This window comes from Schistocerca americana, chromosome 8 (assembly GCF_021461395.2).
Source record: "Schistocerca americana isolate TAMUIC-IGC-003095 chromosome 8, iqSchAmer2.1, whole genome shotgun sequence".
NCBI lineage: Eukaryota > Metazoa > Arthropoda > Insecta > Orthoptera > Acrididae > Schistocerca > Schistocerca americana.
Window position 1 is genome coordinate 80,899,094 of NC_060126.1, and position 72,089 is coordinate 80,971,182.

The following is a 72,089-nucleotide window of genomic DNA, read 5'->3' on the forward strand; positions in this document are numbered from 1 at the left end:
GAATGGACGTCAACCTGGAGAATGCGTCCTAACCCAACAAAATCGCAATTACTAATAATAAGACATAGACACCTCACACAAGACAAAAAGCAAGACCCGAAAAACGCACAAATAACATTATGGGGGCAGAGACTCGAACCGACAACGACAGCGAAGTACCTTGACCTAGAAATAGACAACCTACTCAACTGGGAGAGAAACACCACACAAAAAATTGGAATAGCGAATGCAAAACTAACAAGGATTCGACTACTCCAACATTGAAATGGAGGAGCCTCAACACCTGTGGCACTACACATATATATAATGTATGTACGACCGACCCATCCCAGAATATGGCGCGATAGCATGGTGCGGAACCACAACCCAATGCAACAAAATCAAATCTGCAGACAGGAGAATGCTGAGCACGATAGGAAAAATCCCATACGAACGGACAGCCGCACTACACACCACGCTCAGGACTGACTCTATGGAAAAAAGACTCATAAAACAACTCCTACAGAGAATTCCGTATCACCTGAATATATCACAGCAGTAGCGACAGAAAAAATCTATTCAGGGAAGCATACAGACATAGGAATTATTACAGAAGGCAAGGAATTACCGCAGCACCTACAAAAACCATAAAGTACAAAAAAGAAGACACAAAAGCAAGGAATACAAGCCAACTCTAGCTGAGGTTATAGGGGGTTTCCCTTCGCCGTAAGGTATATACCGAGTTGTGTATATCCCCCAGCACAAAAACCTCCATGAGTCCGCCCCACCCTTCCGGTGGAAGAATGAAAGTTAAAAAAAATAATAAAAAAAACTTCGAGTTAGCGATGCCGAGAGAGACGGACGCACACGCCGAGCGCTGCGGTCCCGAGGCCGCTAATGCGCTTCCGACTGCTCCAGCGGACAGGGCCGCGTCCCTGCACGCTAATGGGGTAGAGTCGAGTACGTCAGAGGCGCTACCGGGCGTCTCTGATAGTACTCCTCCCCCAACGACCGCCGACGGTAGCAATACGAACCGTGCTCACGCTTATCGCGTCACCCGCGAAAGTGAAACTGCGCTTACGATCTCGCGCGGTTGTTGTGCATCGTTGCAGCAGCCACTGGAGACTCAAGTGGACGTCCCCGCCGCGCAGCGGGACAGCGACGTAGCACTCCAGCTTCTCGTGAGACTCGTGCCGCACGCAGCCGCTGCACCCCTCGGAGACGACACCGCAAACGAGGAAGAGGAGATGCAGACGGAGCAGACACAGGCGGGCTCCGAAACGACAACGTCACGTGCCTCGAGGAAGATGCACAAATCTGACGACGACGCCTCTGCCCGGACGTGCGGAAAAAAAAAACCCACGAAAACCGGGACAAAAACTCGCCTCCACGCGCGGGCTTCTGAAGTGGACAACGACTGCTACGAAGACCGCGAAAGCCACAAGTCAGCCGATAGCAGCACCAGTAGGCACTGGCAACATCTTCCAAGCACTCAGCGACTCGGAAGACGAGGGGCTGACACTGCCACCGCCGCAGCAGCGTCACGCACCGCTGCCGTTCGTAATTAAGTTCGAAGGCCACTTTCGTGAGCTACAAAACGCACTGAACATGCTGATTGGCGAGGATAACTACAGCGTCAATGTGTCAGGCGATGATCTTCACAAAGTTACGGTGAAAACTGCCGAACGCTTTATGAAAGTCAGCGAGGAATGCACCAGACGGGGTTGGAACTTCTACACCTTCAGCTCCAATAGGAAGACGACCCTGAAGGTTGTATTTCGCAACATCCCACGCACCATGAAACCGAAAGAGGTGAAAGAAGACCTGGAGCAAATGGGTTACTGCGTTGAAGTAATTAGGATGAAACCACAGCGCACTAAAGGACGCAATCCGCTATTTCTGGTGATCGCAAATAACACAGAGGAAAACAGGAAGCATTTCCAATAGAAGCGCATTGGCAATTTGGAAGTGTGTGCAGAAGTGCTTCGTAACAAAGCTGCATACACCCAGTGCTTCCGCTGCCTGGAACTCGACAAAGTACTGTGTGAGGTACTCCTGTTTTAACACACACTTCGGTGGCGTGTTGCTCACCGCACTTGAAGCAATACTCAGGCATTCCAAAGACTTTACTCCAAAGTGCAAACTCTGCGGTGAAGAGCATGGCGCAAAATACAGAGGATGTACCAAACCTCGCCCTCGCAAAACGAAACGCAGCAGCGAAGAGTTTCGGCGGTAACGTCGCACCCACGTGGAGCCCCAACGCCCAACGCCCAGCCACGGCCAGAAAAGGAGGAGACATGGCCGCCGAGGCTTCGCATCCAGCCGAACACATTCCGGGGCGGACATCGACCTCTCCCAGCAGCGCGGGAACTCCGTTGCCCGGAACATAGAGCGGCAGCAGCGCCGCAGGCAGCAGCAGAACGCCGCAACGGGAGCGAAACGTAATGGAGGACCCGCCCCACCGGCAGTGGAGCGCGATGGCGGACAAGCTCCGTCCACCGCCTCACAACAGGTACAAACACGCCATCACGCAGCCCCCGCACAGGACAGGCTCGAGGAAGAAAGAAACAAACAACAGCTGAATCCCACCAACTTCCCAGCACTTCGTAACACGAGAGGATGGGCACAAACTTCAACGGCGCCGACAACAGAAGCCAACGCCAACACCTCAGAATCATCCCCACAACCAACAACAGGGATAGGAGCGGACATAGGAGAACTCCTAGGATTCGTCACACAATTCGATATTCCGAAACTCATGAATACAATTAGAACAACCGCATAGCAGCTAAGACAAGCACCAGACACCTTTACAAAGATCACAATATTATTTCAAGCTGCTGTTACCTTTCTCGGCGGCCAATAGAGCAGTAAACATTATGAATTGGAATGCCAATGGCATATTAACTCAGAAGAACACCTTAGCAGAATTCCTGGATGAACACAAGATAGACATTGCGCTCATCACAGAAACACACCTTCTACCCAAACAAAACTTGAAAATCAGAAATTACAAAGTACATAGAAACGATAGACCTAACAGACCAGGTGGAGGAACAGCCATCCTGGTCAAAAACAAAATAGTACACAGGCGAATCACCTCACCTCATCTCACTCAGATGGAGACAACAGTAACAGAAACAAGTATCCTCAACAAAACCGTCACCATAGCTGCTGCCTACAATCCACCAGCTGGAAGGAGCATGGCAGAAAAAGATCTGGAACTTCTAACCGATATACACCAATATGTTCTGATCAGTGGCGACCTAAATGCGAAACACAGATCCTGGAGCCGCAATGCCACCAACACCAATGGCAGGACGCTGCGCAGATTCCTGGACAACAACCCTAACATCTCGATCATAGCTCCAGACAGGCCAACTCATTACCATCACGATTCAAGATGCTGCCCAGATATACTGGATGAGTGATTGTTTCAGTATTTTTTTAAACTGCTGGAAATACTCTTTAGGCAGGGGAACCTGTTGTCTGGATTTTCCCAAAAAAGGCCTACTTTTCCTTCCTATGACAGCTGGTATTTGACCATGTGTTCGTATCCAAAAATCTAACGTGGAATACAACAACCGAAGTGGTCAATGACTTGGACTCGGACAATCCGGTAGTACTCTAAATAAACGGGGGGCCGGCAAACTTTCACGACAATCGTACTATTAACGACCATGCCACAAACTGAATTAAGTACAACTGGCTACTCGAATCAAACACCCCAGAACTACCCCCCCCCCCTTTCAATCAAAAGCCCAAATCAGTAGAGCAATAGATGAAATCACCAAAATAATAGAAAACTGCAAGAAAAAATCCACCATAACGATAAATCACACAACAGGAAGAGACACTACCACCGCACATCCTCAACCTAATAGCAGAAAAAAGAAACAGCAGGAAGAGGTGGCAAAACTACAGAGACCCAGCCGATCGCCGTAAAACCGAGAAATTAGCCAAAAGGGTTAACAGGGAACTCCAAAAATACTGCAATGAGGCATGGGAGGCAATCCTAAGTGAAGCTGGAAGAAACGAGGAAAAATTTTGGAAAATTCTCAAAACGCGAAAACTGAATGAAACATCAATACAGCCCCTTCATGGGGAACGCGGGATAGTCTATGACTCCACAGAACGAGCGGAAACACTGGCGGACTCCCTGGAAAGGCAATTCCAGGCACCAGAAGCTGTGGACGACGAAACGATGACCACCAGGAAATGATACTCAGGAGGGTGAACCGCATCCTGGGCGCCCCGATCAGAACATCCTTCAACCCAGTACAACCTGAAATCATATGCCACCACATCAAGCACATACACCAAAAGAAAGCAGCAGGCCCAGACTCCATACAACCGCAACTGTTACATCACCTACCCCCAGCAACAATCGACTATTTGACTTCCATATACAATGCCTGCTTGAGACTTCACTACTTTCCGAAACCATGGAAGCAGGCTCGCATAATCACACTTCCCAAACAAAATAAGGACCTACTGTTTCCGAAAAATTACAGGCCAATCTCACCGTTAAACTTCTTAGGAAAAATATTAGAAAAACTAATCCAAGCAGAACTAAAGAAATTCCTCAAGGACAACAGTATAATCATCGCAGAAGAATTCGGATTCCGTGAAAAACATAGCACAATCCATCAGGTGACCAGACTAGTCGAACATATATGTCAAGCCAGAAACATAAGACACAGCACTGGAACGGTCCTGCTCGACATAGAAAAGGCATTCGACATAGTATGCCACCATGGCCTCATCTTCAAACTACATCAATACAACTGCCCAGCTCACCTCATCCACACAATAGCATCATTCCTCCGCAACAGGACGTTCTATGTTCATGTCTCAGGAGCGTCTAGCAACACCATACCATTAGAGGCTGGGGTGCCACAAGGATCGGTCTTGGGGCCAATTCTCTATTCAATATATACAAACGATATCCCAAAACAACTAGGAGGACAACTATCCCTATTTGCAGATGATACTGCAGTATACCGCAGCAGTTCAAATCTCCAGTACATAGTCAGAAAAATAGAGCAGCACCTCCAAACCATCCAGCAATGGGCAAACAGATGGAAAATCACAATCAATGCTGAGAAGACTCAGGCCATACTTTTTACTTACAAAATAATTCCACCCAATCTCCACATCAAATTGAAAGACAAAAACCTTCCATGGGCAGACTCACTAAAATATCTCGGCATCAAACTGGACAAAAGAATGACATTTCGTGACCACGTTACAGACATATGCAACAATGCCATAGGAACGATCTTTAGACTTGACCCAATCATAAAAGGCAACAGATTTGACATGAAAGCCAAAAAGAAAATTTTCTGATCCATCATCGAACCGGCAATTACCTACGGCTCCGAAATCTGGTCAATGGCAGCAGACACCAACATTGCAAAAGTACAGAGTGTCCAGAACAAATACTTCAGAACTGCTGCAGTTGCTAGCCGGTACCAATCAAACAGCGACATATACACAACGCACACAATACAAAAAATCCCTGAAATCATCCAAAAGTAGTCTATTAAATTTTTCCATCAAACCTCAGACTCCAACCACTTGTTCATCAGAAATCTGGGACAAAATCCACCTGACCCCAGAACTAAATTCCCCATCATGACAACTACCAGGAACTACAACGTACGCACTTAAACACATCATATAAGCCAAAGAGATCATAACACACACAAAGTCAGAAGCAAAACACATACACACAATCACGACATTTAAACCCATCACTTCGATACCACCAATATCAGACAAAAGGCAGGGATCACATCAGATCCGATCCTTTGAACACAGGGGTACACTACCCATCAGACCACCTCCCCCGCCGCAGCCAACCAAGCCGCAGCCCCGCCGCAGTCCGCTGCTCCCCGCTAAGCAGCCAGACGAAGAGCTGAACAAAGGAAAAGGTGAAAATGCCTTACACGAAAGTGTAACGCCCACGATTTCCTACCTTTGATCACAAAAAAGTAGACAACAAATTGTCGTGTCTTTTAAACAGTTAGGCGAGATGTTTTGGAAAGCCAAAACGTAGGGCTCTGTTAGTTAGGGATTGTCGGAAGTCAGGGCCCTGTGTGCGTACAGACCAGCCCGCGCTGGGCAGATCTATACTCACACTAGGACACAAAACCAAAATACGTGAACGACATGTCGACTCACGCCAACACTTGCCACGAAACGGATTCGCACATCGTAATTACGACCGATGCAACCCCGGGAGTAATGACGCACATGCCCCCAGTACCAACCGTGACGACGCTTCCGGCACTGTTACCTAAACCGGCCAACGAACTGATGCCTCCGCCAATGCCAGCAACCACCGACGGCAACGTTCCTGACAAAATACAAGCCGACACTACGGATGACGCAGGTAATCAGGACCGGAAACGCGACCGCACACGCAAAACAACAACCACGACCAGACCTAGAACAAAAAAGAGCGAATCAAAAGCAAAAGCCCCAAAACCAACACAGATAGCAAAGACGAAACCGGAACAAACCGAGGACACTCAAACGGACAACACCGCACATACACAGGACGACCAGCCCACACAAACGAAACATGTTGTCGACATAGACGACAAAAACAAAGAAGAGGAGTGCAACGGCGAATGGCAGACTGTGACAAATAGAAAACAAAGACGCAGTTCAGTTGCCAACACACAGGAAAACACGCAAACCACAACACAAAACGACAAAGAACTGAAAATACGGTTAGAAAACCTAAACGAGGAGGAAACTCAAAAAACCCTATACAACGAATTAAAGAGACTAAACATTTTGCGATACGTAAATAACTTAGAAGTTTACCGAAACCAGACAGCCATAATTACGAGTAACTATCCAGACATCTTAACCGTAATCCAGGACACCATATGCACACACTACAGACCTGACGCAAGGGTAACGCAAATGAACAAACCTAACAAGCAAAATGCACAAAAAACAAACAACGAACCTTCACTGAGCGTAGTTATAACAAAAGTAGGGCACGAAATAACAGTAGAAGACATTGAAACAGAACTCAAAAACATGCAACTCGAATTCACAAAGGTGAAACGAATAATATCCCGAGAATGTGGGAAACCTATCCAAAAGGTTCGCGTCATATCTCGCAACAAAGACACGACTGACTACCTACTAAGCAATCATTTCAAATTGTTCTGCAAATTTCACCCAGTAGAACAGTCACATGTGCCACCACCACAGCCAGCACAATGCGCCAAATGCCATACCTTCGAACATAGCACAGAAAATTGTAAAAACAAACCACTGTGCAACATATGCGGAGGGACACATCTGAGCGCATCTTGCGAACAACAACCCGACAAGCCAACCTGCACAAACTGTTCCGGAGAACATCTATCCACAGACATGAAGCGTCCAAAAAGACCCAAAGCCACTTTATCAATCGAAGCCACCGCGAAAATCACATGCACCGACGAACCGACAGGAGCAAACCTCACAGAAAATGACAAACCACAACCGGTAGTCTGCGAAGATTTCTTGAGAGCAACAACACTAGCCCTAATAAACATCTTACCAGACCGCAAAAACCTCGTCCTAAGCGCAATGCGAGAGATATCCAAAATTTTCTTCAAGCGCGAGATTTGTGTGTCAGAAGCATTGAATAAGATACACTTTAGTATATCACCACTAAAAAGCACAAACGGTGGAAACACCGATACAAACACACAAAATCAATCACGTTCGCGGGTCTAAACAAAATGAGGACGAAAATTGCGTTCGTTAACGCGAACGGAATTAACACAAAGAAACCACTCATAGCACGGCAGATATTGAAAGAAGGTAGCCAGATTTACGGTATCTCAGAAACAAGAGCAGGGCACGCCCCCATCAACATACTGGACTATGTGTGCTATCGTAAAGAGGCGGTAAACGAGGGTAGAAACAGGGGGTGGGCACACGGAGGAGTAGCCTTACTACATCACAGGAAACTGGCAGCAATACAAATACCACTGCCAGATGAACACGAAAACCAGCAGGCAATCATCATACAAATGGCATGCAAAAAACAAGAAAAAACTATTCTTGGCAGTGCCATATGTCCCTCCCACAGAAGAGATACCGAAAAACCTGATACAGTACATCAGCAGCCTAGGACCATGTATAATTCTAGGAGACCTAAATGCCAGATCCACAAATTTCGGCGACCATAGGACAAATAGAAACGGGACACTGCTAGAGGAATTACTAGAAGAAAACCGACAAATGCCGAGACTACCTAATGAAGAACCAACCTTCATAAATCACGCCGGCTACTCCACACCAGACCATGTAATCATATCCGCCAACATATCAAATTGTATAAGTGACATAGAGATAGGGGAAGGGATCGGAAGTGACCACATACCAATCCACATAAATACAACACTAATACCACCAGAAAAGACGAAACCAGAAATAAAAACGTACAAAGACAGAATAAATATAGACAGGAAAAAATACCTAGACCACATCAACCAGAACCTAAACACAACTAACGAAGAGAGAGATAACTACGAAAAACCAGAAAACCTAAACGCGCACATAACTAAGGTGATAGAAGACGCAATGGAGACAAGTGCACCAATAAGAAAAATAATCGAAGGACAAGAAGCAATACCAACACACATCCTAGCACTAATCAAACAAAAACGACAGGTATACGCGCAATTCAGACGCACTAAAGACCCTACTATCAAAAACCAATGGAATAGGCTAAATGACCAAGTAAAACACCAACTCAAAGAGTTTAGGGCAAGAAAACTGGACACAAAAATACAGAACCTAGACCCGAAAAACCCAGCCGACTTCTGGAAGAAATTCAGACGACTGACGAACCAGAAAGAAGCACACGAAGCACCACTGATAATAAACGACGAAATCACGACGTGCAAAAAGAAGAAAGCAGACGCCTTCCTAGGAGCGCTAAAAGACGTATATGCACATCCGCAAGACGACAAATTCGACAAAGAACATGAAATAGAAACAAAAACAGAGCTGGAAAAAACGACCTACGACGACCAGACAGCACTACTCGCACACATTACCACATAGGAAGTAAAACGGGCCATATCAGGTGGCAAAGTCACTGCCCCCGGCGCTGACGGCATCACCAGACAACACCTCAGAATGATACCACCGCAAACAATAATACCGACCCTACAGAAACTCTTTAATGCCATAATAAGGCTCAAAAAGACACCGCAACAGTGGAAAAAAGGGCAAGTACGAATGCTACCGAAACCACAAAATCCGAAACACGATCCAAAATCATATAGGCCGATAACGTTACTGCCGGTGATTGGAAAAACATTCGAGGCAATCCTAACACAGAGAATCCAGAAATTCGTGGACGAAAAAGGGCTTTCGTAAAAATAGAAGTACAATTGACCCAATACTAAGATTAGTTAGTAACAGTGTCGAAGCAATAACCACGGGTATGGTTTCAACAGTACTGATGCTCGACATAGAACGGGCTTTTGATAAAGTGTGGCATGCAGGGCTATTAAAGAAACTGTTACAACACAACATACCGAAAGAAATAGTGCAACTAATAAACAACATGATTACGGAACGACAGATCGTAGTAAAAGTCGGAAGCATTTACTCTGACACACTAAAACCCAAAGCAGGTGGATCACAAGGGGCTATTATCTCACCCCTACTTTACAATCATTATACAGCCGACATTCCAAAACCGACCGGAATCAACGAACAAATAGCCCTGTATGCCGACGACACAGCGTTATGGTGTCAAGCAGCAACCACTGAGATAATAACAATAAAAACAAACAGATATGTCGAATTATTAGAAAAATGGCTAGCAACATGGAGGATACGCCCAAATCTTACAAAATCGCAAGTACTGGTAATAAGACACAGACACCTGACCAGACACAGACCCCAAAACCCATACGATGTGAAAATATCGTTATGGGGACAAACGATGAAGCCAAGTCCAACCGCCAAATACCTAGGACTGGACTTTGACAGCCTACTAAATTGGGAGAAAAATATAACCCAGAAAATAAGCATAGCCAACTCCAAAGGCAAATAGAATACAGCTACTCAAATACAGGAACGGGGGAGCGAGCACAAGAACAGTTTTGCACTTATACAAAATGTACGTAATGCCAATAATGGAGTACGGAGCGGTAGTGTGGGGCGGCACAACCACACAGTGCAACAGGATAAAGGCCACAGACAGAAGAATATTAAGGAAACTAGCGCAAATACAATACGAACCAACAGCAACACTCCACAATACACTCGATAAAAGACAGAATCAAAAAACAAATGGCAACATACGGAAATGACAGATTAACAACTAATCAAGAAATCAAGACATTAATCACGACAATACCTTACCATACCATTTAAACGCACTGGTATATAAATACTCTTATACGCCTCACATTATAGCAATAGAAACTGAACAAGAATACCCAGACAAACATGAAGACATAAAAGCAATAATGGAAATCAAAGATCTGCCTCAACATCTAACAACAGAATAAAATAACAAAACGACATAGAAGAAAATTCTAAGGATTTTCACCCGACTCCAGCTGAGGTTTTCAGAGGTTTCCCTCAGCCGTAAGGCAAATGCCGGAGTTGTGTATTCTCCCCAAAACAAACAAACAAAGAAAACAAATAAGAACATAAAAACCAAGAAAGGTAAATAACAAAATATAAACAATAATTTAGATCCCTTCCCCAAATTACAACAAATAAATTGTGTCACCACAAAAAAATGTAAGATGAGCTAAGGCTCGAAACGGGCAGTAAGCCCTATATGAGCACACCCCATCCTTTACCTAACTAACATCCTCAACGCCTGCCTGAAGCACAACCACTTCCCATATGTATGGAAGATTGCCTAGTATGCATAGGAGGGATATGGGTCTGTAGTTCTGGGGAAATAGGGGATTTTTGTCAGGTTTGGGAAGTGTGATAACTTTGGCTAAGTTCTCGAACGACTAATCCTAAAGCCACTCCAAGACTTCCTCACTGAAAGGAACATCACAATCCCAGAGAAGTTTGGTTTTCGTGGCGGACACAGCACCATCTCACAGGCAACCCGTGTGGTGGAGCAGATCTGCAAGGCTAGGGCAAACAGGCACAGTACGGAGGCAGTCTTCTTAGACATTGAGAAAGCCTTCGACCGTGTCTGGCACGACGGCCTACTATACAAGCTCCACCAATATGACTGTTCCCAGCATCTGCTGAAGATCCTCCACTCGTTTTTAAGAAACAGGAAATTTTGTGTGTTCATGGATAGATGTAAGAGTAGCATTAAGTCAATCGAGGCAGGAGTGCCCCAAGGTTCTGTCCTGGGGCCCGTCCTGTATAGATTGTACACTAACGACATACCAAAGCGGGACAGCACCCATCTAGCCCTGTTTGCCGATGACACGGCTATTTATGCCAGGCACCCGAGCCCAAATTACATCGTTCTAAACATACAGAGGCACCTCGACCAGATTACACAATGGTGTAACTTCTGGAAAATTAAACTCAATCGAACCAAGTGCAACGCAATAATGTTCAGAACCAGGCGAAGGCCACCCAAAATCTCCATTGATGGAAGGAACCTCTCCTGGTGTGACACAGTAAGGTACCTCGGACTAAAGATCGATAACAAACTTTTATGGAACACACACATAGCCGACGCATGTAATCGGGGTTCGGCTAGGCTGTATCAGTTATACCCATTGCTAAAGGGCAACAGACTGACCACCGAAGTAAAACTAAAAATCTGGAAGATGGTGGTCCTTCCTGCAATATTTTATGGCTGCGAGGTCTGGGGCATGGCCGCAGACACTCACCCAAGAAAAGGGCAAATAGTGCAAAACGAAGCCCTCAGGATAGTAACAGACGCTCCCTGGTTCGTACCAAACGCACTCATACACAGAGACACAAACATGCCCACAATCACTACAGTCATCCAGCAAAGAACTGGGTCTGGTATCTGACCCACTACATGTCAACTATAAGCACCCTAAGAATACGTTAACCAGACACTTTAGGTACTAGTTCACACTAACACATAAAATACACACAAAAATATATATATACAGGGTGTTACAAAAAGGTACGGCCAAACTTTCAGCAAACATTCCTCACACACAAAGAAAGAAAATATGTTATGTGGACATGTGTCCGGAAACGCTTACTTTCCATGTTAGAGCTCATTTTATTACTTCTCTTCAAATCACATTAAACATGGAATGGAAACACACAGCAACAGAACGTACCAGCGTGACTTCAAACACTTTGTTACAGGAAATGTTCAAAATGTCCTTCGTTAGTGAGGATACATGCATCCACCCTCCGTCGCATGGAATCCCTGATGTGCTGAGCCAGCCCTGGAGAATTGCGTATTGTATCACAGCCGTCCACAATACGAGCATGAAGAGTCTCTACATTTGGTACCTGGGTTGCGTAGACAAGAGCTTTCAAATGCCCCCATAAATGAAAGTCAAGAGGGTTGAGGTCAGGAGAGCGTGGGGGGCCATCGAATTGGCCCTCTTCTACCAATCCATCGGTCACCGAATTCTTTGTTGAGAAGCGTACGAACACTTCGACTGAAAAGTGCAGGAGCTCCATCGTGCATGAACCACATGTGTCGTACTTGTAAAGGCACATGTTCTAGCGGCACAGGTAGAGTATCCCGTATGAAATCATGATAACGTGCTCCATTGAGCGTAGGTGGAAGAACATGGGGCCCAATCAAGACATCACCAACAATGCCTGCCCAAACGTTCACAGAAAACCTGTGTTGATGAAGTGATTGCACAATTGCGTGCGGATTCTCGTCAGCCCACACATGTTGATTGTGAAAATTTACAATTTGATCACGTTGGAATGAAGCCTCATCCGTAAAGAGAACATTTGCACTGAACACAAGCATCGAAGTCAACATTACCTTCCTTCAATTGGGCCAACTGGCGGTGAATCGAGGAAGTACAGTACATACTGACGAAACTAAAATGAGCTCTAACATGGAAATTAAGCGTTTCCGGACACATGTCCACGTATCTTTTCTTTATTTGTGTGTGAGGAATGTTTCCTGAAAGTTTGGCCGTACCTTTTTGTAATACCCTGTATATATAAACATGTTATAAATCAAACAAAAACATGCTTCTGGAAACCCAAGCTGAGACAGAAGGCATTAAGGCAAAAGCCACAGGACCTTCAAAACTACATGGGCAGATGCCCAGATATGAGCAACGAACGGAACGGCGGAACAAGCATCTAGTTATATGCATCTGGGATGCCGATGGCATTCGCCACCAACGACACGAGCTGGAGCTGTTCCTCGACGAATATGGATAGACGTTGCACTCGTAAACGAGACCCACCTAGCACCTGCAGACAACTTCCTGGTCAGAAATTACGTCACATACAGGACTGACCGACTCAACTGACAAGGTGGGGGGACGGCAGTACTAGTTAAGCAACGTATATGCCATCGACATATACCCCTACCACAGCTCCAGCATATAGAAGCACCAGGCATCGAAATGATGATAAATAACCAGACCACCTACCTCATTGCTGCATACCACCCTCGTGGCCGCATTATATCTGCAATAGATCTCAACGATCTCCTAAACCAAAGCCACAGAGTCATCATAGGAGGGGACCTACATGCAAAGCACAGGGCATGGGCCTGTCGAGCCACGAACACCAGTGGTAGGACACTCCTAAGATGCCTAGACGCTCACCCTTAAGTAGAGATAACACCGCCAGGTACACCAACCCATTTCCACCTGCTCAAAAACCTTAACTTCATAACAGAGACAGAGGTCGTAAACGCGTTGGATTCCGACCACAACCCTGTTATCCTGAGACTCGAAAACGAACAGGCAGACCCTGCAGAGGGGACAGGTACAAAGCACTGGTCGATCACCATATACCAGACTTTGCCACAGAAATGCCCCGCAAGCGAGACATCGACGCAGCGGTTGAGGAGTTTACGCGGATCGTGACGACATGCAGCGAGAGGGCCACGATAAAAATCACGCACCATCACAGACGCGATGATCTACCTCCTGACCTCGTACAACTAATTAGCGACGAGTAGCGCACGAGACGTCTGTGGCAACAATTCCAGGACCCACAAGACAAAACGACCATGGAGAGGATGGCTCGCGAAATAAGAACACGACTTCAACTGCTCAGATACGAGCGATGGGAGCGAGGCATACAGGGAGCAGAGAGAAATCCAGTAAAGTTCTGGAACAAAATCAGAACCCGAAGAAACCCACAAAAGACCGTAAATCCGCTGCACGGCGTAAACGGGATAGTTTACACACCGGAAGAGAAAGCAGACGCCATGTCACGCACTCTCGAACGCCAATTTCAAGAGAACGATATCGACGACGACGAGGAGGAAGTCGAGAGAAACGAGCGAGAGGTCAGACGCCACATAGCAGAGAAACTCCAACAAAGGTCCGACACCTCGTTCAACGTAGCCAGCGAGCGAACAGTAGGTGGTCTCATCAGGTGAATCGGCAACGTTGAAGCCCCAGGCCCTGACAATATCAGACCACTTTTCCTGAAAAAGCTTCCTCAGTCAGCCATATCCCACCTCACCGCTATCCTAAATAACTGCTTAAAACTGAATTATTTCCCTTCAGCCTGGAAAGTCGCAAAAATTGTTTCAATCTCCAAACCAAACAAAAATCATCTATTCCCACTAAACCACAGACCCATCTCCCTCCTGCACGACTTCTCCAAACTCTTTGAGACCCTAATTCAACACCCACTAAAACAGTTCCTTATCACCAACAACATCCTTACCCCAGAACAATTTGGATTTCGTGCAGGTCAAAAGCACCACACAGCAAGCCATTCGCCTGGTGGAGCATGTATATTCAGAACGAAAACAGGGGAACACTACTGGTGCCATCTTCCTCGATATAGAAAAATATTTAAAAAATGTATTAACTCTGCATCATATGCGTGGATGAAAAACAATTCTGGAAACAGTATGACAATATATGACATTCCATTTATAGTTAAACAATCTTTGCTTAGCGCTGCTACGCCAAGGAACATCAAGGATGGATCTCAAGTGACTGGAATATGGCCATTTAACAGACATTTTTACAGACGATGAATTTTTGCCCTCTGCCGAGACGGGCCGCCCATACAGGGAAGATGGAACTCTGCTTTCTGTGTCTCTTACGAACTCAGTAGGGGAGGACGACGAGATCCAGCCCGCCTCGCCAGAAGTAGTGCAACTGCAGCTTCGCCACCTTCAGCGCAAGAAAGCAGTTCACGTCCGTGCAGCCAGTGGAATTTCCACGGAGCGCCGAATACTTGCGGGTGTACCTCAAGGCTCTACATCGGCCCGACGCTTTACTCCCTCTACACCGCCGACCTGCCACGCACGAACCGCGTCCACACGACACTCAGGCGGCCACAGACGAACTCACAGAGCGGGGAAGAAAGTGGAGCCTCGCCTACAACGCAGAAAAGAGTCAGGCGATAATCATCACCAATCGCTCCATCCGCCAAGACGCGCCGACAGTCTCGGTGTGTGGTGTGCCAGTACCTTGGAACCACACCGCCAAATACTTAGTCGTCACATTAGACCGGCGTCTCACATGGCAGCAACATGCAGAAGCAATCAGAGGAAAGGCACTGGGTAGATTGAGGCCGCTCTGCCCAGTGCTCAGCCCCACGACAACGCTACCCGAAGACGTCGGCCTCACTCTGTATAAGGACGTCATACGACCGCTGCTGGAGTACGCTGCGGTCGTCTGGGGCAACACGGCCGACACCAAACTAAAACGCCTGCAAACATTCAAAACAGGGCGTTAAGTCTTACTCTCCATCTACCTAAGGATATCCCTACCGAGGAGCTCCACCACGTCGCTGGTATCGAGCCGCTGCAGCAAAGATTCAGAGAAGCAGCGACAACATTTTATGAAAAAGCCGAGAGGTCAGCAAACCAACTTGTTAGAGGACTCGGCAACCGGCCACACTGACGAGCATCACTTCGCACGACGACGACGACGACGACGACGACGACGACGACGACGACGGAGACACTCAGCATACGCTGAGCAGCAGCCGGTGCGAACACACGCGTGTTCCGTTGAGAAAACTGTAGTTGTGTTCGGCGAGTTGGAGCAGCGCCTTGGGAGTCTTTGCAGTTACCACTGCCGCGACGCGAGGCGCGTCTTCTTGTTGCCGCGGGCCGCTTTGCCGTCCAGTTCGAGCGCCTCAGCTGCCGCCGGGTATCTCCCTGCTCCCCCGAGAAGTAGGGTATTTGCGTGTCAGGGCCTGGAAGACGACCAGATCCGCCAGGCACTGCTCCCCGGCCAGTATACCCGCGCACGTCAGGCGTTGGGCTGAGTGTTGGCCGGAAACGTATAACGGTGCCAACAAAAAGGCCGCACTCAGCAATCCTTTGGCAGCCCTTGACTTTGCCACCCCCACCCCGCGCGCGGAGATGGTGGACTCGGTGGAGATCGACGTCGCGAGAGCAGAGACGAATTTTACGGTAGAAAGGAGGGACCACAAGGGACTGGGCTCTATACTTAACAACCCGTTAATACAGAATGTTCTCCAACACCTCGACCCTGAAGAGGAGAGGAAGCTGATGCAGAAGGTTATGAGAACGTACGGAGAGGAGGAGACTAGAACAGCGGAGGGAACAGGCAAAACAGGACACGAAATACATCAGGGAAATCGAGAGGAAAGCCGAAAGAAAAATCCTCCCAAAGACGAGGGCAAACTTGCTCGTCAGAGAGAAATTTAAAGCGCGCCAAGTCACCCAAGGCCGTAGTAGGGGCACCCGTGCTGCTTCCCCCCCCCCCCCCCCCCCCCACCTAGTATTTCAAACACAGCCACAGATAGGACGGACACAGCTGCAGAGACGGCCACTCCAGGCCCAAGCAACGAATCTGCGAGCGAATCGACTGTGACGGACGCGTCTCCCGCAGAAGCATCAGTGACAGACGAGACTACAGTTACAAACGACGAACCAAAACCAAGTACGTCTTCCCAAATACACGACACACATGACACACCGGCCACGGACTCGCCCCAGAGCCCAGAGCCGGCACACACAGAAACCAGCGCCGCAGCAGAGCGCGCGCCTGCCACAGCCAAAGAGCCGGAAGCTAACGGGACCTTCGAATTGGCGCGGCGCACGGCCAATGCTACGCCTCACCAGCCGCGGCCGGCACTGCCTGCGCCACACAAAACAAGTTCGCCGCGCTCGACGAAGACGCGCAAACACATCACGCAACTCCACCACCAACGACACAACAAAATACACACCAACCAAAACACGAAAAACTGCCACCAATAATTGCCACATTCCCAGATACTTACAAAAAGATGTATGATATTGTCACCGCCACCATTGGCGACGAACGCTTCCACGCAAAATCCGCCGGCGGTGATAAGATCAAAACCACACTAAAAACATTGGATGACTACACTACCGTGAAAAACACTATAAAAGAGCACAAAACACCACACTACACTACACTACACTACACTACACGTACCCAACAGTCGCACAGTAGACACTGAAAGTCGTTTTGAGAGGCTTCCCCACACGCATCGACCCTGCCGATATCAAAGACGCCATAACGCCGAAAGGATACGACGTAAGATCGGTGCGCAAACAGGGCTCGAACAACCGAGACCCACTCTACTGTCCCACATCAACTGACACTCCACAGCACCGGAAGCTGTTCCAGGATACCCGACTGATGGGCCTCGGAATAGCGACCGAACCACTCGAACAGATATCGAGGACACCTCAGTGCTTCAACTGCCAAATTATTGGGCATGTTAATTATTATTGTGACATGTCGCCACGCTGCAAGTGGAGCGCTGCAAGCCTCGCGTCCAGGGAGTGCCGAATGAAGCCCCAAGACGAGCCAAAATGCGCAAACTGAAGAAATAGACATGTGCATGGTGCAGGAGACCAACCTGAACCCGGTAATCAGCGTTTCTGCACCAAACCACCTCTGCTACAGACGAGACCGACCAACTGCAGGGGGCGGAGTAGCAATCTATATAAAAAGGGGATTCCGCACCACCAGATTCATACACCAGAAATGACGCAGTTGGAAACAGTAGCACTAGAGGTACAGACATCCACAGACTCGGTAACTGTGGTGTCACCATATCGACAACCCAAAAATCACAGGTTAGTTGAAGACGATATCGTCAAATTTGGACAAATTGGAGGCGAACTGATACTTGGAAGGAGACCTTAACTCCAAGCACTCCGACTGGAACTCCAGGAGGACGAACCAAGCTGGCCGGCAATTAAAAAGCATCGCGAGCATCCACCACATGCACGTGTGGGCTCCCGAGGAGCCCACACACTTTCCCAGAAACGGAAACAACCCGGAGGCGCAAGATCACGAACATGAAAGAATGGTCCACAGACAACTAACGGCATTTCTGGGAGCTAATGACGACGTCAATGAAGATCCACCTGCCTTTTCAGCGGAGGAGGTAGCGAAAGCCGTCAAATCGCTGCCCAAAAAGAAAGCCCCAGGTCACGATCTCCATACCAATGAAGTGCTTAAGCCCCTGCCCCAGCTAGCGATAGAAAAACTGACAGAAACGTTCAACGAAATCACGCAGTCACAAAAATTCTCGAAACAGTGGAAATACGCGGAAGTGGTCGCGATCGCTAAGCCTGGAAAAGATCCCATCTTTCCCCAGCACCATCGTCCCATCAGCTTACTCCCAACACTGAGTAAGCTGTACTAGCGCCTTCTCTTAGTGCCATAGATAGGCACATATGGAGAGAGAACATGCTCACAAAATTCCAGTTCGGATTTCGCAACCAACACTCACCACCCCATCAACTTAGCCGGCCGCGGTGGTCTACCGGTTCTAGGCGCTCAGTCCGGAACCGCGCGACTGCTACGGTTGCAGGTTCGAATCCTGCCTCAGGCATGGATGTGTGTGATGTCCTTAGGTTACATATCCATGCCCGAGGCAGGATTCGAACCTGCGACCGTAGCGGTCTCGCGGTTCCAGACTGCAGCGCCTAGAACCACACGGCCACTTCGGCTGGCTCAAAGTAGACACTGCTAAGTCGAGCACACGAAGCATACGGGCTGGTGTCCCACAGTGCTCGGTGTTAGGCCCTGTGTTGGACAACTTGTACACAGCCGATACACCGACTGCCCCACAGTTCCACACAGTCCAGTATGCCGATGACACGGCCTTTTTTGCCACCAGCACCAACAGGACACTTGTTACACGAAGACTACAAAACCTCCTCAACAACACTGAAACATGGGCCAAGAAATGGAGAATAAAAGTAAACAGCGATAAAACACAAGCGATCATGATTACACAAAGAAAAGGAAACTATCCATTGCACACCGTCGAAGACAGAATACAACACTCAGGCTCCACAGGCGTGAAATCCCGAGGTAAAAACCCGAAAAATACCTGGGGGTCACTTTAGACCAACGCCTTACGTGAAGAACGCATACAAACGATCTCCGCAATAAGGCAAGCGCCAGGTTGAATGAGCTATACCCACTGCTAAACAGCAGCAGCAGCCTCACAGCGACAACTGGAGTCAAGCTCTGCTGCTGTTTAGTAAGACCGATATTCGAGTACGCCTGTCCGGTGTGGGGATATGCAGCTAAGTCGCACATAGTGCGGCTGCAGAGAACTCAGAATAGGGCACTGTGACGGGCATTACACGTCCCCTCTCGATTCCCCACGGCAGACACACACGAAGCCGCAGGAATGAAACTGCTAACACAAAGATTTCGAGAACTCGCGGCCGCATTCTACCGAACCGCGCAACTCCGAAAACCCACTAGGGAACTACTCTAACAACCCAAATTATAGGACATATTAAGAAGCAAGTTAAAAATGGCATTGTGGAAAGATCAGGTTGGTCTCTAAACGGTGACGAAGGTCAAGTAGCAAATACAAAACTATGGGTAACAACTATTGTTGATGGTGAGGAACCATAATCGATATGCTACTATTCTGTAATTGTATTTCTGAAGTTCATCGTCGATCCTAGAACTGAAACCGATACTCTGTTTTACGTAAAGAATATAACCTTCATAATTTACGTAGCAGCGCAGAATATTAATACACAGTATATAGATCAGGAACCTAATTCCACTGCCTTTAATTTTATTCTCACGGATGGCATTGAGACGTGGAAACCCCATATAGACACAGGAAGATCTGCGCCAGAATGTCCACCCTATACCCAATCCTGCACTCAACCAGCTCCCTTCCCTGCCCAGTAGCAGTTGATGTGTACCAGGCCCTGATCCGGCCAGTAATGGAATATGCGTGCCCTGTCTGGGGATACGCGGCAAAGCAGCACCTTGACAAACTCCAGAGGCTGCAGAACAGCGCCCTCAAGAGGGCATTGCATTTATCTCTCGGATTCCACATTGATGATCTGCACGCCGCAGCCGAAATCCCACTCCTGAGAGAGCGTTTCCAAGATCTGGAAAAACGCTCATAGAAGGCCCTTGCCAGATCAGGAAACGCCCTCATCCACTCCCTAGGTCGGTATGACATGTGCCGTGACAAGCACAAGCGTCCCATGACGATCTTCGACGAATAAGTCGAAGAGAAAATCCCAATATCCAATCCCAAATCCTGCTCCTTCCCATATAACACCAAACATCTCGCCAACCTCAGGCAAATATCAGACACACACAAAACAGTCATCACATTTCACAGACACTAAAAAACTACAGAAATAATCACACACACATGCACACAGGAGAGTAAAAGCCGAAAGGCTACGAACTCCCACTCACACTTCCCCAAAGACGGGAAAATAAAAGATGAGGGCAGCAGGAGCCGGAGCCACTCGCTGAGCGGCAGTCGGGCGTTGAGCTAGTCTCCGTCAGTCTGTGACGCGAAGCCATAGGCCCCCGCTTGTACGGGTGACAAACAAGAGGCGTTTTTCGGATGCGCCTTTATTAAGGCGTAGACGAGCACTCGCGGCATACTGCCACTGTCGAGCGAATCTTCGGCTACGATGTCAAGTTGCAGTGACACTTTGGGGCCCTCGTAGCCCGCTACTGGCGACAACGGTGCAGTCTCTCTGTTACCGCCGGCCGCTTTTCCGGTTGGCTCGAGCGCCTCAGCTGCCGCAGAGAACAGCTCTGCTCCCCCGAGCGTTAGGGCATTCACAGGTCAGGGCCTGGTCTCTGGCCAGTGTCCCGCGCCTGTTAGTGAGATAGGACCAAGTTCTGCCGCCGGAAACCTAACGGTGACGGCAACTAAGGCGGCGATTGGTAGTCCCACGGCAGCCCTTGACTTTGCCTCCTTTACTTGCGTCAGAACCCTAACGGAGAGTATACAACAAAAAGGAGCACATCTCTCCCGCCTACCAGCGGAAGGATAACAATGGCCAACCTGATGATCAGCACAGGGCAGGCACAAGTGCTGGTGCAGCACCTTACCCCAGCACAGAGGAAGCATCTACCTGTCAGCATACTCCCCAAGCCCAACGCCATAGCCCAACCCAAAAAGAGAGTTCCTAAACCCCCTCCTCCCGCACAAACCAAGACGCAACACACTAAAGAACCCTCAGCTCCAGCTAAGCGCATAAAAGACGTAGTGAAAAGTGCCAAAAAGCACAAAAGAGCTACCGTCAACCACAAACAGCCAAAGAAAACTGCATCCAACCAACCGCCCATCACCAAGGCACGTACTCCCTCCCCCTCAGGGAGCGGAGACGAGTCAGACTGCCCCCTCGTCATCGACGAATCCCGTGACACCACCTCCGCAGACACGACCGAGCTGCAAATACCTGGCACCGACGGGGAAGGCTTCCAAAAGGCACGGAAAACCGCCCGCCTATCCGCGCCCCAGCAAGCGAGAGGTATTGCCTCCACAAGCAACAAATTCCTACCGCTGTCCGACAAGGACGAAGCGGAACCCGCCAGCAGTGATGCCCCACAACACACTCCCGCACCCAGACACAGACTCCCTCCCATTGTCACAGAACTTAACAAAAATTACGAGGAGCTACAATCCCTCAATAGCAACTGCCTCGGCGAGAAGCAGTTTACTGCAAAGTCCGCTGGAGGGGACAAAATCAAGCTAATGTTCAGGGAGCTGGACGACTACACCGCTGTGAAGGCCCTGCTCACTGAACACAAAGTCCCCCATCACAAGTGGCCACTGTATCAAGCCTACTTGGCCGACACACCCCAGAACAGGCAAAAACAAATCACTCACGTCCTGTCAGTACCAGTCACCATAGAACCATTACGCAGGAAAAGTGGCAACGTGCAGTGCTACAACTGCCAAGGACTAGGGCACGTTGCCAAGCACTGCGACATGCCAACTCGGTGCATGAAATGCGCAGAAGGCACCCCACCTCCGAGTGCTCTCTACCGAGCGGTGACCCGAAGAGCAAATGCGCGCTATGCGGAGAAATAGGCCACGGCGCCTTCTGCCACGGTTGCCGAGTGCAAGAAGAATACAGGCTACGCGCGCAAGGCACCAAGACCTCCGCCACACAAAACACCAAACGCAGCGCCGGTCCTACCACCACGGGAGCGCCGACCAACCCACAACCGCGACAAACACGACCGACAACTCGATCGAGACCGCGAAGTGGCGCAAGCTACCCGAGTGTCGTAGGCACTGACAGGAGTCAACAAACAACCCCCACACTACACCTAGCCCAGCGGAGAAACGCCCAGGGAAGCCTCCCCCCCTCCAACTCCCAAGACCAGTCTGCAGCCAGTAGCGGCAGCTGAGTGCCCGTCACAAGGCCCTCAGCCCAGCACTTCTGAAGAGAGTGCAAATGCCGTACGGCCCACAGGATTCGTGGAGCAAACGTTAGGCCTCCTAACGCAACTGCTCCACGAAATCAGGCAACAGAACGCCCAAGTACTAACCGCCATAAACTTGATACTTCAAGTGTCGCATAACAATGCGACTACAGCAGAGAAATCCTCCTCCCAGTGATGGATAGACGACCCCACATCCGAGGACTAAGAATGTGCGTCTTCAACGCAAACGGTACCGTCGGACAAAACAACGAGTTTCGAGAATTCCTACACGATGAAAACACAGACGTATGTATGGTGGCCGAAAGACGCTAAAACCGGGTGTAAGGGCATCGGTACCCAATTATAACTGTTACAGGACCGATCGGCCCACCGCTGGAGGCGGGGTAGCAACATACGTCAAACACGGAATCCCCATCATCAGGTCCACCCACCAGCAACTAGGAAAATAGAAACAGTGGCAATAGAGATTGCCACTGTCACAGGGCCCCTCACTGTCGTTGCAGCATATCGCCCTCCCTCCTACACTCTGGAAGAGAACGACATAGCAGCCCTAGGTCAAATTAGAGGAAAACTCATCATTGGTGGTGACCTGAGCGCCAAACATGTAGACTGGCACTCGCGAAACTCAAACAGAGCTGGTCGTCAACTGCAACGACTCGCGCGCACCCACCACTTTCACATCTGGGGTTCAGAGGAGCCCACCCACTTCCCCAGAAACGGGGGGAGGGCGGACGTCCTCGACATAGCTCTCACGAAAAAGAATAACAGGGCTTGTGACCGCGCAGTCGGTTAACCGAATGTCTTCCGATCACAACCCTGTGATTCTTCAGGTCGACGTAAAAGACCTCCCGCCGTACCTGGTTGCCCAAATTAGAAACAAAAACAGGATCGGCAAAGAGTGGAAACTCACTAGAAACCCCGAAACTAGGAGGCTATTGAACCGCCTACAACGTGAGCTGAAGGCTGCACTCACTGAGCATCGCAACCAGCAATGGTCGTCGCGGCTTTGGGCCCTCCGCGTGGACGACAATAGCCTCTGGCTGCGTCAAGGGACCGAACATCAGTCCCTTTCTGTTCGCAGGGCACAGACCATCAGGTGTTCTGCATGCCGGAGACCTCGTTCGTCGGCGTGGGATCGTGGCGCGATTCGGCAAGGGTGCTTCGCCACGCCTCTGGGTAACCGGGGCGTGTTCTGCCAAACGCAGGAGGTGGTGACATCACCTAGGCTAGGTTAGATGGGTCCAGACCGCTGAACGACTGGCTGACCGACCCACCACCTGAGTAGGAGTGGGTCCTTGGCCGAGAGGTGGAAGCTCGGGCTAGTAAGCAGCGAAGGGCGGGAGGTGCATCCGTCTCTCCGGAGTGCGGGGTGCACTTGCCGAGGAGCGTCGGGTGAAATCGAGCCACCGATGGGGACCAGTGCGCTGGCAACGGCGCGCTGAACCCTGCAGTTCGAAGAGTGCCCTTGGCCTTGGGGCAAGGCCGGTGGGCGAGCTGCCTCATGCCCCCCCCCCCCCCCATGCCAGAGGAGCCGGTCCGGGGCAAGAGACGGGCTCCAATCTTTTATCACTCGTTTACTCATCATGGCGGCAACTGAAACGAGTGATTCTTGTGAGTCCAAACGCGCTTCTATTGCGCCTGATCCCTCTCTCCAGGACGAGCTGGGACAGGCAGAAGGCGAATCTGTAACACAGAGACACGCTAGAATTTCACTGCTCCTAGAGCAGAATGTCAAAAATGGGAAAAATAAGCCAAGCGGCTTTATCAATAATAAAAAAAGAACTCACAGCATGGGCTATCGCCCATGCGAAACTTGAAGGACGGGTGGAAGAATTAGAAAAAGAAAACAGTGGACTGAGGAACCAACCGGTCAAGACCTGGGCGGCGGTGGCTGTGCAAGCGCCAACTAAGCCGCACACAACCAAAGAAACCATAGATAAAGTTGCCAAAAGAACAGACACTGCAGTCTTTCTCAGGACACTGCCTGGGCAAGATACAAGTGTAAAGAAAATTCAAGAATTGTTCACAAAAACAATAAACCCAGCCAAAGATAAAATTAAGATAAAAAGAATTAAACCTAGCAGAAACTCGGTGATTGTGGAAGTAGCTTCGGACAAATTATTAAACAACCAAAAACTAAACTCACTTGTTAAGTGTGAACCTCCGAAGAAACGAAATCCTTTAATAATCCTTTATGACGTGCCTACTATAATGACTGATGACGAACTGACGAACACAATAAAAGAACAAAATTTTGATGATCTAAATGAGGAGGAATTTCGAAATGGTTTCAAATTGAGATTCAAGACGGGGCCTCGGGGGCGTGATGTGGTTCATCACGTCCCTGAGGTCACGGCACCAATGTGGAGGAAGATCACAGCAATGGGCAGACTAGATGTAGGATTCCATTCAGTCAATGTTAGAGACTACATCGTGGCACCTCGCTGCCACAATTGTGGTGACTTGGACCACATCCTAAGGCTTTGTACCAGGGAGTCGGCTTGTACGAAGTGTGGCACAAATGGACACGACCGCAAAGCAGCAGCAGTCTGTATTCCCTGCAAAAGCCGCGGGAAAAAGTCATGCGGAACCACGGGACGTAATTGCCCAACATATAGAATGTTAGAACAACGATTGATCTCCAAAATCGATTATGGCTGATCACAGCCCACCAAACAGGATTGCAAAGCGTAAATCCCCGAGCAAGAGGAGGCGGGACGCTATGAGGGCAACCAGGTTTAAGAACTTCTTGATGGCGCTTTCAGGTGCCACTAAGACAGTAACAATAGACAAGGCCATCCAAACAGAGCCTTATATGATTGATATAAGTATACAAACAGATTTCCCCGTACTGAGCACAGATCCCGCCCCTCAACGTCGGGAAACGAAGCCGACAGTCCATCTGAAGCGGCATGAGCATCCTATGATTGCAAAAACCTCGACAAAATTCAAAGAAAACCAACCCATCCAAGACAATGCTATCACAAGCACAAGTCTGAAGTCCACAACGCAGAATACTCCAGTGGTCAGATTGCCACCTGTGGACCCGGTAAGGGTGTACCCCAACATCGAGTACAGGATGCAACTAACCAGGCTGGAAGAGCCAATTACCCTGGCCACTGCCTTACGACATGTGGTCCGTGTAGGACACGAAGAGGGTAGAAAGGTAACCTTCTCGGTAATGGAGGCTGTGGACAGAATTCAGCTCAAGTCAGTGAATCTCCCCACTGATTTCGGAGCCCTGCGAGACCTACTGAGAAAAGTTTTAGAGAGACGTGGTGAGAAGTTTGACCTTAAAGACATTTATGAACAGGCCGTACTGGCAAACGGACGAATTGCTTTTGACTGGAGTAAGACCTGGCCGGAGGACCGCTTACACACATACTTCCCATGACGACTGAGATAACAATTGGACAGTTAAATACGCACAACAGCCGACTTGTTATGCAGGAGCTCCGCAAAGAGGTGGAGGAGAGGAGACTGGACGTGCTCTGCCTACAGGAGCCGTACTCCCAAGCTGGGAAAATAGCTTTTGCTGCCACAACTTGGCAGATTGTTTGTAACTACTATTGCCGCTCTAGGGTCCTCACCTCTGCTGACAAACTTTTGAGGGTAACCACGCTTTCACAATTTACAACTCGTCACTGCAACGTCGTTGATCTTCAGTCCCCGATGGGAGTAATTATTCTCATAAATATGTATTTTCAATACGGAGACGAGATTGAACAACACCTGGAACACCTGGCAAGAGTTACCACGGCGTTGCGGGGACGGAAGATAATCATAACAGCTGACATCAATGCAAAATCCCCCCTGTGGTACAGCGGCACCAGACACACAAACGGTGATAAAGTGGAAGATTTTCTTATGGCTTCGCAGCTCGTGGTGGCCAACAGGCCGGACAATCCTCCTACCTACACAGCAGGAGGAGGACAAGGCACGAATATAGATGTAACCCTAACATCACATAATGCAGCAAACCTTATAAAGAGTTGGAAAGTCGTAAGCAATGCCACCACGAGTGACCACAACTTAATAACCTTCACTCTAGGTGACAGAGTGTGCCGCTGGACCATGGGGTGGGAAGTACAATTCAACTACAACAAAGCGAATTGGGAACTACTAGCAAGGGAGTGCGACATTTCTGCCTTACCGGAAGGTGACGTACATCAAGACCTAGACATAGATGAAAGAGCTGAGGAACTGGTGGGTGCAGTACATAGAGCGGTGAGGGCCGCTGTACCAACCAGGAGGAAGGCCGTGGCGGCCTCGCCGTCACCATGGTCGGCCGAATTAGAGGAATTACGTCAGTCTGTCAGAAGGCTAAGAAGGAACTACCAGCGCAGTGTCGTCTGGCTGGAAAGGCAAAGATGGCAGTTGCGATACAGGGAGGCCAAGCAGAGATTCCAGAAGGAGTTACGCGAAGTGAGAATGCGTAGCTGGGAAAGCTACGTGCTGAACCAGTTGGCCTTAGATCCGTGGGGTCTCCCTTATAAATTAGTAAGGGAAAAAAATCCGCTCTCCCCTGGAGCTATCAACAGTCAGGCGGGGGGATGGGATGACAGAATCTTGGCAGGAAACTGCTGAGGTCCTTCTCCAGTCCCTGCTGCCTGACGACAATGCGGATGGAGAAACCGAAAGCCAGAAGCAACTGCGAGACGCATATCTAGTAGATTACAATAACAACACGGCAGTCTACTCATTCTCGGAAGAGGAGGTGGCTGCACATATAAGATCCCTAAAAAGAGGGAAAGCTCCAGGACCAGACGGCAATGTGGCTGAGGTGGTGCAATTTCTGGCACCCCACCTATTCAATGAGTGTCTTAGACAAAGGAGGTTTCCCAAGAGGTGGAAAACCGCGAATGTGGTAATAATTAAGAAAGGACCAGAAAAAGATCCGGCTGAAGTTAAATCTTACAGGCCAATCTGCCTATTGGACCTGTTCGGGAAGCTTCTGGAGAAACTGCTGGCTGACAGATTGACGGCTCACCGGGTGCTGTGTGGGATGAGCAGCAGGCAGTTTGGCTTCAGGGCGGGGCGGTCGGCATCTGATGCTATCGCTCTGGCGGCTGAGGTCTGCGGCTCGACCCCGCATAAGTATGTCGTCGGCATCATGGTGGATATCAGTGGCGCCTTTGACAACCTGTGGTGGCCTTCGCTCTTCTCCTGTTTACGGGAGGAGTGTCCAGGGCCGCTTTATGGGTGTCTGAGGAGCTATTGTAAGGACAGGGAGGTTTGGCTACCATCTCCTAGCGGGAGAATTGGCAAAGTAATTACTAAGGGGTGTCCCCAAGGCTCTGTTCTGGGGCCCCTTTTCTGGGATATTCATATGGAACCATTACTAGACGGACTACAACAAAGTGAAGAAGTGCTAGAGGTGATAGCCTACGCAGATGACCTCCTCCTGCTGGTCGGCGGTCGTAGCCGAGAGGACATCGAGCCAAAAATCGAAAGGGCCATTGAAAAACTGCAGCAATGGTGCCTTCACACGAAGATGAAAATATCTCCTAGTAAATCCAAATACTTACTGCTAAAAGGTCAGCTTATCAGGAATCCCACTGTCAGAATCGATGGCTCCCAGTTCTTCGGCGACGGGAGGCGCGATATCTGGAGGTCATAATTGACGAGAGATGGAACTTTGGAAAACACATAGAAACCGTAACCCAGAGGGCCCTCCAATTATTAAATAACCTCATTTCCATTGGACATAAACGATTTCATCTCCCCCCTCATCTCATCAAACTCTATCACAATAGTATCATGACCTCAGTAGTGGGTTACGGCTCGGGAGTCTGGGCACACAGGCTCACGCGGGTTGTGCCCGCCATGATAGTGAGAGGAGTCCAAAGAAATATGATTCTAAGATCAGTAGGGGCCTACAGGACATCACCAGGGGGAGCTCTGTTAATCATAATGGGGCTCTGCCCGTTAGATATCAAGATACGTGAGCAAGCAGCTTGGTACTGGGCTAAAAAAGGGAACGGGGAGAAATAATAGACATTATGGTTGTGAGAGTAGGGGATAAGAGGGAAATAAGAAACAGAGGGGAAGAACTGTGGCAGAGGGATTGGGAGGAAGATGAAACGGGGAGAAGAACATTCCAGTTCTTACCTGACGTTAAAGAACGCGGGGCCATGAAATATTTTGAACCTACACGAGGACTCATCCACTTTCTCACTGGTCATGGACCCTATCCGACATACTTATGTCCCCGAGTGTGACTATGGCGCGGCGGAAGGAACTCCTGATCATGTGGTTTTCGAGTGCCCTCTCTTCAACGACGTTGTGACAACACTCCGAGACAGACTTCCAAACAACGAGACATACAACCTCCTAAGACAAGAAGACACTTTCCATACTTTGAATGCTCTGGCAGATGAGGTATCGCGAAAAGTGTTAATAGAATACTTGAGGGACCAAGAATAGACACCATATTAATAAACCAACCGATTAGGACCTGATCCCATTCCCATACCACCTGTGCGTGTAATGGCCGACTTCCATCAGTTGGAAACTGCCACGTACGGGATGAGGGGGGGGTGGGGTCAATCACACTGATTGCGACTAAAGCACCAATGATGACGTAGGTTAAGTTAGTAGTAGTAGGACTTAGTTTAGAACACTAACATAGGAAACTGCAGCGAATACTAACCATGGCCGGCCCAGTGCCAGGGGCATGCTCCCCAGGGTTAGCTCGAGGAGCCTGGCCACCCTAAGTAGGTTTGTATTTTACTGGCACACCTGTGACGCTGCAGTTAGTAGTCATTTCTAGGTCAGAAGTACATAAAACTAAACTGCCCATTGTTGTTGTAGGAATCTAACCATACTTTAGTAACTTAAACTGTAGTTCACTTAAATAATTGTAATATTAAGCTGCAATAACTTAGTTTTATGTAACAATTAATGGCTCACTAATCATGTTAGGAGATGGGCTAAATATGTATGATTAGTATTGTTGTGTCAATAAAGAATTTTTTTATAAAAAAAAAATAGCCTCTGGCAGTGACTAAACCCGAACAGGTACAGGGTTGCGCGAAGATTGCAATTGGCGCTGGATGAGACCGGCCGCTGGGCTAAAAAATGGCGCATCACACTCAACGAAGGGAAAACACAAACAACTACGATCACCTGTAGACTAGGTAAAGGGGCTCGTGCCCGACAGCCGCTCCTACTCAAGCTGAACGACCATGAACCGTCAAATATCTTGAAGTCACTATCGACACCAGGCTCACCTGGAGGGCTCACATCGAGGACTTGAGCCGTAAAGCTAGTGGTAGGATTGAAATGCTGTATCCTATCCTTAATACCAACAGCACCCTATCAGCTGAAATAGGAGTCAGAACTTACTGCTCATTAATACGACCCCTAATGGAGTACGCTTGCCCTGTCTGGGGATATGCAGCACACGGGCACATCCGCAAACTCCAGTCAGTTCAAAATCGAGCGCTAGGAAGGCCATTACACCTTCCCTTCCGCTTCCCCACTGCTGACTTACACGAAGCAGCTGGTATACGGACGCTCTGCGAGCGTTTCAAACAACTGGGCGAAAGTTTTTATGCAAACGTGGCCAGATCAGACAACCAACTCATAAAAAACCTAGGGCAATATGACACCACATTTGTCAGACACAAACGACCGAAAAGCATCCTTACAAATTAAGACAGCTTATATGGCCGCACAGAAAATACAAACACACTGCACCACAACAAACCGACATACGACAAAACCATGACTAAATACACAAACAGCATTGAGGAAGAAATGTCCTGAAGGACAACACCCTCCCCCACACATGCTCTCCTCGACAGTGAGGAAAGCGTAGATGCAGTAGTCGGCGGCGCCGGCACGCACGCACGAGTCGTTGCTGAGAGCGGACTGCTGCTACGCTACGCTACTTCGAGATCTTCAGACAAAGGAAAGCGGGAATGCCTTTCACACATGTGTAAGCGCACTCACGCCTACCGAAATCTAAAAAGCAAAACAAATTTTCGTGTTCTACACAGTATGATAGGCGAGGTGTTCTGGAAAGCCAGAACGTAGGGAACATTGTAGTTATGGATTGTCGCAAGCCAGGGCCCTGTCTGCGGACAGGCCAGCCCGCGTTTGCAGCGCAAAGGCCTAAAAAGTAGGGCTGAGAACTCACGCAAACAAACACAACAGGGACACTCACATTAATCAAGACGACCTAGCGCACTACACGGAAACCGACACGTCAACGCACGCTCAAATAAGCACCACACAAGGCTCGCGAATCGAAACGCTCCAAAACACAGCGGGAATAGTGACCATCACCCCACCGACCGGAATGGCGACAACACAGGCACAGATAGCGGCACAAGACCAGCAGGCCACGCCCCCACCGCACACCAAAACACTGGACCTCAACCCAGCAGATAACCAGCTCACTGACGCCACCGACGACGAAAGCTCCCAATCCGGAGACCGGAAGCGGCAAAGGAAAACAACAAATAGCTCAAAACGCAGGACGATGCAAACCAGCACCAACAAAACCGAAACAAAATCTAAATGCGCAAGATCAGCCCAACCACGTAGAAAACCGCAACACGAAAAGAATCAACTGATGAATGCATAAACCAAACCAAGCGCGGAGGGGACACACTTCAGGACCACACAGGCAATGAACACACACAAGTCCCCACAAAGGAAATTCACAACATCACCAACACAAACGAAGATGGCGATGATGACAGCGAGTGGCACACCGTACAAAACAAAATACCAAGACGCAACTCGACGTCAAAAAAGGCTGACACACACACACACACACACACACACACACACACACACACACACACACACACACAGAGGCACGAGGAGGTGCGGCTGGCGGGCAGCAGCGAACCGTCACGGCGAACGTCGGAGAACACGTCCACGTAGACAGGAATACCACAGCAGACGCAGACGAGGACGGGTTTGGACTCGCTAGGAAAACAGACTGTCGACCCCCCATGCCCGTCACACACACAACAGGTTCGACGCAAATGGTGAACACAACACAGACACAGCGGCACCTGACGAAACAGCAACAAACACGGCAAAAACAACAACAACAACAAGGGAAGAGGAAAAGAAATAAAGAATCCCCCCCACTCGTAATCCATTACGAGCAAACCTACAAAACCATCTATGATTTAATCAAACCGGCCGTAGGAGACGGCAATTTCACAGTCAAAACCACAGGGGAGGAACAAATAAAAGTCACCCTAAAAACAGATGACGAATACAAGGAAGTCCAAGAGGTGCTAAAAAAGAACAAAATCCACTACTACGCATTCCCGATAGCGGCCAGAAAGCCCATTACGATTGTGTTCAGCGGCATGCAAGATGTCTAAGCATTCCTCAGGAAGAATGAGGCTTCGAGGTAAGCTCGGTAGTAAAAACCCACCCTAAAAGGCCATGGCCCCTCCACACGGTCACCCTCCCCGACTCCGCACAAAACAGGAGGACATAGGAGGTGACCAGAATCCTGGCAGTTACAGTAACTCCTGAAAAACTGAAAAAGAAGTCAGGCCCAGCTAGATGCTACAACTGCCAGGACATACGGCACCTAGCAATGGACTGCGGTATGCCCATGAGATGTGTCAGATGTGGAGAGCACCATACATATGACGAATGCAGGGTACCAAGCGGAGAAGGCAAGGAAACGTGCTGCAACTGCAAAGGCGCACATACTGCCAGCTACCTAGGGTGCCCTCATACTGACAAGCCAGGGATCGCCTCAGGGGGAAACAGGCTCACAGCGACCGATTCAAAAGAGCGGAAAATTCAACCGCACCTCAAAAACCGCCCCCCTACCGACAATTTAAGCAAACAGCCACTTAAGTATACACATCCGGTACATACTCCGCAACTGTAGGCGATACCAGCAAAGCACCCCAACCATCCGACCCAAGCCAGGTTCCTGAAAACGGAGAATTACCTAGGGAAGCCCACTCATGCCTGCCCCCCCCCCCCCCCACCCCACCCCACGCCCAGTCTGCGTAAAGCAGCTAAGGACGCCACTATTGAGGGACTCGCGACGTCAATCAAGGTGCTGCAAGAACAGATGACCCACTTGGTCAACGTTCTTGCCAGCATCACGCACCTTCCAGCCGAACTTGCTTCGGCAGCCAACCAGTCGCAGCACACAGCGACTACCGCAGGAAACCCCACTCCCCGCCATGGATAGACGACCTAATACACAGGCCTTAAAATTTGCGTCTTCAACGCAGACGGTTTATTCAATCAAACTCTCGAATCCAAAGAATTCGTAGAAGAGGAAGACACTGACGTATTCCTAGTAGCCAAAACACACATTATACCAGGGGTAAGGGCATCTGTACCAAACTACAATTGTTACAGACGCGATCGACCCACCCCAGGAGGCAGGGTCGCAGTATACGTCAAACGAGGCATGGAACACCACCAGCAACCCAACAGATAGAAACGGTCGCAATACAAATAGCCACCGTAACAGGACCCCTCACAGTCGTTGCAGCCTACCGCCCCCCTTCCCCAACGCTTGAAGAGGACGATATAGCTGCATTAAGCCAAATAAGAGGCAAGCTCCTAATAGGAGGAGACCTCAATGCCAAACACGCAGACTGGCACTCAAGAGTAAGCAACAGAGCTGGTCGACAACTGCAACGACTCGCGCGCACCCACCAGTTCCAAGTGTGGGGCCCAGAGGAACCCACCCACTTCCCAAGAAACGGGAACAGGGCAGATGTCCTCGATATTGCCCTCACAAAATACCTCATGCGTTTCGTGTCTGCAAGTTCAGTGAACAGAATGTTGTCGGACGACAACCCTGTCATACAGAAGGTCGACATGGGAGAATGTCTCTCTATCCCACATCGCACAACCTCACACAAACACGCAAATTGGGAACAGTTCCGCACCAACATAGCTACAGAACTGACCGACGCCCCGCCTCCAACAGCAGAGACTGTCGAGCAAACGCCGGAAGACCTCACGCAAGTGATCCTGCAAGCAGCTGAGGAAGCCACGCCTGCGCCAGCGGGTCTCCCCCGCTGCAGGCAACTTCCCCAGCACCTGCTTGCACAAATAAGACACAAAAACAGGATCGCCAAAGAGTGGATACTCACAGGCAACAGAAACACAAGGGGGCTGCTCAACAGACTACAAAGAGAGTTGAAAGTCGCGCTCACTGAGCACCGCAACCAGCAATGGTCCGAAAGACTATCAACTCTCAACTTAGAAGACCACAGTCTATGGCAAGCCACAAAACAGTTCACGAAAAGACGCGCAAAAATGTCGCCTCTGCACGGCGAACGTGGACTGCAGTTCAGTGCCGTAGACAAAGCAAACGCGCTAGCCGACGTGTTCGACAAACAATTCACGCCAGCAGAGGCACAGGACAGAGAACACGTCGAAACAGTTCGCAGACAACTGGCCACCTTTTTAGCGGCAGAAGACGAAGATGAATACACGCCACTCTTCAGCCCTGAAGACGTGGCAGGAGCCATCAAGTCACTGCCAATAAAAAAGGCACCAGGCCACGACCAGCTGACCAACGAACTTCTAAAACATATCCCGCCACTGGCAATAACCCACTTAGCTGATATCTTCAATGAAATTACGCGATCACAAAAATTCCCGACCCAGTGGAAACACGCAGAAGTAGTCGCGATCGCAAAACCAGGAAAAGACCCGGTGTTCCCGCAGCACTACAGACCAATTAGTCTCCTGCCCACCCTCAGCAAACTGTACGAGCGCCTCCTCTTAACTCCGATACAAGATCACATCAGAAGAGAGCAAATCATGCCTAAATTTCAATTCGGTTTCCAGCAAAAACACTCCGCCCCACAACAAATAATGAGGGTAGTTGAAGCAGCTACAGCAAGCTTCAACCAAAAGGGCTACTGCGGGATTGTCTTATTAGACGTCGCCAAGGCTTTTGATTCAGTCTGGCACACCGGAATCTTGCACAAAATGTACACCCAAGGCTTCCCAGGGAAGGTAGTAAAGCCAATTCAGAGCTATCTAACCAACAGGATATTCTGCGTCAAGATCGATAAATCACAGACGAGCAGGAGAAGAATACGCGCCGGAGTGCCGCAAGGGTCCATACTGGTCCCCCCCCCCCCCTTATACAACCTATATACTGCCGATATCCCTGTCAGGCAGCACGTCCAAACAGCGCAATACGCAGATGACACCGCATTCTTCTCCTGTTCCACAAACAGGAACCTGGTCAGGAGACGTCTACAAACGGCGTTAAATAGCACAGACACATGGGCCAAGAAATGGCGTATTTTGCTAAACATCGAAGAGACACAGGCCTTAATGATTAGAAGACGTCTTGGAAAACGCCGACCCCCCTAGACGACCCATTCAGCTGCTGCAAATGCAAGGGCAAAAGCTCCCCTGGAGAAACACTGCGAGGTAACTCGGTGTGACACCGGACAAGCGACAAACATGGAAATCCCACATCGAGGAACTCCGCAGAAAAGCCCTTGGCAGGATGCAGGTCCTCTACCCGATACTGAAAGAACACAGTTCACTCGAACCCAGCACCGGAGTAGCGGTCTACAGAAGCCTTATTAGGCCGATACTGGAATATGCGTGCCCCGTATGGGGCTACGCAGCCAAATCGACGACAGATCGCTTCCAAAAAATCCAAAACAGAGCCCTCTGTCGGGCCTTACACGTACCCCCACGCTTTCCCACAGCAGACCTCCATGCTGCTGCGGATATAGAAACCATCCAAACACGGTTCTGGAAACTGGCAGAGCAGTTTTACGCCAAAGTCGGAACATCTCAAAATGAGCTCATAAACACACTAGGTAAGTACGACCAATACAAGCGCCCTAAATCACTACTCTTCTAAGTATCACAACATCTCTCAACGCATCAGAACAACAGAACACCGCATCCTATCACACACAGACACAGCGAAGCAAATGTGCCAACGGGACAATAACCTTAACCAAAACTACTTCAGATAAGAGGAAGAAATTAGAAAGCAACAGCAACAGCAACAGCCGTAGCTGTCTGCTGCGGCGTTTATCTTATTGTTTGAAAGGATTTGGCGAGCTATCAACGAGCAACATGATCACACTTAACCCGTCCAAAACAACTGTGCAATGCACTTCTGGCCGGGAATACCAGAGACCATCCGCCTTCGAGATTGAAGAGTAGGTGCATGAAGAGCTGCGAATAGAGGAGGACGAAACAGAAGGCCAGCAGCTAGGCTTCGCGGTGCTCAGCCTCTTCCTGAAACTTAAAACGGAAGCCAGATGCGAGACCCTTGTCAGTGTAAAAGGGAGGGACGGTCGAGTTAGTGACGTGATAAGTACGTACATTGGATACGGAATTATATCTATTAGAGGACATAAGCTCGCATTTGAAATGCCAAATGAGGAACTGTCACGGGACCTCAGACTGTATGGGGTACTTCTCTCGGTAACTAGAGATTTCTGGGGTGCAGGCCACAAGTATAAAATGGACTCTTGAGTCAGGTCCGTCCCGATAGTATTTAAGAAATACGTACAGTCCTTCACGATTATACAGGGACACAGAGGAGTAGTGCAGTATAGCGGGCACCATCAACATGCGCTATCTGCAGCTCGACCAATCATATGTGTGGAAGCTGCCCGAAAAACAAGAGAGTGGTTCAGCAGCCGCGGAGGATCAGGCAGCAAGCTATAGTGTTAATTTTGACGGGCCAGAGCCGGCGTACTGGAGGTGCAAAAAAAAAAAAAAAAAACTTAATTGATAGAAATGGCCGGTTACTGAGAAGCAGCTGTTACTGTAATGACAGCTCATCTGATACTAGCAGTTATTTCCGTAACAGTGTCTCGCGCCACCTGTTTACCGAAGCTCGTACTACGCTTTCGCGTCATCTGAGATCTGGCCACGAAAGAGAGCGTACAGATCGTGGAAATACTGAGACTGAACGCCATTTGCTCACGTGTCAGAGCGGTGGCTGATGGGAGCGACCGGAAAGACGTTTCACGTGTACGGTCGTTGAGCCGCCGTGCTCTTCGCCAACTTAGTCCATAATCGCTCGAATTCCTTAATGTCACTATTGGTATTATCCGACCAAACTAACTGTCAAACGTCGGTATTTTTCTGTGGCAGTTATCGTATTCGTTTGCAGTTCTTGTTCACTTCAGTGGCTACCCTCTCCGGAAGCATCATCGGCTTCTACGACCTTTAACTGGAGTCCGGAATGCTGTTACCAACTCGTAGGTTACCTGTAGTGGCAGCCCGTTAACTCCCAGAGAACAAGGATTTTCGTAATGCTACGGAAATAACCGCTGGCCAGAAATCACACAGCTGTGTAGTATTTTGTAAGGATACATCGTGTTAATTTTTGGCACTATTGGAAACTCACGTCTGCAGTACCGCAAGATGCAGCACATCTCCAACCTTCTCAAAAATGTTAAATACTTCAGTACGTGTAAAATCCCACAAAAATATTAGGTATTGTAGGTGATCTGAAATGGAAAATACTTGACTATCTTCTCAAAGTATACCATATCCTCTACGTTTGATGGTCTTTTGTCAATGACGTCGAAACATTTTCTACAAAGTATTAAGACATCAATTACATAGAGGAAGTTTACAATAAATTTAAGGCCAGATATTTGTCAGCGGCATTTAAATAAAAGTATAGATTTAGGGGAACCTGGGGTAGAACAGGGTACCGGGGCAGAATAAAGACGTACGTATTTTCGTGTCAAGGAAGTGCTGCCAACGATCGGTAGTAGGTAGGACTAGTTCAGACAGTTCCTGCTCAACCTTGACACCACACTGATATCGGTATACAACAGCCCTGTAGGCATTTCAACACGCGATATCAGCACACTCCAGCGACTATTACTCGCGGTGAGATGTTGAGTAGATCTGAACGCAAGGCACCCAGAATGGAATTCACGCATACGAAATCTCAACGGCAAAAAACTGTATGAACATTCACTACGCAGAAACTACATTATACTAGCGCCGACTGAACGGACGCACATTCCCTATCAGAGGGGTCACAGGCCAGACGAGATAGACATGGCCCTCATCAAGGGCATTACATCGACACTCAACGTTGCCGTTGAAAACGATCTGCCCTCAAACCACCAACCTGTAATACTATAAATTGAGGAAACATTGCAGCACAACGAACAACCAGGATGTTGCACTACAGGCGTGCGAATTGGACATTGTTCAAGGCAACGCTCGATAGCCACATCCCACCCATACACGAAATTAATGAAACAGTACAAATTGACGAGGCAGTAGAAACCCTCATTAACGCTGTCCATGACGCAATGGCAGGCACCATACCTGATCGCACCTCACAACAACACAGTGCGGCCCTGCCCCAGGAAAACCTGGGCCTAATCTCAATGAGGAATCGCCTCAGGAGACAATGGCAGCGCACCAGGCGTCAGACCTTCAAACGGCACATTAACAGGGTACAGGGCATCATACACGATAAAATACGGTGTTCAGACTTGGTACTGACCAAGAGGTTACACGCATTCTAGCCCAACCATCGCGCGACGACATTCGACATGGCAGCAAAGCCGAAGTCTCCTGGGCTATAATTCATTCCGCTGCTAGGAAAGCCCCTGGTCATGATGGCATTCAAAACCGTGTCCTCCAGGAGTTCACGGATAAAGCAACTGAGTACCTAACACACATAACGAATGCCATACTAAAACACCAACACTTCCCCGCCTTTTGGAAGACGGCCAAGGTCCTGATGTTCAGGAAGCTGGGGAAAGACCACAGCCTCCCACAAAATTACCGACCCATCAGCCTTCTGAGCTCGCTCAGTAAGACTGTTGAGAAGGTGATTCTCAAATGCATCACTAGGCACTGCATAACAAATGACATCCTGAGACCAGAGCAATTCGGCTCCAGGAATCACCACTCCACAACACAGCAACTCTTACGGGTCGTTGAACATATTACACATGGCTCCAACATAAACAAAGCTACAGGGGCGGTGTTCCTGGACATCGAAAAGGCTTTCGAGCGTCTATGGCACGACGGCCTCATTCGCAAACTCAGCGACGCGGGATTCCCCGACGGACTGGTGCGTCTAATACACTCACACCTCACAGACAGGAGTTTCAACACTGACGTGCAGGGTAAACAATCAACACGGCACGGTATACCAGGAAGCATCCTAGGGCCCCTACTGTTTAACCTCTACATAAACCATCTCCCAACCACACACAACACAACGATGGCAATCTACGCAGATGACACTGCCATCCTCGCGCAAGATTGGAAACCATCAAACATTACGTCACGCCTACAGACTGCACTCAGAGTGGCTGAGCCTTGGTTGGAGAAATGGCGGGTTAGAGTAAACGTCGACAAGTGCGAAGCCGTTCTGTTCACTAGAAGACCGAAGCAACTGCACAAACACCGATACTGCAGACCAATAACTCTACATGCACGCCCAATACGATTCCGCGAGAAAGTCACATACCTCGGTGTCTGGCTGGACCGGAAATTACTCAGGGTAGAGCTGTTTGAGCCTCGCGCTAGCTCGGTTGGTCATGTGTTGTATGTGGTCCCCCCAATGCTCAACAGGCATAGCACACAGAACAGAAGGCTGTCTAGATCCATGTACATGACACTTATTCGACCCCTGATGACGTACGGAGCTCCTGTCTGCCGATACGCTGCGCCTACACGCCTGCGCCGTCTACAGTTCATACAAAAATAGTACTCAAAATCGTAAGCAATGCTCCACGATACACACACATCGCGGATCTTCACCAGCAATACCGACTTGAGACTCTCACGGAGGTAATCCACAAACTCACCACAAGACTATACAGAAACTCCAGACATTCGCAGAACCCGTTTATTCTGAATCTGGGGAACTACGACCACAACCATAGATAGAAACATAAAAGACTAAAATGCATACTTGTAAGGACCTAGCATCTATGACCAAGCACACGCCAACACAACGGTACAGGTGAGCCCCTGTTAATCAGACGTCATTACTGGATATCCAGCTGGAACACACTGCCGAATAACTGGCACCACGCAGGGAAGCCGCACCGTACACTGCATGCAGACAAGCTCCACACACCCCACCTCCCACACAATGAGATGATCTATGGCCGATCTCCCACCACTATATAACGATCTTGATCGTTAGAATGTAGCGGCTGCAGCAACTGGGATACATCGGCATCGCTTGCCACGGTAATGGTGCATGATACCCATACTAACAAATTCAACCTCGCATGAACTATCGCAGCTAGTAAGCCACTACTGCTCTTACTACCCATCCCACTGTCACAGAGGTTTTTTTCCCACGGCACGAGCCTTGGCACTTTTTTCCCCTCTGGTCTCCAAATTGCTACTCTCACTCGCGTTTCGTCCACTATCTATCACCTGATGGACCGTGTTAATGTGTAGTCTTACCCAGACGCACGGATAACATCACAGCCCAGCACCCTGTGACCCACTTACTAGATAACTAAAATGTTGACGGAGGAGACAGTAGAACTTTTGGTCTGGTCACCACGTTGGTGCGGGCGTGGAGGGGCCCGACCTCTATTAAACGCAGACGCTCATCACTCGAGTCAGCGATGCCGCGCGGCTCGGACGCTCCGCAGCGCCGCAAGCTGAGACAACTAGCGTCGCTTCTGCGGACAGGGCCGCGTCCCTGCACGCAAACGGAGACGAGTACGCCAGAGGTGCAACTGTGCCCCTCTGGTAGTACTCCTCCCCACAGTGGTGACGCAGTCGGTAGTGACCAACGTAATAGTGTATCGCTCGACACTCTCGCGCGAGATACGGAATTCGTGTCAGATTCATGTGCTACGACCGACACACAACAGGAGTAGCCGCCAGGCGACTCCAATCAACAGTGCAGCAAGGATGCGCTACAATTTCTTGTGGCCTTGATGCCGCAATCCGCCACCTCATCAGATGCAGCACTGGCAGCTGTGGAACCAATGGAGGAAGAAACAACCGCTCCAGCAGCAGCAGCGGCTACCTTCCGCAAACGTGCTCCATCAAATGAAGGTATGAGTGAAAACTGAAGAGCAGCGCTATAGAACAGACCGCCAAGTCGAAGGGTCGGCTACGTGCAGCTCGCGCAAAAACGGCCGACGCAAATGGCTTTGTGGCCGCAGCAAAGACTGCCAGACCTGCGACCACGACGTCGCAAAAGCCGGTGGCGACGGCAAATCAATTCAACGCCCTATCGGAGAACGAAGGGGATGAAGAAATGCCGACAAACACCACCTCACAACGTGCTCCGCCACCTGTCGTGCTGGAGTACAAGAACGAGTTTCGCAGCCTAGAACTAGTGTTAAACAAAGTGCTAGGGAAAAACAATTATCGTGTGCGGCAACGAACTATATAAAATTCGTGTGAAGACTACTGAGCAGTACATTAAACTAATAGGCTTCTTTCGGCTGGCAGAGTACGTGTAATACGGAAGTCCTAACTGAGGTGCTTTATTAGTTAAAGTTGTGTTCAAAGGTATACCGATGAAACACAGCAACGAACATGTAAAAGAGGACTTGGAACAACAAGGCTTTGTTGTATACTTCGTAGTGAAAATGAAGGACCCCAAAACTAACACTCGCGGCCCTCTAGGACTCGTTACGGCCGCAAACACGGTCTAAAACCGGGAACTTTTTAAAGTGAAGATGATAGGGCCATGTGAAGTCACACCTGAGAACTTACGTCAAGGAAGTGGACACGCACAGTGCTTCCGCTGCCTTACTCTAGGCCACGTGCAACGGTACTGTTCAATGACAGAGTATTGTGTACGGTGCGCCGAACCGCACCCAGCCAGAGCGTGTGATAAAAAAGGAGTGCCGCATAAGGATTTCACTCTTAAGTGCAAACTGTGTGGTGGCGAGCACGTCGCAACGTTCCGCGGGTGCATCAAACATATAGAATTCGCCGAGGGCCTTCTCAGTCCTGAAACACTGAAGAAACTGTCTATACACTCAGAGACGAATTTATAGACATTTGCTTGGTGTCAGAGACGCATTTGAAACATGGGGTCAGAGGCGGCGTAGCAAAGTATGTATGCTACAGATACGACCGACAGACAGCTGGAGAAGGAACGGCAGTATACATCAGACGAAGCCTGAAACAGCACCAAATACAAATACCGGCACTGACACCAACAGAGGCAACAGCAGTAGCCGTGGAAACCTTAAGGCAGGATAACCTTCGTTGCCGTCTACAGGCCCCCAAGGGGGCATCTGGATCGCGACGACATCGAAAAACTATTAGCACTCCCAGGACAAATGCTGCTAGGAGGTGATTTCAACGCTAAGAATGGAATTTGGAATTCGAGGCGGACAAATATAAGTGGCCGCCGGCTACAGGGTCTCGCTGAACGCCACGAGGCGGTTGTAATAGGACCGCACGATCCTACGATATATCCATCGTGAGGCGAGCCCGACGTACGCTAGCGGGTGCCGAAGTTGCCGTACATCATCTCACCAGAGGCATCGTCCAAGCCGGTACAGCTGCCGTAACGGCGAGGAGAGAGGGCGACGGCAACTTTAGGCAACCATCGCAACTTCCACAACATCTTCTGGACGAAATTGCGTCCAAAAACCGCCTGCAACAGGAGTGGACACGGACGCGAAATCCGGCGATTAAAAGAACGCTAAATAGCATGCTGCGTCATATCAAAGCGGCTGTGGATGCACACAGGCAACAGCAGTGGGCAGACAAAATTGCAGAATTAAATATTGAAGATGGCACCGCCTGGAAGGTAGTGAAAGGTTTCCTGCGCCGCTCAATGAAGATACCACCCTTGCAGGTCGGCGCAGATTACGTTAGCGAGCCGACTGCGTAACTTCGTGTCGATCGAAGATCCAGTGGACGCCGACCACATTCAGCTTGTCAGCGAGCGCCTTCCTGGCAGAGAGGGATGAGGACCAGGCCATCACACCAATCAGCGCGGACGACGACACCGCGCAACTCCGCGCACTCAACAGCAGGAAGGCTGGAGGCCCTGATCTGGTAAACAACATTCTGCTGATGCAACTGCCAGAAACAGCAGCGGATGTTCTGGCAAACATCTTCAACCTCATACTACAGACCGGCACCTACCCAGGCTGCTGGAAACACGCTGAGGTGGTAGCGCTTCCCAAGCCAGGGAAAGACACCCGCTTGGCGAGGAACTACCGCCCCACCAACTTACTGCCAGCTCTGTCGATAGTGTTCGAGAGGTTTTACATCCAGCGCCTCCACCGGCTCATTGAAGACGAGGGCATCTTGCCCAATGAGCAATTCGGGTTCCGGCAGGGTCACTCGACGGTTCACCAACTGTTGCGTTTGACGGAAGAGGCGTTCGGAGCCACTGACCGACGTGAGTACTTCGGCGCTCTTCTGCTCGACGTGTCTCGCGCCTTTGACTCCGTGTGGCACGAAGGCCTCCTGTACAAACTTTTTGTGCTGGGGGTTCCGACGCCGCACGTGAGTCACCTACAGAGTTTATCTGCAGGATAGGACGTTTCACGTTCGAGCTGCCAGTGGAATTTCCACGGAGCGTCGAATACTCGCGGGTGTACCACAAGGCTCGGTCACTGGCCTGACACTATTCGTTATACACAGCGGACATGCCGCGTACAGAGCCAATCAAACTCGCTCTGTACGCAGACGACACCGCAGTCTACGGTCGCAGCAGAAGTGCAGCCATCCTCCAAAGGCGACTACAAACGGCCACTGAAGACCTGACGCTGTGGGCAGTCAAATGGCGACTTTCCTAAAACGCTGAAAAGTCGCAGGCCATCCTTATCTCAAGACGACACATTCCACCGGGACTGTCGCGCTTATCAGTCCGAGGACGCCCAGTAGAGTGGAGGAGGAGGAGGAGGAGATTAGTGTTTAACGTCCCGTCGACGTCGAGGTCATTAGAGACGGAGCACAAGCTCGGATTAGGGAAGAATGGGGACGGAAATCGGTCGTGCCCTTTCGAAGGAACCACTGTAGAGTGGAGTGCCAGTGTCTTGGCGTCATGATAGACAAGCGTCTAACGTGGCACCAAAATACGGAAGAGGTGAGGGCGAAAGCATTGGGTAGGCTACGTCTGCTATACTCTGGGCTAAGCCCGACATCAACACTTCCTGCCCACTTAGGTCTCACGCTGTACACGGCTATAATTCGGCCCCTGCTGGAATATGCAGCGGTTGTATGAGGTAACACAGCGGAGAACAACCTACGCCGTCTTCAGACGATCCAAAATAGGTCTCTGACGCTGGAACTCCACCTCCCACGAGATTTTCCCTCGGAGGATTTACACGTCGTCGCCGATATTCTGCCACTTCGAAGGCGGTTCAAGGAAACCGCCACGATGTTCTACGGCAACACCGAGCAAGTAAGCTATCCTCTGATTCGCGAGCTCGGACAAAGGCCACACTGGTCAAACACTACCAGGTGGCCAGACTTGTTACGGCTTGAGTAATCAAGCCAACCCACGAATCATCTCAAAGTTCCAGTGCTGAGCAACATAGCCAAGGAAACCACATATTAGAAGGAACAATACCAAAAAGCTATTATAGACTTCTACAAACCCAGGTGTTGCGCAGTAGGAAATCCGCTGCAACTCCAAACTGAAGCACAAGGAGACGCTCATCACTCGAGTTACCGATGCCGAGCGAGACGGACGCACGCGCCGAGCGCTCCGCTCCAGAGGCCGCTAATGCGCTTCCGACTGCTCCAGCGGACAGGGCCGCGTCCCTGTACGCTAACGGGGTCGAGTCGAGCCGAGTACGTCAGAGGCGCTACCGAGCGTCTCTGATAGTACTCCTCCCCCAACGGGCGTCGACGGTAGCAGTACGAACCGTGCTCACGCTTATCGCGTCACCCGCGAAAGTGAAACCGCGCTTACGATCTCTCGCGAGTGTTGTGCGTCGTTGCAGCAGCCGCTGGAGACGACAGTGACGAAGCACTCCAGCTCCTTGTGAGACTCGTGCCGCACGCAGCCGCTGCACCCCTCGGAGACGACACCGAAAACGAGGAAGAGGAGATGCAGACGGAGCAGACACAGGCGGGCTCCGAAACGACAACGTCACGTGCCTCGAGGAAGAGGCACAAATCTGACGACGACGCCTCAGCCCGGACGTGCGCAAATTCCGCAAGGAAAACGCGGAAAACAACACGAAAACCGGGACAAAAACTCGCCTCCGCGCGCGGGCTTCTAAAGTGGCCAACGACGGCTTCGAAACTGCTACGAAGCCCGCGAAAGCCACACGTCAGCCGACAGCAGCACCAGTAGGCACTGGCAGCAGCTTCCAAGCACTCAGCGCGCTCTCGATCATCTTCAGGGGACCCCTCTTCCCCTGGATGGGCGGAGTTCTTGCAGGATCAACCTGCATCGCCTCCGAGTCCTCGTTTTTGTTGTGTTGGTTGAGTCTTCTCTTTTCATTCGTGTCAGCATGATGGCCTTCTCAGGCATTTGATGGCTTCTCTGTTGCCCGCGTGTGCGGACGACTGTGCTGGCCCAGGGCGGGCCGACAGTACTTCTGCCGGCGCGGGCAGCGCAGGGAGCGGCTGCTGTTTGGCGGCCACTGGTGTGGCCAGTGTCGACTGAGATGTCGCACATGACGGAGGGGGTGTCTGCGCGCGCGCGTGAAGCGAGCGATCACGTGTCGGCCGGCCGCGGATGGATTACGACTCGGACGTGGATGCTGACGGAGCCAATGAAGCGCTCATAGAGAGCAGGCGAAGGGAGAGGCGCGAGAGAAGATCGTCGCGCGACCTTTCTCCGGCGAGGCGCTTCCGCGATGAACCGAGAGAGGAGGGATTCCAGTTGCCGCCTAAGAAGAAACAGACAAAACAACAACTAGTTATCTCAAGAGAATTAGATGTCACCAATCGATATCAACCGCTCCAGGGGACGGGAGCCACTTTGGAAGAGGCAGCAGCTTCACTTGCTCGACAGCAGCACGAACGCGAGACGCAGCAGCGAACGCAACAAGACGTGCAAACCCACCAAGGAGAAATGGAAGCTGACCCGCCACCTGAAGATCAACCATCGCAACATGCAGTACATAGGAAAGTACCTCCTATTGTACTGCAATTCAAGGAAGACTATAAACAATTCAGGAATTATCTCAAAGAAAACGGTAAACAGTCATTCACGGTTAAACAAACTGGTGAAGAGACTCTGAAGCTTATGCTCTCATGCACAGAAGATTATACCATGGTGATGGATAAGCTTGGTCGTATGGGCATTCCGAATTACACTTTCCCATCAGTGCGCCCACCAACGATAAAGGCGCTCATCAAAGGCGTACCTAAGAGTTTGACTCGTGCAGATCTAAAAGAGGAGCTTGAAGATATGGGTTTCGTTGCTACCCGAGTTGACGACCACCGGATGCCGGGGACCAACCAGCTAACAGGGCATCGAGTCGTGATTCTGTCCGACACGCCAGTCCACCGTGAAATATTTCATCTGACAAGAGTGTACGACCTCAGCGTTACGTTTGAGAAGCTAAGGAAATCTCGTGGCCCTGTGCAGTGCTTTCGCTTTCAGGGCTTCCGACACGTCGCACGCCACTGCACAATGCCGCCAGTGTGCCTGAAACGCGGCGGCGAGCATGACAGCCGCCAATGTACGAAGAGCAAGGACGAATCGGCTAACTTCCGGTCTTGCAGTAAGCACAAGCAGGAAAGCAGACGCCAGAGGGGACTGCCTGCACTTCTGAAGACGACTAATACCGACGCCAGACGTCGCAGCAGTCCTCCACCTCCACCTCCGACCACTGAAAGACGAACATGAAAGACGAACATGAAAGACGAACATGAAAGACGAACATGGCCGACGCTCATGGAACGACGCGCTGCCCGCATCCGAGACGATCTGACAGTTGCGGATGCACTCAAGAACTCGCTCAACCCGACAACGGCATCGACTGCAGCACACCCGCCAACACCACCAGAGAGGCCGACGACGCAACCCATGCAGCACCAGCAGCAACCCACACATGCGCCGCCACCGCCCCAAGTCGCAACCTCGCTTGCTGAAGTGAGCAAACAAATCACACAGTTCCCAGCCATCATCGCCGCCTCAGTAGAACAGGCGGTCAGCAGAGCCATAGCGGCATCAAGAGACGCTTCAGCATCACAACATGGCCAGAGCTCCTAGACTGGAAGACCTTCGTATACTGGCATACAATGCCGATAATCTGACGCATAACATACCGGAGCTCCAACAATTCATCGTTGACCACAACATCGACATATGTCTGGTCAATGAAACTTTTCTAAAACCAGGAATACGGAGCAACATAGCAAATTACAGATGCTACAGAACCGACAGACAGACACATGGAGGGGGCACCGCCATCTATATCCGCAATTCCATTCGACACTACGAAGTACGACCGCCAGTGATGCAGTATATCGAGATGACAGCGGTTTTGATAGAGACGCATACGGGACCAGTAACACTCATCGCTGTATACCGAAGCCCACGACGACCACTAGAACTTGAAGACGCACGAAGGCTCCTCAGCGTACCTGGAAAGCTCTTTATCGCAGGCGACCTCAACTGTAAACATGCTGGGTGGAACTCGCTTAACACTAACGACAGCGGCCGCCGTCTCATGCAAGCCCTGGAAGAATTCAACGCTTACACATGCGGACCTGAAGAACCAACTTGCTATCCATCTAACGGCACTCCCGACATCGCCATCACCAAAGGACTACAGCAGCATCTGGACGCAGAAGTCATCCATGCTCTGAATTCAAACCAACTGCCCCCTCAACATCACTCCAGAACATTACGAACTGAACGACTCAACCTCCGACGCACGAACTGGGACCTATTCCGCAACCACGTCGACTTCTCAGTGAGTGTCATCGACGCGGACGAAGAAATTACTGACGATTCCATCACCAAGCTCACCGACGCATTGCATGCTGACACTCCATCACCACTACCATCTCACCTACGCCCACCTGGCCTTCCTGAAGATATTCTCACTGCGATAAGACAGAGAAACCAGCTCAATAGAGAATGTCACGTCTCAGTTGTGTTATTTGTCTCTGGAGTGCTGTGTTGCGGGTGATGCGCCAAAGGCGGGCATCATCGCACACAAGAAGTGGGCGGACAAACAACGCGCATTTACCCCAGATCCACAAGGACGGAACACAGTGAAATTCTTCACCAAACGACGCACCAGAATCCCACCGCTAGCGACAGAAGACAGGACAGCATATAGCCCAGAAGAAAAAGCAAATCTCTTAACGGACCATTTTGAACAGAATTTCCGTCCACTGCAAGAACGTGTGGATCCTCAGAGAATTGATACCATCGAACGCAGCGCTGCGGCTCTTCTTCAAGAGAAGACGAAGACCCTACCCTACCCCCCCCCCCCCCCCCAATCACCGCCGAGGAAGTACAGATTGGCCTCCGACAGCTGCCAGCCAACAAGGCGCCAGGGGGTGGACAATATCGCCGGAAGAGTCCTCAAGCAATTACCATGGACGGCAATAGTACAACTCGCGGGCATCTTCAATTGGATTCTCACATCAGCAACACATCCAACTGCCTGGAAGCACTCCCTGGTGGTGGCGGTGCCTAAACTAGGGAAGAACAAGAAGCTCCCCACGAGCTACCGCCCCATTAGTTTGCTTCCCCATGTAAGCAAACTTTTGAACGACTGCTCCTCTGCCGACTACAACGAATAATCGCACAGAAGAATATTCTACCTCCAGAACAATTTGGCTTTAGAAGTGGTCATTCCACCACAACAAATTCTGAGAGCGGTGGAATACATCAAAGCAGCTTTTAATCACCGGGAATACTGCGGCGCTGTCCTTCTGGATGTTACTAAAGCATTTGATAGCGGTTGGCATATGGGGCTGATTTGGAAGCTGCACACCCTAGGCTTCTCCAAACGCTACGTCAAGCTCGTTGTGTCACATCTTCAGGAACGCACCTTCGTCGTAAAACTCAACGACGCCATATCTACAATACGGACTATAGAAGCAGGAGTACCGCAAGGATCGGTCTTAGGACCGGTCCTCTACACCATCTATACGTCGGACCTGCCTACAGTACCTCGAGTCAAACGTGCAGTCTACGCCGACGATACCATGTCGTACACCAGAAGCAGATGGCGAGAAGTTCTGATACCGCGACTTCAAAGTGCATATAATGCCCTAGAAGAATGGGCAGCAAGATGGCGGATCAGCTTCAATCCTGCGAAGACTTAAACTATCGTCTTCACTTGGAAGCGTGCTAGACCACAGCGAAAACTCCGACTCTACGGGACTGAACTGGACTGGCAGGACTCAGTTCGATACCTGGGTGTCCTGATGGATCGCAAACTCACTTGGCATCTACATATCGAAGATGTCCGTAAGAAGATAAATCAACAGTTGGGAACACTCTTCCCTATCATCAACGAAGGATCGGACCTGTCAGCCGCCAATGGGCTGCTAATCTATAGAATGTACCTCCGACCCCTCTTCGATTATGCCTGTGAGGTATGGGGCGGAGCAGCGAAGACCTACATACAACTATTACAGTCCCTGCAGAATAAAATATTACGAAGAGTCTTCCACGTCCATCCACAATTTATACACGAAGCCGCAGAAGAACTGGAAGTACATCAACGACATCAGAAGATAGCAAGACACTTCTACCAGAAGACGACGCAATCGACGAACCCCCTCCTCAGAAGTTTAGGTGCCCCCCATGAACCTCACGAACGAGACCGACGACCAATCACACTGCTAGAAGGATAAGCAGTGCAAACAACGAAAGAAAAAGAAGAAAAATGTAGTAACCCCTACAACTGAAGAAATAACACTCGTTCCGCATGCACACAAGCCATAACAAGAAAAATAAAGCAGCACACAAACACTCATAACCATCAGCAGATGAATGAAATACTGAAAAGTAAACCCTTCTCATCCCAGCTCCTTAGCTGGTGTGGCCGTCATCACTGCCTCTGCAACACTATGTAGCATGTCGGCAAGGTGTGCGACCTTGTCGATCGCTGCAGATAGAGCAGAGACGGCTGGAACCAGAGCTTCTCCTTGCGCTGCGGTAGCAGCGCCTTGCCTTGGTGCAGCACAGTAACGAGCGGCGGCTGGCGTGTTGCCACTCCTGCCTCCTCCCGATGTTGAATCCTCCTCTTTACGCATTTTCCCCTTGAGGGGGTCAACGCGCTCGTCCTCGGGTGTGCCCTCTCGAGCACATTTGCCGGCGCGGATGCGCCTTCTTCTGTTCCCCACAGCAGTTGGGGCGTCGTTGGCTCCTGCAGCGCACTGCACTGCACTGCAAATCTCTGGTTACATCTACCAGGAGTGAGACAGGCTAAGCAGCGAAGCTGCTGTTCCTGTGTGGACCTCAAGAACTATTGTTTGGCCTCACGGTTAGGATTGGCCTATGTGAGCGGCCGCGTGGGGGCGGACGCTGCGTCAAAAGCGGCATAGGGGCTGCGGAAGAAACTACTCCCACAGCAGATCAGGCCAACGCGTGGTCGGCCTGCGGTGGACTTGGTGTCCCAGTCCGCGTATAAGACGACTGCCAGAGTGTTCTGCAGAGGCATAGAACACCCTGGCGGACTGCCTGAAGGGATCCCGCAACAACGGGACGCCAGCTTCCTCATGAAGGAGCCTCGTGGAGTAACGAGGCGGCTTGTAGAGAGCGAGTCGCAGCGCCCGATTCTGGACACGCTGGAGCATCGCAACGTGCGACGGAGCGGCATACCCCCACACTACGGCGGCGTACTCGAGTACCGGCCGGACGAGGGCCAAATACACGGTCAGGCCGTGCCGAGGGGTGAGGGTGGACGCGGGGTTCAGCAGCGGGTAGAGCGCCCGGAGACGCCCAATCGCCCGCCCCCTGATGTCTCGGATGTGCGGCAGCCAGGTGAGATGCCTGTCCAGCGTTACACCGAGGTATTTGCCGTTTGGTGACCACGGGATGGAGCCTCCCGAGATCGAGACAGGCGGCAGGGCAGGAAGTAGCCGTCTCCGAGTGAAGACAACCGCCTGGCTCTTGGCGGCGTTAAATTTGAGACGCCACTTGGTGGACCACGCCCCCAGGACGTCGCACGCAAGTTGGAGTCGGCGGCACATCGCGACCACGTTCATGCTGCGGGTGAACAGCGCAGTGTCGTCGGCGTAAAGAGCCAACTCCACGCGCGCCACCCGCGGTGCGTCGGCGGTGTACAAGGTGTACAGCAGGGGGCCAAGAACCGACCCCTGCGGTACCCCTGCACGAATCGGCCGGTCGGTGGATGTGCCGCCGGCGGCCCGGACGTGGAAGGTGCGGCCCTCGAGGTAGGACCGCAGTAGAAGGGCGTGCGACGTCGGGACCCCATGTACAAGGAGCTTGTACACGAGGCCCTCGTGCCACACGCTGTCGAACGCCTTGGAGACGTCGAAGAGTACCGCCCCAAGGTATTCCCGCGACTCCAGCGCCCTCATCGCCTGTTCCACCAGGCGTAGGAGCTGGTACGTGGTCGAGTGGCCCCGCCGGAATCCGAACTGCTCCGCTGGAAGGAGCCCTTCGGCAGGGACGTGGCGCCACAGCCGCTCCACGTACAGTCTCTCAAAGATCTTGGAGAGGGATGGGAGCAGGCTGATCGGCCGGTAGTGCTCCACCTGACGCGGATCCTTGCCAGCCTTCGGGATAGCCACCACTTCCGCCTGTTTCCACGCGGAAGGGTAGATCCCGGAGCTGAGAACACAGTTGAAAGTGTCCGCTAGTGGCTGATGGAGTGCCGGCGGCAGTAGCCACAGGAGGTGGTTTGTGACACCATCGGAGCCACCTGCCTTCCTCGGGTTAAGGCGGCGGTGCTGGAGTCCAACTTCATCAGCTGTGATGGGTGTGATCACATCGTCAGCAGCCCTGGCGGCGAGGAAAACGGGCAGGCGGTCTTCCACGAGATGGACGTGTTCAGCATCAAAAACGTCCGGGACCGGGCCGAAGTTGTCGGCGAACACGTCTGCGAGTGCGTTGGCCTTGGCGTCCGGGGCGCAGACAACATCGCCGCCGACGTGGAGCGGAGAAACAGGCTGATGGCGGCGGAGGAAGCGCTTGGCGGTCCGCCAGGCACTCCCATCAGTCGTGTTCAGGGTGGCCACAAGGCCAGCCCAGTCACGGTTCCGGTGCTGGTCGATAGCGGACCGGATTTCGCGCCGTCCCCGATTGAGGCGGCGCTTGGTCGCAGGCTGGCGAGTGAGCTGCCACTCACGGAAGAGACGGTTTATGGCCGTTACAGCCTCCAAGATGTGCGGCGGGAGCTGCCGGGACATCTCGCGAGGCCGCCGCGGCTGTCGGGGAGACGCAGCGGCAGCAGCGCTGAGAGTGTGCCGCGTAAAGAAGGCCAGCGCAGCATCGGCCCCTCCAGGGCAGGATCTGGAGCACCGTCGAAGCGACCGAGCAGTTCAGCCCGAAATCGGGCCTCGTCAATGCCGCGGAAGGTGCGGCGGTCAGGCGGCAGAGAGGCGTCGACGACGTCCATGTCGTAGACCACCGGAATGTGATTGCAGCGGACGGTAGCCGACGTAAAGTGCCCGACGCCTTTCAGGACTGCGACATCGAGCACGTCGGGCTGGCCTGTGTTGGGGAAGAAGGTGTGGTCAAATGGACCCAGGACGAGAGCGCCGTGACGTTGGGTGATGCGGAGAAGGCGCCGCCCGCTGACGTTGGTGACTCGAGAGTTCCATTGCGGGCTCTTGGCGTTCAAGTCACCCGCAATGAACAGTTTCACACGCAGCGTCAGCAGGGCATCAAGGTCGGCCTCCAGAAGGTGGGGCAACAGGACTGCATGGTGCTTCAGCGAATTCTTCACATAGATGGCGGTGCCTCCGCCATGGGTAGGCCGGTCGGTACGGTAGCAGCGATAGTTCGCCACACCGACGACCACACCACGTTTCAGAAACGTCTCGCTTCATCCCGGAGGAATTGGCGGAATTCCCCTTGTTGGGGAACCAAGCCGCGGGCGTTAAAACCGCACACGGTGAGCCCATGGACATGCTCATTATCCATGGCGGTCAGCAGGAACAACGCCGGCCTGGAGGGCGGACGTGACGGCGGTGACGAGCACCGGGAGCTGCTCGAGCAACTGGCGCAATGAACCCAGGAGCGTACGGAGCTCAGCCGCATCGGGAGCCGTGGGGGGCCCCTGGGGCGGCCTCCAAGGCAGGAAACAGCAGGCTGCAGTGGCCGGACGTTCCGCCGCGGGGGCGGTACGCCGCGGCCGTCGGTGGGCGGCAGCAGCGGGAGGCGTGGGCGCAGGGGCAGCAGCCGCATCGGACAAGGCAGGCTGCTGCGGCGCAGCGCCATCGGTGGCAGCAGGCCACTGAGTGGAGGGGGCGGGCGCCCCCCCCACCCTTGGCGGCATCAGCGAAGCTGGTGCCAGGCTGTACCTTGCGGGAAGGGGCAGCCCGGCCACGGTGCTGATGTCGGCCACGCTGGAAGGCCGGACAGCCCCGGTAGCTCGCGACGTGCGCGCCACTGCAGTTGCAGCACGTCGGTTTATCTTCTCGTGGGAGCGGGCATTCCTTGCTCTGATGCTGGGCCCCGCACTTGACGCAGCGGGGCGGCATCGAACAGTAGCGAGACACATGGTCGAGCCGTTGGCAAGAGAAGCACTGGACCCTCCTGCCTTTGGCCCGCAGTGGCTCCACTTCGACGTCGACCCGCCCGACCCGCCGCACCTGAAAGATCTTGCGATTTTCCAGGTTGACGAGAAGAACGACCTGGTACAGCGGCATGGGGCGGTGGGTGCGTGGGGAGTTCATGAGCCCCGTGTGGCGGATGCCGAAGCCCATGTCCTCCAGTTCTTCACGTAGGTAATCCGCCCCAAACTGGAGGGGGAGGCGGCGGAACACCACCTTCAACACCTTGAGCGGTGCCGACGGATACGTGTAGCAATGGAGGCCAGCTCCTGCAGCGCCTGCCGCCTCGTCGGTTTTGCGCCTGGGCGCGGACGGCTGAGGGAGCGGCTGGCAGTCTTCTGTGCTTGCTGCACGCGCTGGCGAGTCTGCCTGTTATATTCCGGTTGAACGTCCATTATCCCCCGCAGACGTCACGGTGGAATCTACGACGTACACACTGGGATGGCTACTAGGATCGGCTCACCCGTTTGCTGGAATCTACTCAACCGGATGCACCCGTCGATGACGCCACAGCGGAGTTCACAGCTGCTGTTACCACAGCCCTCCGGCAGTCCACGCCATAAGCCTGACAGCAACCGCCACCTCGACCGGGATTACCACAAAACATCCTGGATCTCATACGCCTCCGCATTCGTCTCTGTAAAGACTGGCGAGTAACCAGAGATGCAGACCTCAAGAGGCGCGTCAACCAACTTCGGCGCGACATCAAGGCCGCCCTCATTGCCCACAGGAACCAGCATTGGGCCACGAGACTCGAGGCCTTTACACCGGATGCCACTCACTGGGACACGGTTCGATTCTTCACGAAACGTCGGACGACCATTCCTCTGTTGGAAGCCCCGGCAGGAATCGTCTACACACGTGAGGACAAGGCCAACGCCATCGCCGATGTCTTTGAAGCCAACTTCGTCCCCGTGAACGACCCGATTGATGACGCTCACGTTCAGCGCGTGGAAGGGGAAGTCCAACAATACCTGGACCAACCTGCTGCTGCAGACGAGGATCCGATTCCGCCCGTCATGACGGACGAAGTTCGGACGTGCATCGCTGGCCTGAACAACACTACGGCACCAGGGGCAGACGATATTCCTAATAAAGCCCTGAAGGAACTTCCTCTGGCGACCTATATCTGGCTGGCTGCAGTCTTCAATACCATCTTCCGGACGCTGACGTATCCTGTGGAATGGAACAGAGCCACGGTTATCCCCATTCCCAAAACCGGGGAAGAACAGAAGGGAACCGGCCAACTATCGACCGAATGGCCTGCTCCCACACATCAGCAAAGTGTTTGAAAGGCTGCTGCTCCAAAGACTCCGCATCATCATGGACCAACGGAGGATACTCCCGCCAGAGCAATTCGCGTTCAGAAGAGGCCACTCCATCAAACAACAGGTGATCCGCGTAGTTGAAGAAATAACACTTGCCTTCAACAACAGGGAATACTGTGGAGCAGTATTATTTCCAAGGCGTTCGACAGTGTCTGGCATTAGGGGCTCCTGTGGAAACTGAAGCAACACGGTTTTCCCCGTTCCATGGTTCAGCTGCTCGCATCCTATCTCCGAGGCAGGACATTCGCTGTTCGAGTTGCCACCTCCTGCTAGACTGTCCGGCACATCGGCGCTGGAGTACCTCAAGGATCCGTCCTTGGGCCGATACTATACTGTCTCTTCACGTCGGACATCCCCACCTCCATCAGGGAGTGGAAAGCTGTGTATGCTGATGACACCGCCATCTACACGCGCAGCCGCTGGCCTCAGGCCATGCACCGCCGACTTCAGGATGCCTGCTCTGACCTTGAAGACTGGTCTCGCAAGTGGAGGATCCGTTTCAACGCTCAATAGAGCCAAGCAGTTATTTTTACGAGACGACGACCGCCTCAAGTGCCGCAAGTTCGATTATTTGGGGAAGACGTCGCGTGGCTGCCTTCCGCAACTTGGAGTAGTGCTGGATCGCCAGTTGATCTGGCAACAGCACGTCACGGCCACTCGCAGGAAAGTGGACCACCGCCTGGGAGCACTTTATACGCTGCTGAACGAAGGCTCCTCACTTTTTTTTTTTTTTTGTGGTTTTAGGGCGCACGACTTCAATGGTCATTAGCGCCCTTACTACGTTAAGAATGCACCGCGAGGCACAAGTTTAAAACAACAACTAAAAGGGAAAACACGATAAAAGACAGACTGATAGGCAGAGGATTAAAAAACAGCATCATCAAACGTCCTTAGAGAGGTGTGTCAAATTGATAAAACGAAGGACACGAGCAGCTGCTCGTGGGTCATCTGCTAAAATGGCATCTAAAGTACATGGCAGGTTAAGATCGAGACGCAGTGTGTTGAAATCCGGACAGGACATTAAAACGTGGCGGACCGTCAGCAATTGCCCACATGGCCAGAACGGCGCCGGCGCAGCCGTCAGCAGATGGCGATGGCTGAACCGGCAGTGTCCAATGCGTAACCGGGCCAAAACGACCTCCTCCCGCCGAGAAGGGCGGGAGGAGGACGTCCAAGCCGCGGGAAGAGGTTTCAAGGCCCGAAGCTTGTTGTCTGTAAGTGCAGCCCAATCGGCATGCCACAGCGATAAAATGCGCCGACAAATGACCCTACTACAGTCTGAGGAAGGGACACAACAAGAAGCTGTCCGAGGCTGGAGGACCGCAGCCTTGGCCGCGGCATCTGCAGCTTCGTTCCCAGGGATACCGACATGGCCAGGGACCCACATAAAGCTAACCGGAGAACCGACGTCCACCAGCTGCTGAAGAGAGCGTTGGATCCGGTGCACGAAAGGGTGAACCGGATACGGATGACTGAGGCTCTGGATGGCGCTCAGGGAATCGGAGCAGATGACATAAGCAGAATGTCGGTGGCGGCAGATGTAAAGAACAGCCTGGTAGAGGGCAAAGAGCTCAGCTGTGAAGACCGAACAATGGCCATGGAGCCGGTATTTGAAACTTTGTGCCCCGACAATAAAAGAACACCCGACCCCGTCATTGGTCTTTGAGCCATCTGTATAAATGAAGGTCCGATTGATGAACTTTGAACGAAGTTCAACAAAACGGGAGTGGTAGACCGAACCGGGGGTAACCTCTTTTGGGAGCGAGCTGAGGTCAAGGTGAACGCGGACCTTAGCCTGGAGCCAAGGTGGCGTGTGGCTCTCGCCCACTCGAAAGGTTGCTGGGAGTGAAAAATTAAGGTGTTGAAGGAGGCGACGAAAGCGAACTCCAGGGGGTAGCAGGGCAGAGACATACAACCCGTATTGACGGTCGAGAGAGTCGTCAAAAAAAGAGCGATAAGACGGGTGGTCGGGCATTGACAGTAGCCGACAGCCATACCGACAAAGCAGTATATCGCGCCGGTAGGTGAGTGGCAATTCGCCAGCGTCAGCATGAAGACTCTCTACGGGACTAGTATAAAACGCTCCGATCGCAAGTCGTAAACCCCGATGTTGTATGGAGTTGAGGCGGCGTAAGATGGATGGCCGTGCAGAGGAGTATACGAAGCTCCCATAATCCAGCTTGGAGCGGACGATCGACCGATATAGGAGAAGCAGGACGGTTCGATCCGCTCCCCACGACATACCACTGAGAACACGGAGGACATTTAAAGAACGGGTACAACGGGCAGCCAAATATGACACATGTGGAGACCAGCTAAGTTTCCTGTCAAATGTAAGACCTAAAAATTTTGTTGTCTCCACGATTGGGAGAGCAACGGGACCGAGTCGTAAGGACGGTGGGAGAAACTCTTTGTAGCGCCAGAAGTTAATACAGACCGTCTTCTCGGCAGAAAAACGGAAGCCATTGGCGACACTCCAGGCGTAAATACAGTCAAGAGAACGCTGAAGACAGCGCTCCAGGACACGTGTACACTGCGCGCTGCAATACATGGTAAAATCGTCCACGAAAAGGGAGCCTGATACATCAGCTGGGAGGCAATCCATTATTGGATTGATCGCGATGGGGAAGAGAGCGACGCTCAAAACTGAGCCCTGTGGCACCCAATTCTCCTGGCAAAAGGTGTCTGACAGGACAGAACCCACACGTACCCTGAACCGTCGATCCATTAAAAAACAACGAATAAAAAGAGGGAGGCGACCGCGAAGGCCCCAAGTATGCATGGTGCGGAGAATGCCCGCCCTCCAACAGGTGTCGTAAGCCTTCTCCAAATCAAAGAACACAGCCGCGGTCGGGCGCTTCCGCAAGAAGTTATTCATAATGAAGGTCGACAAGGTAACCAGATGGTCAACAGCAGAGCGGCGCCTACGAAATCCACATTGTACATTGGTAAGTATGCGTCGAGACTCGAGCAGCCAAACCAATCTAGAGTTAACCATTCGCTCCATCACTTTACAGACACAGCTGGTAAGCGAGATGGGTCGATAACTGGAAGGCAAGTGCTTGTCCTTCCCCGGCTTAGGAATCGGGACAACAATAGACTCGCGCCAGCATGCGGGAACATGTCCCTCAATCCAGATGCGATTGTAAGTACGAAGAAGAAAACCTTTACCCTCAGGAGAAAGGTTCTTCAGCATCTGAATATGAATAGAATCAGGCCCTGGAGCGGAGGACCGTGATCGGCCAAGTGCGTTTTCGAGTTCCCGCATGGTGAATGGGGCATTATAACTTTCACGATTCGAGGAGCGGAAGTTAGATGGCCTAGCCTCCTCTGCCTGTTTGCGGGGGAGGAAGGCAGGGTGGTAATGAGCGGAGCTCGAAACCTCGGCGAAAAAGCGGCCGAAGGCATTGGAGACATCCTCAGGGGCCACAAGGACGTCATTCGCGACCGTCAAGCCAGAAACTGGTGAGTGGACCTTAGTGCCAGATAGCCGGCGCAGGCCACCCCAGACAACAGGAGGAGGAGTAAAACTGTTGAAGGTGCTTGTGAAAGCAGCCCAGCTGGCTTTCTTGCTTTCTTTAATAATACGACGACACTGAGCACGTAATCGTTTATAATTGATACAATTCGCCAGTGTAGGGTGGCGTTTAAAAGTGCGTAAAGCACGTCTACGAGCACGTAAAGCGTCTCTACATGCTGCAGTCCACCAGGGGACCGGTACGCGACGTGGAGAAGAAGTAGGGTGAGGGATGGAATATTCAGCAGCAGCGAGAATGACTTCCGTGAGGTGTGCGACCTGACGATCGCAGCTTGTGAAGGTTTGATCCTGAAAGGTCGCCCTGGAAGAGAAGAGCCCCCAGTCTGCCTTGGAGATGGCCCAACTAGAGGAGCATGGAGAGGGGGTATGCTGCAGGAGATGGATAACACACGGGAAGTGGTCGCTCGAATATGTATCAGAAAGTGCATACCACTCAAACCGGCGTGCAAGTTGGGGAGTACATATAGGAAGGTCTAAATGGGAATAGGTGTGAGATGTGTCCGAAAGAAAAGTAGGGGCGCCAGTATTGAGGCAGACAAGGTTGAGCTGGTTGAAAAGGTCTGCTAACAGGGAGCCCCTCGGGCAGGTTGCTGGAGAGCCCCAAAGGGGATGGTGGGCATTGAAGTCTCCAGTTAACAAAAATGGTGCAGGTAGCTGAGCAATAAGTTGCATCATGTCTGTCCTGGTAACGGCAGATGACGATGGAGTGTAAACGGTACAAATGGAAAATGTAAAAGTGGGGAGAGTAATGCGGATGGCAACTGCCTGCAGGCCGGTGTGCAACGTGATGGGATCATAGTAAATATCATCCCGGACCAGCAACATAACCCCTCCATGAGCCGGGATACCTACCACAGGGGGTAGGTCAAAACGCACAGAGGTGTAGTGTGCCAAGGCAATTTGATTGCATGGGCGGAGCTTCGTTTCCTGGAGGGCTACGACGAGCGGACGGTGCAAGCGGAGCAGCAACTTCAAGTCCTCTCGATAGGAGCGAATGCTGCGAATATTCCAGTGAATAAGTGCCATCGTAAGAAAAGGAAGATAAAAGAAGGGGTCACCTCGAAGGCCGCGGAGGGCCTGGCTTCGAGCGAGCACTGCCGCCGCTATCAGTAGGCGGACAGTCTTCGTCCATTGGGTCTATAGGTTCATCGGCCATCTTGGGAAGATGGCCGGGAGGGGGAGCTTCCTCCGCCGGTGAACGGCCAGATGTTCGGCTACCAGCGGTGCGGCCAGGCGAAACGGATGACGGCCTGGGGCGGCAACCGCTGGGTGGCGCAGGAGAAGAAATGCGCCGTGGCGGAGAAGGAGAACTGTGCTTCCTAGGAGCCTTCTTGGAAGGACGTTTGGTGGAAGTACCGGTCGAAGGCTGGGAGGTCGAGGTACGTAGGAAGTCCGCACTGGACGGTTCCTTCTTAAAGGCCCGTGCATCTGACTTCTGGGTCTTCGTCTTGGCAGAAGCTGATGAAGGTGCTTGTGTCTGAGGGGTGACGGGAGGAAGAGGAGACGTCGACCGGGCGATCTTAGCACTGGCCGAACGGACGACCGTGGTGCTGAAGGTCAGATCGAATGTCTGGGTTGCCACCTCCCTGGTAGTCCGAGGAGAGGCGAGGACAGTACTGTATTTCCCCGCTGGGAGCAGCGTGGGCTTCCTACTAGCCAATAGCTTGCGAGCAGCCGAGGTGGACACTTTCTCTTTGACCCAAATTTCTTGGATACAGCGTTCTTCCTTATAGACGGGACAGTCGCGGGAGGATGCTGCATGGTCACCCTTACAGTTCACACAACGAGGAGACGGAGGTGGACAGTCACCCTCATGGGCATCCCTGCCACAAGTGACACATTTAGCCGCATTGGAACAAGACTGTCGAGTGTGATTGAAACGCTGACACTGGTAACAGCGCGTAGGTGTCGGGACATAGGGGCGAACAGAAATAACCTCGTAGCCCGCCTTGATGCGCGATGGCAGCTTAACACTATCGAAGGTCAAGAAAAGTGTCCGGGTCGGTACAAGGTCATTGTTGACCTTTTTCATGACCCTATGGACAGCCGTCACGCCCTGCTCAGCGAGGAAAGATTGAATCTCCTCGTCAGTCAGTCCGTCGAGGGAGCTAGTATAGACCACACCACGAGACGAATTCAAAGTTCGGTGAGCCTCCACCCGCACAGGGAACGTGTACAGGAGTGTGGCCCGAAGCAGTTTTTGTGCCTGAAAGGCGCTCTCAGTTTCTAGTTATAAGGTACCGTTACGCAACCTGGTACAAGATTTGACAGATCCGGCTATGGCATCTACACCCTTCTGGATAACGAAAGGGTCGACAGAGGAAAAATCCTTTCCGTCCTCAGATCGAGAAACGACGAGGAACTGTGGGGCAGGCGGTAGTACTTTTGTCACTGATGGCTGGTCACGTTTCCGATTTTGGGCAGAAGTCGAGACAGATGGAGTGAAATCCATTGCGGAGGAATCCCCCATCATTGCCAGCGTCTCCGATGGCGCACTCCTTCCTTGTGGGGACCCTCTCAGAGGGCACTCCCGCCTTAGGTGAATGTTTACACCTCAGGTCACACCTCCCGAGAACCAGACGGAGGGACCAATCGGCATGGTCAGAAGGTATCAGCTCAGGCAATCACCCCTCCCCGGGCCTGGCCTTTACCAGGGGGTACGCGCGTGCCTTACATGTCTACCCAGGGCGGGGAATTACACGTTACCCCCGTCACCGGCTACGCGTGCGAACGCGTGGGTCGGCCTTCAGGCACGCACAGGTAGGAAGGAAGAAGAGGAAAAGGAGGAGAGAGAAGGAGAGAGAGGACAGACTGTCTCAAACGCCGAGGCGGAGACCAGAGAAGGCAAGGAGAAGAAGGTAATGAGAAGGCAAGGAGAAGAAGGTAATGAGAAGGCAAGGAGAAGAAGGTAATGAGAAGGCAAGGAGAAGAAGGCAATGAGAAGGCAAGGAGAAGAAGGCAATGAGAAGGCAAGGAGAAGAAGGCAATGAGAAGGCAAGGAGAAGAAGGCAAGGAAAGAGTAAGGAAGACAGTGAGGTGGAAAAGAGCAAAGAAAGGAACCAACCAAAGGAAGGAAGAAACGAGAAGTGAAAAAGCAAAATGACCGCTAATAGAGGTCGTGGAACCGTCCGTCTCCGGACGCAGGCGCTAACGACCCCCTTGAGGGGGTGGGACTCCTTTTAGTCGCCTCTTACGACAGGCAGGAATACCTCGGGCCTATTCTAATCCCCGGACCCGCAGGGGGGGAAGGCTCCTCACTATCAGTTGCCAACGGCCTCCTCATCTACAGGCTCTTCGTCCGGCCGATCATGGACTATGCCTGCGTCGCCTGGGGCAATGCTGCCAGCAGACACATTCAACGTTTACAAGCGCTGGAAAACAAGGCCTTACGACGAGTTCTACACGTGCATCCGCAGTTCCCGTCGCGGTACGTCCACGACGCTCTGCAAGAACCTGAAGTCCTTCGCCGCTTTCAAAGCCAGAAGGTTGTATCAAAAAGCTGGGGTCTCAGAAAACCCTGTCATCCGGAACATCGGAGTCCCGTTTGACGTCCGGGACACGTACCATAGACCTGTAGCACTGTTCAACAGGTAATGCACCTGGCAGTGCCCAACCCACAGATGAACAAATCAATTTGAATCAAAAGCCGCAAATAAAGATGACCATTTCCTCCACCTGACGTTCCTTCTACCGTACACATGTCTTAGTAGTAAATGCCTTAGGGTAAACACTACCTTCCCTCAACCGAAGCTAGTAGTTTAGACAATGCGGAACGGTGCGCTCGCGAGCGCAAGTAGACGCCATACTTCAAGAACCCGACGACGAAGACGTGGACGCAGAAGACGACCATATTCCGCCTATCAGCACAGAAGAACTACAGGCTGGCATCCGGGCATTACCTTCGAACAAAGCACCCAGCGCAGACGACATTCAGGGACGTGTATTGAAGCAACTGCTCTGGACAGCAATCGTGCGACTCGCCGCCATATTCAACTGGATCATTACCAAAAAAATGGTTCTGAGCACTATGGGACGTAACTGCTGTGGTCATCAGTCCCCTACAACTTAGAACTACTTAAACCTAACTATCCTAAGAACATCACACACATCCATGCCCGAGGCAGGACTCGAACCTGCGACCGTAGCGGTCGCGGAGTTCCAGACTGACGCGCCTAGAACCGCTCGGCCACTCCGGCCGGCAAATCATTACCACCGCCGTATACCCCTCACAATGGAAACATTCAATCGCTGTTGCAGTACCTAAACCGGGAAAGGATCGTCACCACCCCCAGAGCTATCGACCTATAAGCCTCCTGCCACACATCAGCAAGCTGTTTGAACGGATTCTTCTAGCAAGACTACAGAATATCATCAACAGGAATGAAGTGCTACCTCAAGAACAGTTTGGTTTGCGCAGCGGACACAGTACGACGCAGCAGATACTTCGAGCCGTCGAGTAAATCAAAGAAGCCTTTAACAAGAAGGAATTCTGCGGCGCATTACTGCTGGACGTCACTAAAGCCTTTGACACTGTCTGGAACAAAGGCCTCATACGGAAGCTCAACAGATTGCAATTTCCGAAGCCATACATCCGACTACTAGCCTCCTACCCGAAGAATCGCACCTTCGCTGTCCGGATCGACAACTTACTATCAACAGCTGGCCATATCAACGCCGGAGTGCCGCAAGGATCTGTCCTTGGGCCAGTCCTGTACTCGATCTCCACCTCTGACATCCCATCGTAACTGCGGGAGGAAAAAGCCATCTATGCCGACGACACAATGATCTCCACGAGAAGCCGATGGAGGGAAGTCCTCGTGCCACGCCTTCAGAGTTCTCTAAACGCCCTTGACCAATGGTCTGCCAAGTGGCGCATCAGCTTCAATCCGACCAAGACTCAAGCCGTCATATTCACCCGACGCAAGACCATGCCTGCACGTCATCTCCGACTTTACGACATCGAACTACCATGGGACGTCTCCGCAAGATAACTGGGAGTCATCTTGGACACACGACTAACATGGAGACTCCATATAGAAGACGTACGCGCGAAAGTACACCAGAGGATAGGGGCCTTGTACCCTCTCATTAATGAAGGTTCCGATCTTTCAGTCGAAAACGGACTACTAATCTTTAGAATGTACATCAGGCCTCTTATGGACTACGCCTGTGAAGTCCAGGGATGTGCAGCCAGGACGCACATACAACGACTTCAGTCTCTACAAAACAAGATTCTACGACGCATTTTCCACGTACACTCGCAGTTTCCACACCGCTACCTACAGGACGCAGCAGAAGAACTCGAAGTAATGCAGAGACATAAAGAACTTGCAAGACGATTCTACAACAAGACGCAAGACGCCGACAATCCACTCATACGAGCACTAGGAGCAACACAGAACCCAAGAGACCGATACAGAAGACCAATCGCACTACTGGACAGATAAAATGACGTAGCAAGAAGACGAACTACTGCAGCCATAAAAGGTTCAGAAGAAACTAGCTATTGAAGACCAAACAAACTCCGTACCGCAAAAAGCAATGAAGTTAACCCTCGTCCCCCCCCCCCCCCCCCCCCCACACACACACACACACACACACACACACACACACACACACACACACACACACAAGATACACATAAAATAAAGAAGTACAAACCCTACAGGCTCACCCTAGAAGCAGCAGGCAATGCTTAAAAAGTAAATCCTGCACAATATAGCTATAAGTTAGCCTTAAGAAGGTGGACGGAGCGCTGGCGAGCAACCTATGGAACCGAACTGCAGTGGAAGGATTGCGTTAAATACCTCGGAGTGACCATGGACAAGCAGCTTACATGGAAGCTCCACGTCGACGACATCCGCGCCAAAGTGTCTCAAAGGATAGGGGCCCTTTTCCCCTTCATAAACGAAGGATCGGACCTCTCGATAGCAAACGGTCTACTGATATTCAGAATGTACATCCGCCCCATTTTTGACTACGCAGCGAGGTATGGGGCAACACGCCAAAGCCACATCTTCAGCGCCTTCAATCGCTACAAAGTAAGGTACTTCGTCGTGTTTTCCACGTTCCCCCACAGTTCCCGGACCGGTACATCCATGAAGCTGCAGATGAACTGGAAGTGCCACAACGACATCAACAGATAGCACGAAGATTCTACACCAGGACTGGAACTTCCGCCAAACCCCTGATACGAAACCTTGGAGCGCCGCATCAGCCAAGGGAACGCTATGCGCGACCCACTGCCATGCTGGAACGGTAATATACATAATCCGAAATAAGACGGAATCTGCACCAAAGACAAGAGATAGTTCGAGCCCGCCCACCCCCAAGACACACAAGGAAATAAAGATGTTACACGCAAACCCAACCCCCAGGGAGAAGTAGGAAATGCTCCTGAGCAAACCTTACACAACCCAGCTGCCGCAGATCAGCCTGGAGCAAAGCGGAAGTTGAGGAACCGCGGGAAGTCGAGATCGTGATGCCAGAGGGAGAGGACGTGCGACTCCGCGCTCGCGAGACTGGTACACGTGTGACAGGAACGCCCGTGCCGGCCGGACGCGGTTCGGCGGGGATTACTTCGTCGGCCGCCCCGCCATCAGCCGGCACATCTATGACGACCCGACCCGGCGCGAGGGGAAGTATTAGTACCCGCGCGTCGAAGCTGCCTCAGGACCACGAGATGGACTGCACTCCGGACCTGCCACCTGAAGATGAACCTGCCCAAGCTCCTGAAGCCTCGAGAGATGGCAAAATGCACAGAAGAGGAGACCGTAGCCTCTCTCCGGCCGGCCGATGCGAACAAGGCAACACAGCTGCATCTGAGTTCCAGCTACCGCCACGCAAAAAACAGGCGCGGCTTCGTGGCACGAGAGCTCGATATATCCGTTACCAGACCCTACAAGGGACGGGGGTGACACTGGACGCCGAGAGCGAAGATTTGACTGAGAAATAGCGGCAACGAGAGGAGCAACAGCGGCTGCTGAATACGCCCGCTGGTAGCAGCAATGACGTGCAAATGGAGGCTGAACAGCAAGCTGAGGCACAGATTCCAGCAATCACACTGAGATACAAAGAGTCGTATAAAACGCTCCATACCTGGTTGGAGGCGAACTGTAAGGCGTGTTTCACCGTCAGGCAGACGGGCGGTGAAACGCTTAAACTGTTATTAAATACTAGAGAAGACTACGCCACCGTCGTGGGAAAACTAGGAGAAGAATACCGATGTTCACGACTCCGGCGGCACGTCCACCGGTCATCGAGGCGTTAATCAAAGGCATACCATCTACAGTGACGGATGCTGAAGTCAAGGAAGAGCTGGAAGACCTTGGATTCGTCGCCACGCTCGTTGAACACCACCGAATGCCAGGCACGAATCAACCGACGGGCCACAGAGTAGTTATCTTGCCGGACACGCCACAACATCGCGGCATATTCCAACTGACCAGACTGTACGACCTATCCATAAAGGTCGAGCGGCTAAGAAGAACGCGCGGCCACATCCAGTGTTACAGATGCCAGGGGTTGAACCACGTTACCCGTTACTGCACGATGCCACCCGTCTGTGTCAAATGCGGCGCAGACACGACAGTCGCGAATGCAAGAGGTCGAAAGAAGAAGCACCGACGTGCGGACTATGTGGCGGGGCTCACGCAGCCAATTACCGCACATGCCCCAAGCACTAGGAGGCAAGCAGACGATTCCGAGGACTACCACCTATGAAGCCACCAACGCGCCGACAACGACCGCCGCCGACTCCACCAGCGCCGATCGTGGACCAGAACAGCTGGCCCACGCCCATGCAGCAACGCGCGAATAGACTGCGTGCGGAACTCACGGCAGCGGAAGCTCTCAAACAGGGCCTCCAGCCGAATGCATCGATATCAATTCCGGCGTCACAGCGACAAACTGTGCCGCCCGCCTATACACAGCAGCCGACAACTGCATCGAAATCGCCACCACCACCGAGAACAGAACAGCCTGACATCCACGTTCTACTCGCACAGATCGCGTCGACGCTCGCGGAGGTGAGTAGAACGCTTGCGCAGCTTCCGCAGACCGTCGTCGCCACTATCGAGGCGACGATAAGCAGAGCGCTACCCGCATCAAGAGACGTATGTATGCAGCAGAGTGCTTTGAGCGCCGAGATTAGACGATTTACGTATCGTGACATACAGTGCAGACAAATTGACTCACGACGTGCCTGAGCTGCAGCAATTTATTATTGACTACAATATCGACATTTGCCTCGTGAACGAAACATTTTTGAAGCTTGGAATCCGCTCTAATATTCCAAATTATCGATGTTATAGAACAGACAGACAAACGCACGGCGGCGGCACCGCTATTTTCATTCGCCGATCCATTCCACATCATGAAACTCATCCACCAATCACGCGCCACATAGAACCGACTGCAGTTGTTGCCGAGACGAAGAATAGACCAATCACGTTCATCGCCGTTTATCGAAGCCCACGTCAGCTCCTTGACCTTGATGACGCAAGAACATTGTTACGAACACCTGGACGATTTTTTTATAGCTGGTGACTTAAATTCTATACATGCAGCCTGGAATTCTCTTGTCACTAATATGAGCGGCCGCCTCCTTCTCCAAGCAACTGAAGAGGCAAATGCATACGTTTGTGGCCCTGAAGAGCCGACATGTTATCCATCCCGCGGACGACCAGATATCATAGAGATCCATCATAAAAGTCATCCCCCATTTCATCACTGCTGAAGTTGTACACGCATTAAACTCGAATCACCTGCCCGTCATCTTTCACCTTCATGGCACGCCAGAACATCACCCAGGCCGCCTAAATCTGGAATTCATTTCGTGAGCATGTAACCTTCTCCATCGACGTATTACAGGACGAAGACGACATTACAGAAGAATCAATCACTGCATTTACCGACTCGTTACCTCTCCACACCACCACCAAAGCCGCCGCATTTACCGACGCCAGGACTGCCGCAAGACATACTTGACTGGTTGGTTTGGGGGATTAAAGGGACCAGACTGCTACGGTCATCGGTCCCTTTGTCCAAGTACTAAAAAAACACCCACAGAGAATAAAATACGAGGAACAGAATAGAGCACAGACGACACGGAACAAGAGAAACTGAGACAAAGACCAGACAAAACGTACTAAAAGCACACAGAGTGTGACAGTGGTTGGCCGACCATAGAAATAAAAGGGAAAAGCCAACCACTTGAAACACATTAAAAAATCAGTTGAAAACCGGAGGCCAAAGGCCAGAATCAACACAAAACAATAAGATAAAAACAGAAACACTCAGATTAAAGAATAAAAACCCCCTGCCCGAATAAAACGTAAAACTAAGTCAGCCATAGCCGAGTCATCTGTTAAAAGGGCAGGGAGCGAGTCAGGCAGTGCGAACGACTGCCTGAGCGCAGCTAAAAACGGACACTCCAATAAGACATGAACCACGGATAAAACGGAGCCGCAGCGACATAGAGGCGCGTCCTCACGGCGCAATAAGTGGCCGTGCGTGAGCCGAGTGTGCCCAATGCGCAGCCGGCAGAGGACAACAGACTCCTTGCGAGAGACCCGCAAGGAGGAGCGCCACACACCGGTAGCCCCCTTAATGGCCCGAAGTTTGTTGCGTGAAGGCAGGGCGCGCCATTCAGTGTCCCAAAGGTCCAGAATTTTGCGGCGTAGGAACGCTCGCAAATCTGTCTCCGGGAGGCCAACGTCCAGAGATGGTGCACTAGTCGCCTCTTTCGCCAGCCGGTCAACATTCTCGTTGCCGGGGATCCCAACATGGCCTGGGGTCCACACGAAGACCGCAGAGCGGCCGCAACGCGCAAGAGTATGCAGGGACTCATGGATAGCCATCACCAGACGGGAACGAGGAAAACACTGGTCGAGTGCTCGTAAACTGCTCAGGGAATCGCTACAGATGACGAAGGACTCACCTGAGCAGGAGCGGATATACTCTAGGGCTCGAAAGATGGCGACCAGCTCAGCAGTGTAAACGCTGCAGCCAGCCGGCAAGGAACGTTGTTCGGAACGGTCCCCTAGAGTTAGCGCATACCCGACACGACCAGCAACCATCGAACCGTCAGTGTAGACAATACCAGAGCCCTGATACGTGGCCAGGATAGAATAAAAGCGGCGGCGGAAGGCCTCTTGAGGGACTGAGTCCTTCGGGCCCTGTGCCAGGTCCAGCCGAAGGCAAGGGCGACGAACACACCATGGGGGTGTATGCAAAGTAGCCCGGAAAGTAGGTGGAACAGTAAAAACCTGAAGCCCAGAGAGAAGCTCTTTGACGCGGACCGCTACTGTACAACCCGACCGGGGCCGACGTTCCGGCAGATGGACGACTGACGGCGGGAACAGGAGACGATAGTTAGGATGCCCGGGCGAGCTTAGAACATGGGCAGCATAAGCGGCTAGCAAACGTTGGCGTCGGAACCGCAGTGGAGCGACACCTGCCTCCACGACTAAGCTGTCCACAGGGCTGGTGCGGAAAGCACCAGTGGCAAGGCGTATCCCGCTGTGGAGAATTGGGTCCAGCACCCGCAACGCAGACGGGGATGCCGAGCCATATGCCAGGCACCCATAATCCAGACGGGACTGGATTAACGCCTGGTAGAGCCGTAACAGGGTAGAGCGGTCGGCTCCCCAGCGGGTGTGGCTCAAACATCGCAGTGCATTGAGATGCCGCCAACACGTCTGTTTGAGCTGCCAGAGATGAGGCAGCCAAGTCAACCGGGCATCGAAAACCACCCCCAAAAACCTGTGTGATTCCACCACCGAAAGAAGTTCGCCGTTAAGAGAAAGCTGCGGCTCCGGGTGGACAGGACGTCGCCGGCAGAAATGCATAACGCAGGTCTTGGCTGCCGAAAACTGAAACCCATGCGCTACAGCCCAAGACTGCGCCCTACGGATAGCGCCCTGTAGCTGACGTTCAACAGCTGCAATGCCGGGAGAGCTGTAATAAAGGCAGAAGTCGTCAGCATACAGGGAAGCGGAGACAGAGTTTCCCACGGCCGCAGCAAGACCGTTAATGGCTATTAAAAACAGACAGACACTTAAAACGGAACCCTGTGGCACACCGTTCTCCTGGACGTGGGAGGAACTATACGAGGCCGCGACTTGCACGCGGAAGGTACGACACGACAGAAAATTGCGGATAAAAATCGGCAGAGGACCCCGAAGACCCCATCCATGAAGCGTAGAAAGAATGTGATGACGCCACGTCGTATCGTACGCCTTCCGCATGTCGAAAAAGACAGCGACCAGGTGCTGATGGCGGGAAAAGGCAGTACGGATGGCCGACTCCAGGCTCACCAGATTGTCGGCGGCGGAGCGGCCTTTACGGAACCCACCCTGAGATGGAGCCAGAAGGCCCCGAGACTCCAGTACCCAATTCAAGCGCCGGCTCACCATCCGTTCAAGCAACTTGCAAAGAACGTTGGTGAGGCTAATGGGACGGTAGCTGTCCACCTCCAGAGGGTTCTTTCCAGGTTTCAAAACGGGGATGACAATGCCTTCCCACCATTGCGACGGAAACTCCCCCTCGACCCAAAGACGGTTGTAAAGATCGAGAAGGCGCCGCTGGCAGTCCACTGAAAGGTGTTTCAGCATCTGACAGTGGATGCCATCTGGCCCAGGAGCGGTATCAGGGCAAGCAGCGAGGGCACTGCGAAATTCCCACTCACTAAATGGAGCATTGTAAGATTCTGGGTGGTTGGTGCGAAACGAAAGGCTCCGACGTTCCATCCGCTTTTTAATGGAGCGGAAGGCCTGGGGGTAATTCGCAGAAGCGGAACTCATAGCAAAATGCTCTGCTAAGCGATTTGCAATGACGTCGGAGTCAGTACAAACTGCTCCATTCAGTGAGAGCGCAGGGACGCTGACAGGTGGCCGATAGCCGTAGACGCGTCGAATCTTGGCCCAGACCTGCGATGGAGTGACATGGAGGCCAATTGTGGACACATACCGCTCCCAGCACTCCTTCTTGCCTTGGCGGATAAGGAGGCGGGCCCGCGCACGCAGCCGTTTGAAGGCGATAAGGTGGTCGAGGGAGGGGTGTCGCTTGTGACGCTGGAGCGCCCGCCGGCGATCTTTAATCGCTTCAGCGATCTCAGGCGACCACCAAGGCACAGCCTTCCGCCGAGGGGACCCACAGGAATGGGGAATGGCAGATTCGGCGGCAGTAACGATGCCGGTGGTGACCGATTGAACCACCGCATCAATGTCATCGGTAGAGAGAGGCTCAAAAGCGGCAGTGGAGGAGAACAAGTCCCAGTCAGCCTTATTCATAGCCCATCTGCTAGGGCGCCCAGAAGAGTGGCGCTGTGGTAGTGACAAAATGATCGGAAAATGGTCACTACCACACAGGTCGTCATGCACACTCCATTGGACAGACGGTAAGAGGCTATGGCTACAGATTGAAAGGTCAATGGCGGAGTAGGTGCCATGCGCCACACTGAAGTGTGTGAAGGCACCATCATTTAACAGCGAGAGATCGAGCTGCGACAATAAATGCTCAATGATGGCGCCTCGACCTGTTGCCACTAACCCACCCCACAGAGGGTTATGAGCGTTGAAGTCGCCCAATAGCAAGAAAGGTGGCGGCAATTGGGCGACCAGTGCAGCCAGGACATGCTGCGAGACATCACCATCCGGTGGAATGTAAAGACTGCAGACGGTAACAGCCTGTGGCGTCCACACGCGTACAGCGACAGCCTCTAAAGGCGTCTGGAGAGGGACAGACTCGCTGTGCAGAGTGTGAAGGACATATATGCAGACGCCACCAGACACCCTTTCATAAGCTGCTCGGTTCTTATAATAACCCCGATAGCCACGGAGGGCGGGGGTTCGCATCGCTGGAAACCAAGTTTCCTGGAGAGCAATGCAGAAGAAAGGGCGAAGGCTGATAAGTTGGCGGAGCTCAGCTAAATGGTGGAAGAAACCGCTGCAGTTCCACTGGAGGATGGTATTGGCCATGGCTGGGAAACGCGTAACGGGTCGGGGAAGGCAGATTACGCCGCTGGGTCACCTGCTGCCTCCAAGTGAGCACCTGTGCCAGTGCTTGCCATGGCGTTGGAGGGACTGGCGAGATCGAGGTCCTCAGCGGACGCCAGGATCTCCACCTCGTCCTCAGACGCAGAGTGTGAAGGTTGCGGTGGGACAGGTGCCACCGCAATGTCAGGATGCTTGGGAGCCTTTTTCTTCAACGGCTTCGCACGCTGTGCCTTGGGAGGGTCTGGCTGGGAGGGCCCCACCGGGTCAGTCTCAGGGACGGACGACGACCGTGAAGCCCTATGACCAGCGACCGGTTGTTGTTTCAAAACTTTGCGGGTGTCCGCTTTGACACTGGGCAAAGCCTGGGAAGGGAGGGCCCCAAGTGACCCCTTCCTGGCTAGAGTAGCCGAAGAAGCCCTACGCTTCTCCGGCTGGGAAGGGGGGACGAATGTCCCCGATGGGTGGGGTGGTGTTGCTCCTGGAGTAGACGGAGCAACAGTGGGCGAAGTGCCCCCCACAACCAAGGGGGCCGGTTCATTGAGACATAGCTGAGAGGCAACAGTACGTGACGACACGGGAGAGGATCGGACTGCTTGTGCAGCAGCGGCATAGGTGGATGTCATGGGCACGGGATGTAGCCGCTCATATTTCCGCCTTGCCTCGGTGTAGGTCAGGCGGTCCAGGGTCTTATATTCCATTATCTTCCTTTCCTTCTGGAAGATCCGACAGTCCGGTGAGCAGGGGGAATGGTGTTCTCCACAGTTAACACAAATGGGGGGCAGAGCACATG